The 71,883-nt window shown below is 37.1% G+C and overlaps 4 protein-coding genes and 1 long non-coding RNA gene across 14 annotated transcripts in view; 2 read left to right on the top strand and 3 right to left on the bottom strand.

Annotated features, from left to right (window-relative positions):
- LOC127807987 (cryptochrome-1) overlaps window positions 1-5,015 on the top strand; it is an 8,609-nt gene extending 3,594 nt beyond the window's left edge. Inside the window, exons 3-5 of one of the 3 annotated variants that reach the window (XR_008024840.1) lie at window positions 1,795-2,501; window positions 3,365-4,215; window positions 4,587-5,015. Coding sequence is in view for 1 of the 3 variants with exons in the window: in XM_052346273.1 (XP_052202233.1) it covers window positions 1,795-2,501; window positions 3,365-4,143; window positions 4,587-4,590 (1,490 nt within the window). In the remaining 2 variants the exon portion in view is untranslated. Of the gene's footprint in view, window positions 1-1,794; window positions 2,502-3,364; window positions 4,249-4,586 lie in introns of all 3 variants that reach the window. The other 2 variants (XR_008024841.1, XM_052346273.1) reach the window with 2 other exon arrangements.
- Window positions 5,016-6,994: 1,979 nt separating this feature from the next.
- Window positions 6,995-8,481, bottom strand: LOC127808901 (nodulin-26-like). Its single transcript, XM_052347609.1, has 5 exons — window positions 8,322-8,481; window positions 7,997-8,215; window positions 7,698-7,904; window positions 7,519-7,580; window positions 6,995-7,430 (listed from the first exon to the last, which is right to left on the bottom strand). The coding sequence occupies exons 1-5, from the start codon at window positions 8,472-8,474 to the stop codon at window positions 7,220-7,222; spliced, it is 852 nt and encodes a 283-aa protein (XP_052203569.1). The 5' UTR covers window positions 8,475-8,481; the 3' UTR covers window positions 6,995-7,219.
- A 3,585-nt stretch (window positions 8,482-12,066) lies between these two features.
- On the top strand, window positions 12,067-15,276 carry LOC127807852 (uncharacterized). The gene is made up of 5 exons (XM_052346014.1): window positions 12,067-13,599; window positions 13,687-14,335; window positions 14,518-14,610; window positions 14,706-14,773; window positions 14,888-15,276. The coding sequence occupies exons 2-5, from the start codon at window positions 13,712-13,714 to the stop codon at window positions 15,051-15,053; spliced, it is 951 nt and encodes a 316-aa protein (XP_052201974.1). The 5' UTR covers window positions 12,067-13,599; window positions 13,687-13,711; the 3' UTR covers window positions 15,054-15,276.
- A 129-nt stretch (window positions 15,277-15,405) lies between these two features.
- Window positions 15,406-52,099, bottom strand: LOC127807853 (uncharacterized). 7 transcript variants are annotated; one of them, XR_008024816.1, is made up of 9 exons: window positions 48,541-52,099; window positions 28,684-28,724; window positions 28,456-28,569; window positions 28,189-28,240; window positions 27,967-28,098; window positions 26,869-27,240; window positions 25,511-26,146; window positions 24,876-25,426; window positions 18,362-24,545 (listed from the first exon to the last, which is right to left on the bottom strand). It is a non-coding gene; the product is annotated as an uncharacterized LOC127807853 (long non-coding RNA). The 7 variants fall into 7 exon arrangements; XR_008024812.1 differs by lacking the exons at window positions 18,362-24,545; window positions 24,876-25,426; window positions 25,511-26,146 and adding exons at window positions 15,407-17,732; window positions 18,268-18,355 and having other exon boundaries at window positions 48,541-48,988; XR_008024811.1 differs by lacking the exons at window positions 18,362-24,545; window positions 24,876-25,426; window positions 25,511-26,146 and adding exons at window positions 15,409-15,723; window positions 17,584-18,355 and having other exon boundaries at window positions 48,541-52,084.
- Window positions 52,100-55,617: 3,518 nt separating this feature from the next.
- On the bottom strand, window positions 55,618-70,170 carry LOC127807850 (uncharacterized). Of its 2 annotated transcripts, none has more exons than XM_052346011.1 (4): window positions 69,248-70,170; window positions 63,042-63,183; window positions 60,409-62,805; window positions 55,618-56,411 (listed from the first exon to the last, which is right to left on the bottom strand). In XM_052346011.1, the coding sequence occupies exons 1-4, from the start codon at window positions 70,135-70,137 to the stop codon at window positions 56,040-56,042; spliced, it is 3,801 nt and encodes a 1,266-aa protein (XP_052201971.1). In that variant the 5' UTR covers window positions 70,138-70,170; the 3' UTR covers window positions 55,618-56,039. The 2 variants fall into 2 exon arrangements, with proteins under 2 accessions (XP_052201971.1, XP_052201973.1); XM_052346013.1 differs by having other exon boundaries at window positions 63,057-63,183.
- Window positions 70,171-71,883: the final 1,713 nt, after the last annotated feature.

Here is a 71,883-nt window from a genome sequence, read left to right as displayed (position 1 = left end):
AAAACATTTGTATAAAATGCGTGTGTGAAAGAAAATGCAAGTTTCTACCTTGCGATGCCACTTGTGACCGTGTTGGCATCCTTCCAAGAGCTTTCTCAATCGGCACCTTAAATGCCTTTTGGAAGGTCCTCAACCACATCAACTTGGGCCTAAGTAGTGCAGAGCAAAATAGCATGGCCATATATGATCATGGATGCAAAAGAAAAGTTGAACACACTATGTTTCCACAACCAATTTCTCATGCAACATGAAGAAGTCCCGAAGTAAGAGTTTGTGGCTGGGGAATACTCACCTTGAGGTTTCTTTGGAGAAGATCTTAGTTGCCCCTCCTAGCTTCCCAACCTCCCCTTGGTCACCTTAATGGAAGCTTTTCTTCCCTTCACTAGTTTTCTCCCTTATCTCCTTCCTTCTCTATTTTCTCTCCTCTCTTACACTCTTTACACTTGTTTCAAGTCCCTCAAGTGGGAGACCATCCCCTAATCTCTCATTTATAGGACCCCTAATTTTGCTCGTAAAGAAGTCAGTTAACTTGAGGGAATTTTGATTTATTTTTGCCTTTTGAAACCTTCTTTTCTTGTGGAATGTCTCTATATGCACATGAGAGAAGAGAAAGCTGAAGGGAGTCAAAGGAATCAATGGGGATGGCTTCCAAGCCATCCCCAATGGTGCAAGGGGGCTGCCCAAGGCATCCCCTTGGCGCAGGTGAGCAGCTGCCACTGCTCCTGCTTGCTGCCCCCCCAAGCCATGGGCTCCCCTTCACGGAAAGGGACTTCACACAAGAGGGGGTCCCTATTACATAATATAATATATATTACATATATTTAAACCATTAGACCCATTCACCTGGCCCAAGAAAATTTTTCTCCAAATTGAACTTGAATTTATTTCATTAAGCGTCCAAATATTCTAAAAATATTTTGGGATGTTACAAATTGTAAGATTGCTCCTTTGTGATTGAAAGATCATGAGTTCGCATTGTAGAATAGGCCTCTTTGCAAAGTTGGATAAGGCTGCATATAAGAACAATCCTGGGTAGTAGTGAAGATAGGAGCTTTCTCCTCCTTACAGTGACCTCAGGGATAGACTTGCTGGAACCCTTTTTAACAGAAATTGATGAATTGCTCTGTAAGTGTAGCTGCTGTTGTCCATGTCTTTCACCATAAATTCATTAGCCAAAAATTTCAACAATCAGGATTATTATATGGACTGGGATTTCTTTAATTTTTTAATGGGTTTATACTTGTTCTTTTATCCTTTTTCTCACTACATATTTTCAGTACTTCTGTATCTTCTACCATGTTCTGCAATCATATTGTTTTTTAGCTTTTTGACTTTATGTTTTGAGTAATTGTATGCTTTTCTCACATCCTCCAGGGGGGGGTTTGTTTTTGCATATAGCATTACTCTCGATTTACAAAGAGGGTGTTGTTTACACAACTTGAACCCATGACCTTCCAATCACAGAGGAGCAACCTCATCATTGCTATCCATTAAAATGTCTCAACAGTACAGATGCTTCGTTGTCTTCTTTTTATATTTTGGATGATTTAAATGTTACTAAAGCAACTGTTGATAATTTAGGTGCAAAAAAAGCTTTACCTAATAAGAGTAGCTACAATAGGAACTAAAACTTTCTAGGTTGAAAAACCTTGCAGTTGTGTAATTTATGGTCTTTGTATACTTACACAAGGATGGAACATAGTTAAGATTTTTCTTATAAGAAAATTCTTTTTTTTCTATATAATATGGTTTTGTTTGCTACAGTACTTACTTGAATTCCTTGCGCCTTTTCAGGTGATGTGTCTAGATGCCCTTCTGACATGCTGGTATTTGAGGATGAATCAGAGACGGGAAGCAATGCACTCCTTGCTCGAGCATGGTCACCTGGATGGAGTAATGCTGATAAGGCACTAACTACCTTCATTAATGGGCCATTGATTGAGTACTCCAAGAACCGTAGAAAGGCTGATAGTGCCACAACCTCATTTCTCTCACCCCATTTACATTTTGGGGAAGTGAGTGTGCGGAAGGTTTTCCATCTTGTTTGCATTAAGCAAGTTCTTTGGGCTAATGAAGGAAATAAAGCTGGTGAAGAGAGTGTCAATTTGTTCCTTAAGTCTATAGGTCTAAGGGAATATTCACGATATATGAGTTTTAACCACCCATACAGCCATGAAAGGCCTCTTCTTGCACACTTAAAGTTTTTCCCTTGGGTTGTGGATGAGGGGTATTTTAAGGCATGGAGACAAGGTAGAACCGGTTACCCATTGGTGGATGCTGGCATGAGAGAGTTGTGGGCAACCGGTTGGCTGCATGATCGAATACGAGTCGTAGTTTCCAGTTTCTTTGTGAAGGTTCTACAGCTGCCATGGCGATGGGGAATGAAGTATTTCTGGGATACCCTATTGGATGCAGATCTTGAGAGTGATGCTCTTGGTTGGCAGTATATATCTGGCACCCTCCCTGATGGTCGTGAACTTGATCGTATAGATAATCCACAGGTAATTGTCCTTTTTTTAAAAAATAATTTTTTTCAACGTTGCGCTTGGATCTTCATCTCCAATTCTATATGCCCGCAGCACCAGTGAGTTAACCCATTAAAAACCTGCCAACTCTAGAGGTTTACAAGGTTTGATCACTATCTATTGTATATTTTTGCAGTGGCTACTAGAGCTTTCATCCGAAGATGTAAGTTTTGACAAACTTCGTTTGATTAATCCATTGATCCCCATTAAAATTTTCTGTTCTTTCTGATAGATGAAACCTTTTATTTTGGTGGTGTTGAATGATTTTTCATATGGTCATTAGTCATACTACATTTTTATGATTTTGCATTCATTATTATCAATTGCACCTTATCCTAAAAAGTTCGGGTCAGTGGCATGGCATTCATAATGTCAATTAACTAATACAAGTCAAATTGAAAATAGAAATCCATGCAGTAGAACAATACCTTACCTTAACTTTACAATGTAAATATATACAGTGCTGTAAAACTGTTTTTCATCTTATATATGTTGGAGAATAAGCGTAAGTTGAAAGTCATGTTATATGCTTCACAAAGAGGGATTCTAAGAAAAAAATTCAAGTTTTTAGGATTTATGCTCCCCTCCCTAAATTTTGAAATCTTGAGGAGTTGGATTGGTATGTATTAGATCCATGTTTTGATTTAACCTTTTGGCCATGGCTCATATTTTCTTGTAGAACCTGTCCCAGGACCTTTACGTGTTTCATAAGTACTTAAGCAATGACCAAGGATGTGTGTCTAAAATAGATGAAGTTACTTTATAGAAATGTCCAAGATTCTAAATAGACTATAAAGTTAAGCTGAAGCAAGCTTCATATTCGTTTTATTCTTTTGCAGTTTGAGGGTTACAAATTTGACCCAAATGGAGAATATGTACGGCGGTGGTTACCTGAACTTGCCAGACTTCCTACAGAATGGATACACCACCCCTGGAATGCTCCAGAATCTGTACTCCAAGCTGCTGGAATTGAGCTAGGTTCCAACTATCCTCGTCCCATTGTAGAAATTGAAGCAGCAAAAGCCAGGTTGCAGGAAGCACTCTCCAAGATGTGGCCTGCATTCGAGAATGGTATGGAAGAAGGCTTTGGAGACTCTGAGTCAATGCCGATTGCATTTCCAACTGATATCCAAATGGATGTGGATCATGAACCCGCAAGGAACAACCCTGGTACAGTTCCTCGACGCTATGAGGATCAGATGGTTCCAAGCATGACTACTTTTTCAAGGGGGGAAGAGGAAGAAGCTTCTTTGGATCAGCGAAATTCTACAGTAGATAGCAGGGCTGAAGTTCCAACACATGTTCATGTAAATCAAGAATCAATAAGAGAAACACTCAACCAAGAAAACATGCAAACAGTCAGAGCCGAAGCAACTTTGCCACAATTTAATATTGCAATTGGGCTACGAGATGCTGAAGATTCTGCAGGAGAAACTTCAAGCGGTAGTCGGAGGAGAGAAAGGGATGGTGGTGTAGTTCCGGTATGGTCTCCATCAACATCTAGTTACTCTGAGCAGCTTCTTGGTGAGGAAAATGGCATCGGAACTAGTTCATCTTACTTGCAGAGGCATCCACAATCTCACGAATTATTGAACTGGAGACGGCTTTCTCAAACTGGGTAATTAAACAACGGATTTTGATGCATTAAGTTGGGTCCGGCAATAATGGTTTTTAACCCTTTTCTGACATGGTACCAATAATTTCTTACCTCAGTTATTTCAAAGTGAGTCAATTCATCATCATTATCACAAACCTTAATCCCACTAGGTGGGATTGGCTATATGGATTCTAGTTAGAACAATTTTATTATAAATTCCCGTTGTCTGTTTTTCAAAGGCCAGTCTAATGGACCTGAGCATGTTACATATTAGGCTACTGACTTGCAATTGTGGTGCCATGAAAAGAAGAAAACCAGCAACAAGTAACAACTAGGAAAAGTAATGCTAATTTCCTGCACAATATGTAATCATGGCTGTTGGATTTTGAATAATGTTTCCTCTCTTGTTTTTACGTTAAGTTTACAAATCACTCAGGCGTCCTAAACTCTTTGTTTGGCAACAGGTGAACATTTACAAATCGGAAGACAAGTTGGGAGGTGGTCCGGGCAATTTGGCCTTTCCTTGTCGACCACTTTTCACCAGTCAGACCCTATCAAATTTGTCACCCACTGTATATGACATGTCAAAGTGGTGCGGGCTTATCCCTGTCCTCTTACTGTATCCTGTTGTACCATATTTGAATCTCTGCTGTATAGTAAACGTAGTATTCTCAAGGAGAGAAAAGAATCGCATTAGAGACATGCAATCCCTCCTATAAACTCAGGTTTATGCTTTTTCGTTTTATTCGTAGAGAATAATCAGTAAAAACGTATTCTGTGTATCTCCTTGCCTTTTCAATGTTTCGTCCAAATACATACCTCCGTACTTGTGTACTGCTTTCAGACCTGCAACTGGACTATGAAGCTGTATCTTTATTCTCTTTCATTATTCATTATTCATTATTCTTGGATGCAAAAGGTGAAATCCCTATCTTAAGGGTCCCCACACTACTCCACGCATGTGAGAGGGGTTAATTACGATACATAGTAGCGCATTAAGTAGGAGGTATAGTGCATGGTGCTCACAAGAAGTCATTTTCATAGAAGGATGAAACTCTTACACTGCAGTTGCTATGATTTGAACTTATATCATTGGGTGTAATTATTTATTTAAGAATCAATTGAGCTACGTTAGTGGGCTTTGTTTTATAGCTATATTAGAAAAGTAATCCATTTCACAAAAACTATAACACCTAGTTCATGGGACATAAACTGAGAAAAAGTGTTCTTCGCTGTTACTTCTAATTTATATATTTTTCAGTTAATTCTAAGCTGCAAAAATGTATACATTGCATCCTCGTAATCAGAGTCGGCTCAACGACATTAGTGGCCTTTGGTAAAAAGAAATTTTGAGGCTTTTTTTGAGAGTATTAATTTTTTATAAAAAAATAAAAAATATATTTTTTTACGAGAAAATTTTATTATTTTTTTAAATTAAAAAAAATTAAAATTCAATCAACTACAAAATTCAATAAACTCTTAACGATAATGAATTTTTAATTAAAATATAATATCTTAGAAATAAAAAAAAAACTAAATAACCTATTACAATAAATAAAGAAAAAATAAAATTATTATTTTTTAAAAATCTAAGAAGATCAGTGCAAGTCGAGCAAAAAATTATATATTCCTAATTTTTCTATAGAAGGAAACAAAACGAAACATTAAATTAATAGTATTAAAAGGATAAAATTCATCAATAATGAATAAATTTTAATTTTACAAATACGTTGAGCACTTGAGCTTAGTGTTGATTCTACTGAGGCTAAAGTGCGCAAGAGAGAAAGAAAAGGAAGTGAGAGAGAGGAGGGGGAAGTGAAAATGAGTTTAATTAATGGTGGGATTATGGGAAATTGGGAATTGGGAAATGTGAAAGTAATGGTACAAAATTTAGGCAGAGCTTCTGTGAGAGAGAGGGGGAGAGAATGGAAGTGAACTGTAACAAGATTTTTTTTATAGATTTAGTATTTTATATTTAATTAATAAATATAAATAAATTGTAATTTTTTTAAAATAAGGGCCTATCAAAAATTGGGGCGTTAGGCAGCTGCCTATTTTGCCTTATACTTGAGCCGGCTCTGCATGTTCTTGATAACTTTGTCCATGGGGCGGTTACACCTGTGAGTTGTCTGGGCTTGGGTTGAAGTCTAGGTAATTCACTATTAAAAATAATTTTTTAATATAAAAACAATTTTTAATAATAACTTAATTAAAAAAATTACAGTCCACTTTAAAAAATCTATGATATGTAATTTTACATTTAAAAAAAAAAATTCAATCTCTTATATAGATTTTTTAATTTGCCCTGCTTATCGGTAGGGGTGTTTGTGGTGCGGTTTAGTCGGTCTAAATTATTTTCAGTATGCCAAACTGCTAGTGCGATTTTTCAACTAAACCAGACTGCTGTTTGGTTTAGGTTCGGCCAAACCGCACCAAACCAAACTGTATTTGCTGTCTGGTTTGGTGCGGTTTATCGCGGTTTGAAATGCTACTTAAAATCACTAAAAAAAATATTTAAAAATGGTATAAAGACACAAATATTAGTAAATAAAGACAATTAAATGTAAATAAAAAAGAGTAAAAAATAAAGACAAAATAGTGTAAAAAATAAATAAGATAGGCCGTCAATAATTAGATTTTTATAATAATAATTTTTTTTATTATTTTCTAGGGCGGTTCGGTTTAAAACTGAACTGCCAACTGTCCAAACCGCAAACTGCACGGTTTGGACAGAATTCAAACTGTTTTCGACCGCAAAAAAAAAAAAAAAAATTGATTGGTTCAATTTGATTTGACTGATTTTCGCAGTGTATCGATTTTTTTAATACCCCTACTTGTCGGTGAGAAATTAATCGACGAAACATGCCATGAATTTGCTGCTGAAATCGATAAGATACATCAAATGGGCATGGGCGATGCCCATTAACATAAATTTGCCTCTTTTTGGTCTTCCAACGCCTAGGCGGCTAGGCCTTTGAGTTGGGAAATCAAATTGTCAAATTTTTTTTCTTTTCTTCTTCGTCGTAGCGTGCTTGCTTGATGCCGTTCTATCTTTTGCATGAACAACTTCTGGGTTCTCTGGGTTGTCGGTAGAATTCTATGGGTCAGCATATGGGTTATTGTATATGGTTTTGGTGCTGTCCTGGGGTTTCTCTGGCTCAGGTTGCCGGAGAAGACTGTATATCAAGGTTGCCGCCATGGTTCCAAGGACAGGAGCTACCACATAGACCCAAAGATTCTTATAAACTCCGGAAACCACAGCAGGGCCTATACTCCTTGCCGGGTTCATTGAAGCTCCGGTAATTGGCCTGAAGAATGCAGATTCTGATGAAAATTAGTATCAACGAATTATGGAGATATCGGCGATGGTATGGATAACGGGAGTCCGTAACTTACCCAGCAATGAGGACATTAAACAACAATGTAACTCCTATTGCCACTCCAGAGAGCCCTTTGTTCTGTTTTTATCAGTTGGCAGTCAGATCTTTCAGTTTTCCAGGGAAGCCAAAGACTAGTACCAGTAGGTAACAGTACAAATGGAATGATCAAATTTAGGAGGAGAAAGAGCAACCTACAGCTCGGTGATCGGTAGCAGACCCGCAGATGGTGAACATCAGGATGAGAGAAATTATGAACTCCCAAACAATGGCTTGAAGATCTGTGGTCGAAGCAGAGTACTGCGTTACGGTTGGATTGATGTCGCCTTGGTCGTTGAACAACACTCTGAGCGTGAGGCACGCGAGCGTGGCGCCTAGCAACTGAGCCAGAACGTACATCGGCACCTGCAGATCAATCCAGCAAAGATGCTGTCATCACAACTCAAACGAGCGACACACAAATACTACTAGCAAATACTGGGTGGAAGATTGCTTACTTGGGTCAATGGCAACCTCTTGGAAGCAGCAAAGGCAATGGTGACGGCAGGGTTAAGATGGGCGCCGGAAATGTGCCCGACGGCATATATGACTGCCATCAAAGCCAGCCCCCACACCATCGCTATCCCGACAATAGTAAGCCTCGTCACTCTGTCGACGAGAGCGGCGCCGCAGCCGGCAAATATGAGAACATATGTGCCCATCACCTCTGCAAGAATCTGTCCATCCCAGTCAAAGAAAACCAGACACACTAGGTAAGCTCGTAATAAAACTAACACGTAAGAGTGTGCAATGGAGTGTTTGATAAGTGATTCGAAATAGTACCTTCTGAAAGGCGGTCGGAGAGTCGGTGCAGGCGTTGGCGGCAGCCGGATGTATGGAGCCGGGAGGCTTTCGTTCTTCACTGATGTAGTTTTGTGCGGGGGAATTGTATTTTGGGGACATGCTGATGATTTCAAGCGAAGGTGTCTGAGCCATGGCGTCGAGGCTAATCACAGCGGCTAGGCTGCTGCTAATCTTCTTGCATATAAAGGCAAGTGCCGGGAGATTCTCTCTCATATTCTCTCAGCCGGCTGACTTGGGTGTACTTCCTTGGGGGGATTGTTCAGTGGCCCCAATCGTTGGCGCTAGCGAACGGCTCGTGAAAGCAACTGCAAGAGTTGAGAGCAACATTTTATTTTTTAATTTATTTAGTTAAAATTTTGAATAAAATAAAATATAATGTAATAAAGTTATTTGAAAAATTAATTATTATCTTGAGATTATGAGTTCAAATGCATAAAGAGTATTTTTAAAAAATTACTTAATTAACAGAATTTCATAACATCAAAATTTTAAGTTGAGAGTGAGTTCAAAGAAAGACTGGCTTAACCATCTCCGGATTATGAGTTAAAAAATTGACATGATTGACCTAGCTAGTTCCAAGCCTTGACAACTTAGTATAATAAGTGATACTACATCACATGCTACAAACACTAGTTTTGTATAATAACCAACAACTCTCCATTTATTATTTCTTAGTACTTGAAGCAAATAATTTATAGTGTTTCCTTCACCATGGTAAATAAGACTATAGGTAAGTCCAATAATGGGACAATTTATGAAGCAAGAGCGGGAAGTAAAGACAAACGAAGCATACATAGGGTTGCAAATTGATAAGGTTTATATATATATATATATATATATGAAAATCGAGAACGCCCTAATACACACTAGATAGTCACTTTTTCTTTATAAATTGTGATATGCTCGCTCAAGTTAATGGGCTAAATGAATAAGTTCGGGTTGCAACTCGAGTCCTAACCACTCGAATAAATGCAAATAATACAATGTTTGCACGAATCCAGTCTTAAATACAATCTTACGACACTCAAAATTTTGAACTTGTGCGGAGAATCATTTGCGCTATCCGTAGAGATTAAGTTAATTATATGAATTCTAATTTGTCCATCATTTGTAAAATTTATAATAAAAATTAACAATTTTTATGTTAGTTATGCTCACAAACTATGAGTTTTCTTTCTTTTATCAGTCTGAGATTAATTATACGTCTAGTGATATCAATGAAATGTGTACCAAAGAAACATTAACTATATTATCTAATCCATGGGAGGATTGGCATACTCTATAGATAAAAGAAAGAAAAAAAAAATCTAACTTTTAAGTTTAGTACATTAATATTCTTGATGATTTTTACTTATGATATTAAGATTTAGGAATCAATTCTTAATTCAACATACATTATTGTGAAGAATTGAATCCTTTTGTTAGAATTGCCAAACTTTTGTTAAGGATGAAATTTTGACTCAGACAACTTTGAGTGAACTATCTCTTTGGGGTAGTATAAATGGTTCTCCGCATATGTTTGAAAGCTTGGGTATCACAAGGTTATTGGTTTGAGTTTGATTTGTGTGAGTAATGTATTATTTGCATCTATTCAAGGGTTCAGTGGCTCAAGTTTTGATTTGAAGTTATCCATTCTATCTGTTAGTCCGAGCAAATAGATTGTGGTTTATAGGGAAGTTGTGACTGTTCGGGCCGAATGTTGATGTGTAGTAAAGACCCCTCGATTTTCACATTACAAAAACAAAGTTTGAGTGAATTAGATAAATATTTTATTGTCAGTAAAAATATTAATTTTCTTTTTTTATGCTTACTACCATTGATTTAAAGTAATATTATTTTAATAGATAAATTTAAGAGACTACTTAGAGGTTTGCTTATATTATGTTAATGATATTTGTATTTTTAAAAATTGCACAAATCTCCATTGTTCTTAATAGACATGAAAATTATTTATTTTGCTTGTCTTTTAAATCATTTCTCTATAGTTCTTTTTTTTTTCTCCTTAGCTTTCCTCTCTGTATTTATTTGTTTCTTCCTTCTCTTACTTTTATCCAAGGATTCATCATTGGCTGTGAATTTTGTTTAGTAGAACAGAATGGGGATGGAGGTCTAAGCCATTGTGATAGGTTTTTAGAAATACAAAACCATCAAAATGGTATTCAGAGAAAGAGAGGAAAAAGGGAGAGGTGGCTTGACTATGAGAAGGTGGCGACCAATGGGAAGCAAACAATGGTGACATTCTTTAATGGCAATCATAAGTATTTCTTTCTTTTGTTTTCTTATCTTATTTTTTTTTTATAGAAGGCGTTTGTTAAAATGAGTAAAATAAGAAGTATTTAGATAATGTTGGAATACTTTTTAAACCAAGATATAAAATGATTAAGATAAAATTGAAAAATATTTTGAGATTTCTATCAGACTGTTTGTTAATTTTTTTGAAATTTATTGATAATCGTATTTTTTTTTGTGTTTGTTAATACATATGATAAACACTAAAATAATTTTTTTTTTTACTAAAATATCCTTATCACCAAATTCATTCAAAATTATTTGTTAACATCAACAACAAATTTATGATTAAAATAGTATTTTTTATGATTAATATAAATTGTCAAAAAAATAAAAATAATATTTTATTTTCTAAATCCATGTTAAAAATAAATTTAAAAAGAGTTTAAAAGTAGAAATAATTATTGTTGAAATTACAATAATTTCACCTAGATAATTAAAAATGGCTAAAACATATTTTCATAATAGATAATAAAATATAAAATTGAATAAAATAATTTAAAAATTAGTGAAAGGAATTGTATTAGTTAATAAAATATATATATATAGGGAGAGAAATTTAAAATTTAAAAATTAGTGAAAGGAATAATGTCATTTAAATTTTAAAAATTGTCAAAATATGTGACAATTTAAAAATATATTAAATAATATTAGTTATAAAACTAAAATAAATAAATTCTTTTAATAAATTTAAAATTTTAAAATATATTAAATGACATTAACTATCTTATAAAGGGCATATAGGTAATTAAATCTTATCTGCAAAATATCAGATAAATTTATCTGAAGGGAGATGTCAGATAAATTTATCTTGAAAGAGGGAGATAAGATGTCACGTGAAAGCTTTTTCGAAAATAATCAGATAAGTTTAACAAACATATTAGAACCAAATATTCGGAATATTTTTCATATTCAACATTTTTTCTTTTTTATATTGGTTAACAAATACTTTCATAATAAGAAAGAATCTCATTGTTGTTATCGATAATTGATAAGTGAAATATTTCTTTTGTGAACTAGAGAAGTTTCTATTGCGACAAGTGGGTTTTCACTTAAAATCCCTTAGTTGATAAGATAGTGGCAATTGTGAACATTTTTTAATAAAGATGAATGTTATTTGTGTGTGTGTGTGTTTTTTTTTTCTTTCAAGTATATTGTAGAGAAAGAATGAGAAATAAACAAATATAGTGGAAAGTTGATGGTAATTATAAAAGTCAAAAAAATCTGTACTATTTTTAAAAATATAAGAATTTTTGGTGTAATATAAATAAACATTGGGGTGATAGATGAAATTTATCTTATTTTAATTTAGTATCTTATTGAAAGAGGTTGAAATTCTAAAATGAGATACGCCACTAGACGACGTCGTCCTGGATCCGAAAACCCTAACAAACGTAGGGTTAGGGTTTAAGGGGAGCTATATATCGATGCTGTCCTTGAAGCGCACAAGCAAGGGAGCCTCCATCCATGGCTGAATGGCGGTTGAACACTCTCGCGAAGGTGGAGAGCTTCGTATGCGGTTAACATCGTCGATCTGTTTTGCCCTATAGATTTTCGTTTTCATTTGCCTTTGCATTTGCATGTATGCATTGATTGCTTGTGTGTGTGTATATTTTTGCCTCTCCTTTCGGCTGCAAGGGCCAGAGATCTGATGATCGATTCCTTTACGGCTTTGTTCTCGAGGCATATATTCAAATTTTATCATCCAGAAGTGTTGTGGCTATGCGCCAGATTTGATCTTCTTCCATCTCTGGCTTCCCTTCCTCTGGAACATCTTTAGTTTTTTCCATTTCAAAGCACATTTTTCTTTTTGGTTTTTTAACTGCTAGGGTAAAGATACAGTCGGAAAATGAAGGAAACTGAAGTTGAAATTTGTTTTTTTTTTTTTCGGTTGAGCCTGAAAATTAGTGAGCATTTGTAAAAGAAAAATAGTTTCTTTTCTTTCTGTTTACAAGAATATTGTATCATGCAATCTCGTGGGTAATCGTTTACAACTTAACTGATTTCCGTAGTTTGTTTGATTGTGCAGTGAAAAATAAAGCCGAAAGAACCAAAAAGATAATAGGATTTTAGCATATGAGCATCCATCAATGGCTGTAATGGGACAACTTGTAAGATGGTAGCTTTTACGAAAAGAGAAAAGAAAGATACAAAGGGTTCATATATCATATTGCTTAGAATATGTAAAGGAAGTCTTAACTTTCTATTTTGATGATTGCAGTTTTATGTCTATCTGTCCTTTGCATTAATTTTATTTAGTTCATTAGTGTAGTGTGGTGTTAGTTTTGGTATCATTTCTTTCTTTACAACACTTGGAAAAGAACGTTGCGAGCGTTAATTGGTGGGTAGATGTTGATCTGGTACCGCGGTGCTATTGAGATATCTTTCTAATTGCCTCTCTTTTCAGCTGCAAGGGTACAGATCTGATGATCGATTCCTTGCTGGCTCTGTTCTGGGGGCATACATTTAACCAGCCTAAAGCTTAGGGACTATACTATTTTGCCAGAGTTGATCTTCCTCCTCCTCTGGCGTCCTTTCTTAGGCATACTTATGCGGTTTAAGCATCTCAACAAAGCCGTCCTGTTTTAATCTCCTATTTTGAAGATATCAATTCGCTAGGAACGAGAAATGAGTTTTCTCCAAGTTTTTGCCATTTTTTTTATTATATCTTAATACAGACAAATTAATTAGAATTAAAATTTAGAATTTTTATCGTTTAGTTATAATTTTATATGCATTGTAATGCAAACGCTGGGATACCGCCATGGATGGCGTTTCTTGCAGCAGCATTATCCATATTCATTTGTAATAATTATTCCAAATTCTTCATATCAATCGTACTGTGTATGGTTATGCAGAGCAATCAGCGGGCCATGCTAATTATGAAATTCTCGTAATTATGAAAATTATGAAATTCTCATCTACTTTTATACTTGTCATTCCAATGGTGGATAGAGTTGGATGTTAGGTAAGCGTCTATTTGTCGCTTCCCACTCCAGTGATTCAAACCCATCCGTTCTTTCGTTCTCACTTCATTTCACCTACCCTTTGTCAGCAACTTTAATCCGCACTGCACAGCAATGTCCAAGTGCTTCAGCCTGACGGCGTCCAGAACCCGGTGCTACGTATTTGCCTTCTCCAATTCGGGGCTCCGGTTGACGGTCGCCGACCTGGGCGACGGCACCGTCATGCAGTGCTGGGTGCCCAAGACCCGCAGAGAGGACAAGCCAAGCTTGGTGCTCATCCACGGCTTCGGCGCCAACGCCATGTGGCAATGGGCCGACGTGGTCCGGGCGGTGGCGCCCCATTTCAACGTGTACGTGCCGGATCTAGTCTTCTTCGGCGGCTCTTATACGACTCGGCCGGACCGGTCGGATGCGTTCCAGGCCCGGTGCGTTATGGGGGTTCTGTTGGCGAACCGCGTGGGGAAGATGGTGGTGGCGGGGATGAGCTACGGGGGTTTCGTGGCGTACAGCATGGCGGCACAGTGGCCGGAGGCGGTGGAGCGGGTGGTGCTGTGCTGCGCGGGGGTGTGTTTGGAGGAGAGGGACCTGGCGGAGGGGCTGTTCCGGGTGGCGGACGTGGAGGAAGCTGCCCGCATCCTGCTGCCCCGCACGGCGGCAGAGATGAGGGAGCTCATGCGCTACACACTTGTCAAGCCGCCGTTGATCATACCCTCCTGCTTCCTCCAAGACTACGTTGATGTAACGTATATACGTTTTTTACAGCACTGTTAAATCTGATTTCACTTCTACAATTTTTTTTGGTAATATATCACAAATAGCAAATGAATTAATTATACAAAGCAAATAAGCACACGGGAATATGTTAATGGGTTTTATTTTGATGGTCGAGTAGAATGAATTGAAGAGTACCCAAATGGCAGGAAATGTTTAGTGAGAATGTGGAGGAGAAGAAAGAGCTACTTCGAGCAATCCCCAAGGGCAGGAAGCTCTTAGACCTTCCCAAGATCCCTCAGGTTTCATATTTCTCTAACATTTCACGATTTCCAAACATAGATTCTCGAACCATCCTCTGTGACTTTTTTAACTCATTTGCATGATGAGCCTGCAGCCTACACTGATAATATGGGGAGACCTGGACCGAGTATTCCCTCTAGAACTTGGTTACAGATTGAAAAGGTGAATGGTTGCAATCAGTCATGAAACATTATGAAACACACATTATTTTAGTAACACAATAATGTACTCTAAAGCCTTTGATTATTGTTTTTTTATTTTTTATCAAAAAACCAGCCATTTGGGGGAGAATGCAGAGCTAGTGGTGATCAAGAACGCAGGGCATGCCTTTAACGTTGAGAAGCCCAAGGAGTTGGACAAGCACTTAAAGCCCTTCCTTTTTTCTGCCACACTCCCACTACCAAATACAAGTTCTCTTGCATCCAATCATCAAAAACAGTAGCCCCTTTCTCAATCATCAGAGCCAGGCTTGATTAATTAGCTGCAGTTGTAATGTGATTTGACTGGGAAGAAAAATTATATTCTTCTATTCTTTAGTGCATAAAAATACCATTAAAATGGTATTGGTAACAACAGTTTTACCAGTATGGTTAGAACTGTTCCTATTATATAGAGTCAATTATGTGAATTGTTAAGTTTAGTTTTATGATAATTGATTCAATGAATGCTGTCCCTATTGACTTGCAAATAAGAATCAATAGCTAATAAATATTTTCCCTTCTGCTAAGAGAGAATCATTACTTTGAAAGATATGCTAGAACGTAGGCAACATTTAGTCCAAAGAATTTGGGTTTTTATCAAGACAATTTAACATTTCCTAATTGACTTGTGTTAGCATTATGATCCATGAACAGAATAGGCTTTACTAAAACAAAAGAGAGGCAAAGAGAAGAGAAGAGACCAAACAATGAACAGGCTTTGAACAAACATTTAGGCTAACCAACAGTAGTTAACAACCACAACAGAACATGAACTTGTCTAGGATAGACATTGGCATGTTAAGCATATAACAGAATTGAAACGTCTATGGTCACTGTTTTTGCGCAAGAATCTCTAATTTTCTAGGAGCACAATGCCTGAACGCCATCTTTGGTCTGCTACTGTGACTAGCTCTGCAAAATCCACACAATAGCAGTTGATGTAAACAAGAGAGAGAGCAAATAAAAATCAAGACTCATTGGTGCCGAGGAGAAGGATAACGGATTCGGCGCCATCATTCTCAACAATTGATAAGCCAAGAAAATCATTTTGTATCTGTCAGATATATGGTATTCCGAAGCAGTTGCTATCATCCACTTTCAATATATATCCCAGTATATGAGTTGAAAAATTGGTCTTAAATAGTGCATGTTAGATGGAGGGATGGAGTCGGGAGGACTGTGATTGTGTTTCTTACCTCTGTAGGTTCTTCCCCTTTAGAGAGATATATATCAGTTGAGTATTAAATATCTGGATTCCAGGGATTTTCATTGCCAAGCAATACCATAAAGACAGTGAAACCAATATTCAAATATAGCCACGCATACGCATTGTATGGGAATGTAAGGAAGAATTTATCCACTCAACAGGGCAAAAGCTTTTGTAAAAGCTGGGGCCACAACAACATGCTCCATTTGGGTTCCCTGACCAGGTTTGTAAGTTGAAAAAGTTGATGTCTTTATACCCTTTTGCAATTGAAAGATACGTTGTCATCAAACAGCCTATGTTAAAAGCAAACACAACCATACAAATTGATTTATATTATGTTTTTTTTTTTCTGAAAACTGTTGCATTTTCATCCTTGGCTCAAAACGGATAACCTATAGACTACCGGGTTTAGTAAAAAAAGGGATGATTATAGAGTTGATACAACACCAAAATGCGGGCTACCAAGTTCGTGAAAAGCAAGATGATCGTAGATCTGATATTTGATATACCGCCCAAAACATGAAATAGAAAAGCTTATATAGACTTGTCCTTTCAACTTATCTGAGAACTCATATAATCCAACATTAATTGAAACACGATCTCAGACCTCAAGAAACTATTTACTTTTTGTGAGTGTGCAGACCCGGGAATTAGAGTTTGTCTTCTCTCAGAATCATATTCTACATCAGGTTCTCTGGCTATGATAAGGTTAGGATGAAGAAACAGTAGCAGAAAGAAAACCAACGAAGCAAAGACAGATCTTAAACTCTCTTCCAAAGGATAGCATATTTCTGTTTTGACTTCATTTTACCCAAGAGAACAGCACATCCAATTACAAGGAGGGAATGAAGATTCAGTGCCACTTGCTCCACCTTGTAGACAAGTGATCTTAGTGAAAATTTTCTTTCTCCTCTTTAAAATCAGTGCTCAAGTCCACGTAGTTGGGATCCTATACAAGTTCCCCAGCTGTATATACTCAATCAATGGGCAATTTTTTGTCCCATTAGTGTCATAAGAGGAGAGGAAAAGGCAGGCAAGTCTTGAGTCCTTTCTTTTTTCTAGGTAAAGTTCAACTAAGTCCTTATTTCACTAATTCATTTTGAGAATAAACTGTCAAATAACATGTAAATGCTAAAACATAGATTTAGCATTTACATGTTAAATCTTCCTCTGTTTTTCTTTTTGATCCTTCCATCAGCAGATACAAGTACTAGCCAGCAGATAACCACCCCCACCCCCGAGCTGAGATCTGCTGTCCCAAAAGGCTGTCCCCTTCCCTATCCACCCAATGAAATGCAGCCACATCACCCATTATCAAATAGTATTTTTTTTTTTTAAAAGTTATAAAATCAAACAAAAAAATTATAAATGACATATATATTGATTATATATATGTTATTATTTGATTTTATAATTTTTTAAAAAAATTATTATTTAATAATGGGTGATGTGGTTGCATTTCATTGGGTGAACAAGGAAGGGGACAGCCTTTTGAGACAGTAGATCTCGGCTCCCCACCCCTGGGAGCACATCCACTCAAGAAGAACCAAAAAAAAAAAAACTACCTCCATCTTCAGGCAGATCTGAGGTCCATAATGTGAGGTTATCCCTAAGAAGCTGCATAATAAGAGTGCTGTCCTTGTAGGATTCTTCATTGAGGCTATCAAGTTCTGCAATAGCCTCATCAAACGCTTGTTTAGCCAGGTGGCAAGCCCTGTTAAAACAGGTAACAATTTACATAGAATAGAAAAAATGGAAAAATAATACGGTGAAGAAATAGTCTACTGCTCCATGCACAATGTCGAACAAAACAGTGAAAATTTGAAAAAAAAAAAAAAAAAAAAAGCTAAAAGAAGAATGAAGGCAGAACAGAGAAGACAGACAAAACAACAATGAAGAAGAAGAGCAATAGACAGAATGTTATAATTTTTAAAGCTAATAAATGTAAAGCTTTAATGGAAAATATAGAAATAGAGACAGAGAAAAGAGAACAACCACTCGGGGGAATTCAAAATCTCATAATAAAAAACAGAAAAGTTAAGAGCCATGTCTGATTGGATGAGTGGGGGCCAGATATGTTGTAGCAATACTAGTGGCAGCCTGCAGCATAAAATATCAACAAATATTGCAAGTCTGGTAACCACAACCACAACAAAGAGAAGAAGGTACACTGACAAATGTTAGAACCTTGAAAGAAGTGACACTCAAGACATAAAAGGCAATCCACCAAGGAAGTATAAATGTAAAACCTCATAAGCCTTGAGTGAATTATCTGCCACCTCTTTATGATCATTTCCAGTCTTAAACTCAGCTAAGTAACGAAAGTAATCTCCCTTCCTGGAATGCCATAAAGAATATATTGCAAATCACCACTTTAGAATTGAAATATATGTCACGAACTCATGCGTGCTTAATCTATCAAACACTGTATATCCACCTCAAGCACTATTGGATTTAGGAATACATGCTCGTGCAAAAAAGAAGCTTTTCCTCATCAGGCTATATATTTGAAATAATTTTTTGTGAAATCTTTAAAATATGTTTAATGTAACCAAAATATGCAAAACAACCAAGTTGCACCAAGAACATGAAATAGCTAAGTGAAGAAACAAGTGTTATTACAAGTTTTCACACATACGTGTTGTATATAAAAAGGTCTATTAATAAACAAATACAAATTTTAAATTCTATATTTTTGAATTTTGAATTAAAAAGTTCAAAGAAGGAAAGCCAAATAAATGTACATCTACATTGATTTACTTTTATAATTACTTTTCAACTTTCCTATTTCTTTTAAACATAAAATGTGATTCTAATTTGTTCAAATGATGGATATGCAAGATTCCACTATGGATACAAATGTTGACAGATGTGTCCAAATTTGGGGGGCAAAATAAAAAATAATACAATGTTTGGATGAGTGTGATGTGAATTTTGGAAAATTATCAAAAATATGTGGCACATTCCTAAAGTGTTTGTACTTTTGAATTGAACTAATCGATTAACCCAAATCCTTTGGATGTCTGGATCTAACCTATGAACCAGGGTATATCAATAGGGAAATCTGGAAAATATTTTGGTCAAATTCATTGTGTAAGCTTGGGCTAGATTGTGAGAGGGAGGAAGCTAGTATTTAAGATAGCTTTGGCGCTTGCAGTGAGGGTCCTTGTGAACAATGAGGAGAAATGGTGTGTGCAAGTGTGTCCTTGTATGGTGTAGCCATTATTGATCAAAAGTCCAGATTAAGCAAGGAAAGGGAAGGAGAATCATCTTGTAGGAAATGAGCAAGGGAATAGAAGGTTTAGAGTGCTACCTAGGATGGGTAGTGATAGGTCTTAAGTTAGTTTCCAGTGAGGTATGGAAATTTAGGTTTATAAGATGCTTAGGCTCAGGTTTGGGTGCTAAGGATAGGCTGGGATATAGAGCCCCTTGTATAAAAGAGGGTTGCACTCATGACCAAATGAATGGCATGGAGCCATGAAAATTTGGGGAGAGTCTTGGACTCAGGTGGAAGATCCCTTAGGTTAAAGGGGTAAATTGAGTGCATAGGAAAGCTGTGTCAATTTCAACGGTATGCCTAGGAAAAGTAAGGCAGCTTCATTGATAGTTATCCAATGGGAATCTCAAGGTGTAGCTGAGGTGGTAGTTCAGTGTTTGAGATTGTTGGAAGGAGGGGAAGTTGGAAAGATAAGGCGTAGAGGTTGGAATAGGAATAGGACAGCTCATGGCAGCCTAGGAATACCCAAATCTTAATTATACCTTTGTTAAGCTGGAAATAGAGGAGAGTTAAGAAAAGAGGTCTAGCAGTCTTGTTTTGAAGCAAACATAAAAGGAAAAGGCAGTGGTAAATCCTAAAAGGCCGGTTTTGGAAGCTAGGAGGAAGTCTAGCAATGTTAAGTTCAATTCCGGGAGAGGTTCACTGGTGTTGAAATGCTATGTAAAAGTTTAGACCCTTTGGGATTAATGAGTAACATTATATATGGATTTGGTTTATGGTGGAGTGTGCCTAGCTGGAAATTATGCATTTAGGGTGTATATGTTGCATTTTGTAGGCAGCAGGAACCCTAAAAATATAGTCTAGGTAGGAGGAGTTGAAACAGCCAATGGGCAGTCCATTTGGCTTAGTCATTAGTCCCATCATATAGTATATCAATCATATCGGTGTTAGGAATATGTTAATTAGGAAATCCCTTGAGGAGGATAATATCTAATGAGAGTTGCAGGTTTAGTTATTGCAGCTGGAATTTATCCAAAGAGTGGTCCATTATTATGTTTTACAACATTGATATGTTTTCTTTGATGTGTTTGTGTTTGATATGATCAGGTTTGTTCATCATCCATGGAGAAAGCAGGAGTTGGCTATCGGGTGAAGAACTCAAGGCAAATGGTGGAGATTTGTTGAAGTTTGCCTCGAGTTTTGTCCTAGAAGATAGCAGAATCGGAAGGAGTATAAAAGAGTAGTTTTGGCTGAAGAAATTAGGCAGCTTGGGGTTAAGTGTAATTAGTACATTTTGTTGGGGTTAATATGTAATTTCCCTAAGTTAGTTAGTTGCCTAAGTGTGTCTGCCTCCTCTATAAATAAGAGGGCAAGGCAGCAGTCTAATAACTCCTCTCTCTTGTCAAGTTCTCTGTTTCTATTGTGAGTATTATTTGTTCTAGAGAAAGTGAGGCATGTGTATTGTGTTCTTGAATTTTCTTGGAGTGAACAAGGGTTGTACTTGAGCGATAGGATTGAGAGAGAGCTTGAGTTTTGTACTGATCTTCTGTTTGGAAATAAAGACTGCTCTTGGTGGGTGTTTGAAAGCTGGATGTAGGATTGCCAAAGACATTCCGAACCAGGATAAATCTGCGCCTAATGCTGTTTGGTTTGATCTGTTAAATTCAGTTATTTTCTTTTCTGTTGTTCAGTTTTATGTTCTTACATTTACATTGCATCCGAGAGTGTTTAAGAGGGTTTATGTGAGGGTTTTCTTGTCTAAGGGTGTAATCTAAGAGTCCTAAGGTTAACAATAAACCATATAAATCGAACCGAAAACCAAACTATCACAAAAAATCGAAAAAAATGAACTTTCTAATAGACCGAAGAATCTGAACTAACCGATTGACAAAAAATAACCAAAAACCGATTGTAAACTTAAAGCACCAACTCAAGAAAAGATTTAAAACATAAATGATACTGCTTTTTGTAAAGGATGAAATAATTCTTCCTTTTTTTTTTCTTCAAAGTACACAGGCAAACCTCTTTATAGAAGAGGTATATATATGAATAGGAAACCTAAACATATATATACAATAGGAAACATAAACCTATACAATAAGAAGAGATATATTTACACACTTAGGAAAGTTTCCCAAGATTGGTTTAGGCAAGTTTCCTAAACCTGATTTGGAAGCTTCTAAACTCATACACATGCCACACATGGTATTCTCATGAGCTAACACTCTTCCTCAAGCTAGAGAATGTATATCCCACATTCCTAGCTTGCTTGCTAGCTCTTCAAACCTTTTCACAAGCAGTCCTTTGATCAGTATATCAACAACTTGTTCCTCGGATGGAACGTAAGGTTCTCCTTTATGAAGTGTTGGTCTATCTTCACATGTTTGGTCTTGTCATGTTTGACAGGATTATGAGCTATGCTAATTGCTGATTGGTTATCACACCATAACCCAATTGAGCCTTGGACTTGAATCTTTAGATCTTCTAGGATGATTCTCAGCCACAAAACTTCACATAGATCGAGGGCCATAGCCCTAAATTCTGCCTCTACACTTGATTTTGCTACAACACTCTGTTTCTTACTCCATAACACCAGATTTCCACCTAGGAAAACACAATAGCCACTTGTTGATCACCTATGTCATGGACCCAACAGAGTCCGCATCTGAAAACCCCTTGATGTCCAGCTCATTCCCTACTCTAAATAGGATCCCCTTACCTGGAGTGACCTTTAGGTAACTTAGGATCTTCCTTACAGTTAGCATATGCTCCTCGATTGGGTTGTGCATGACTTGGCTCACTAGGCTGACTGCAAAAGCAATGTCTAGCTTAGTGTGTGAGAGGTATATCAATCTCCCAACTAGCCTCTGGTACCTTCCCTTGTCCACCGGTTGGCCGCTAGGGTTGTTACATAACTTCTTGTTAGGATCAATATGAATTTTAGACCCTTTCCACCAATTAGCCCTATTTCAACCAATAAATCCAGCACATATTTCCTTTGAGAGAGGAAAATCCCTGCTTTATAATAGCCAACCTCAATTCCTAAAAAAATACTTAAGGATACCCAAGTCTTTGATCTTGAATTCCTTGGCTAACCTTTTCTTGAGTCTCTCCTATTCCTCTTCATCATTGCCAATGATAATCATGTCATCTACATACACCAAAAGAACTGTAACTTTCCCTTCTTTTGAGTGTTTTATGAAGAGAGTGTGGTCTCCCCTGTTTTGGCCATATCCTATAGTCTTCACAGCCTTAGAAAAATGCCTGAATCAAGCCCTAGGGGATTGCTTGAGCCCATATAGGGCCTTCTTGAGCCTGCAAATCTTTCCTTCATTCCCTTATTGAAACCCTGGTGGCAATTCCATAAACACTTCCTCCTCTAAGTCTCTATGAAGGAATGCATTCTTTACATCTAACTGTTGAAGGTTCCACCCAAAATAGGCTGCTAATGAGAGGAGTATCTGCACTGTAGTCATTTTTGTCACTGGAGCAAATGTTTCAAGGTAGTCAATTCCATAAGATTGTGTGTAGCCCTTAGCTACCAGCCTGTCCTTATATCTCTTTAGAGTGCCATCTGCCTCGTATTTTATATTAAAAATCCATCTACACCCAACCTGATTGACGTCCTTAGGTCTAGACACAAGATCCCATATATGGTTCTTTTTTAATGCACTCATCTCCTCCAACATAGCTTGCCTCCAGTTCTGATCCTTTAGAGCCTCAGTTACTAAATTAGAAATGATAATTGAATCTAAAGATACCAAAAAACTCTTGTGTTTTTGGGAGAGACGGTGATAGGATAGGTAATTGGTTAATGGATGTTAGTTACAACTTCTAATTCCCTTTCTAACTGTAATAGGAAGGTCTAAATCATCAAAAATGGGGCCAACAGAAGCTATAGGTGTAGGCTGCCTGAGATCCATACCTTGAGTAGGAGCCAAGGATGGTGTATGCTGAGTTTCTAGTCTAGGCTGCCTCCGCTTGTAAACGTAAGGGGACCGCTTATACTGCACTAGAGTTGATAGCCCTTGGGTGGCTACTTGATCATCAGGCTCAACTTGATCATGCCCTTGATTATGGCAGCCTGAGGATAGGTTAATGGGTAGAGAAGGTTGAGTTTGAGTAGTTGGACTAGTTTGGGCAATGGACTGAGGATCATCCTGAGGAGTAGACAAGAGGTTAGGAAAGGGGATGTCACCAAAACTGTGGTCACCATAAAGAATCTCCCTAGTGACCTGTTGGAGGTGAACTAAAAAATGGAATTGACTCAACAAATGTGACATCTTTAGATACATACAGCTTTCGAGTAGGAGGATGGTAGCACTTATACCCTTTTTGTGTAGGAGAATACCTTAGAAAAATACACTTTATTGCCCTTGGGATCAAGCTTATCTTGATGGTGTTTGGAAATGTGAACAAAGGAAACACAACCAAAAACTCTAGGAGGAAGGGGGGTATGCAAATTGTAATCTGGAAAATGATTTGTGAGGCATGTAAGGGGGCTCTGCTTGTGTAGTATCTTAGTGGGTACTCAATTAATGAGAAAATCAATGGTAAGGACAGCTTCCCCCAAAAAAATTTTAGGAACCCTATGAGGATGAAGTACGGCTCGAGCCACATTAAGGAGATATCTCATCTTCCTTTCAGCTACTTCATTTTTGTTGTGGAGTATCTATACAAGAAGATTCATGGACAATTCTTTCTTATTGGAAAAACTAATGCCTGCAATGATTGAAATAATCTCGTGCATTGTCAGTTCTTAATTTCTATTTCTATATAAGAGTTCCAAATTGAGTAGCAATCATTTTACAAAGAATTGGTAACACTGTACTTGTGGTTGCTTTATCTTTTAACAAAAAAACCTATATCATATGAGTATAATCATCAATGAAGGTGATAAACCAACGAGCCCCCAGAATAATTAGGAATTTTACAAGGGCCCATACATCAAAGTGAATCAATGCAAAGGGTTTAGAGTAGATTTTATTGCTAATTGGATAAGAAATACAATGTTGTTTAGAGATAACACATACATCGCAATGAAACACACTAGGATCTATAGAATGAAATTGAGTAGGAAACATAGCCTTTAATAGAGTAAATGGGGGATGACCTAGGCTGTAGTGATGTAGCCATATGTCTTGATGATCGTCTATAGTGATGTAGCCATATGTCTTGATGATCATCTTTAACTCGTGAAGAGCAAGCCACCTGCAACTAGTCTCTAGATGGACAAGGAACCTCCCTCATTAAGCAGTACAACCCATCCTTTCCCCTAGCAACACCAATCCTCTTCCCTGTGTTCATTGCCTAAAACTCACACAGATTAGGAGAAAAAATGGCCTAGCAATTTTAAGTCTTTAGTGAGCTAACGAATAGAGAGAAGATTGGCTGATAAGTGGGGTACATGAAGCACTTGTTTAATAGAGAGATTAGGGCTGAGGTTAACTCTACCATGGCCAACTATAGGGACTGATGTGCCATTAGCAATTGTAATTCGTTTAGAGGTCTCAAGGCGTTGATAGGTAGAAAACACACGGGGGTTAGGAGTCATATGATTTGTTGCTCATGAATCCAAAATTCAAGTATCATTCCTATCAGCTTTTAAGATAGAAAGGAATCCAAAATGAGAGCAATTACCTGAGGATTCCTGATGGGCTAGAGAGCAGGCTCCATCTTGAATCGTTTTGAGGAAGGACTTTAGCTTGTTGATCTCATCGGCATTGAATGAGGTGAGATCTAAACTTGAACCAATCTCTATCTTCTCTACTGATCTGTCTTCCTCTTGTCCCTTGTGAGATAGTCAAGTTCTTGAAGCCTCCATTCTTATTTAAGATAGCTTCTTTTCCATAAAGCTTGAAGCAAGTGTCTCAGGTATGCCGAGACTTCTTGCAATAGGTGCACCATAGTCCCTCTCTACTACTAGCTCAACCTTGAGCCTCTGTTCTCCCAGGTCTAGGCCGTGACCCTTCTCCTTTGTTTAACATCATTGCAGATCCATCAGTGTTAGATTCATTAAGCATCACTATCCTTCGATTTTCTTCACTCCTTACCATAGCAAACACCTCATTAAGGGAAGGGAGTTTTTCCTTGCCAAGTATCTGCACCCTCACTTGATCAAGCTCAAAGTTAAGACTAGCCAAAAATTCTACAATCCTATCCCTTTCAATTATTTGATCAAGTATCTGCACCTTCACTTGATCAAGCTCAAAGTTAAGACTAGCCAAAAATTCTACAATCCTATCCCTTTCAATTATTTGATCAAGTATCTGCACCTTCACTTGATCAAGCTCAAAGTTAAGACCAACCAAAAATTCAACAATCCTATCCCTTTCAATTATTTGGATAAGGTTTACAACATCAGCACTACAAAGCATCTTGATATTCTGGTAGTGGTCTAACTCTAGTCATAATCCATTCATGTGATAGTAGTACTTAGTGACAAACAACCCTCCTTGTTTAGAACTACTGATTTTAGTTTTAACTTCATAGATAACTGAAGCATCTTGTATTTTGGAATAAGTTTGCTTTACTACCTCCCAAATCTCCCTAGCAAAACCCAAAAACATATAATTCCTACTTACCTCAAGTAGTATGGCATTTCACATCCATGACATTATCAAGGAGTCTGCAATATCCCATGCCGGGAATATAGGATCAGTAGCTTTTGGAGGGAGGGCAGTAAGATGGCTGATGTTCCCCCGGCCTTTAAGAAAAGTCCTCACTAGTTGTGCCCACTGCATATAGTTTCTTCCATCTAGGTGATAGGACATATGGATGTTAGGCAAATCACCTAATACTGCTCCGTGTCCAGCATCTGTGCTTGCTTCGGGAGATTGATCTGCCATCGGTGGAGACTTATTGGTTGCCATGTAGGGAGTGGCTTCAGACACTTCAGACATGCTTTTTTCCTAACCAATAGGTAAGACTTAAGGCAATCAAGGCCGAATTGAGGGCAAACAGAAACAAAGAGGCAGACGGATAGGAAGAATGAGTGCAATGAAGGCACTCTAGGGTTTAGGAGGTGTTGGCAGCAGCTCTAATACCATGTAAAGAATGAAATAATTCTTCTTTCTTTTTTCTTTGAAGTACACGAGCAAACCTCTTTATAGAAGAGGTATATACAGGAATAGGAAACCTAAACATATATACACAATAGGAAACATAAACCCATACAATAGGAAAGAGATATATTTACACACTTAGGAAAGTTTCCTAAGATTGGTTTAGGCAAGTTTCCTAAACCTGATTTGGAAGCTTCTAAACTCATGCACACACCACACATGGAATTCTCGTGAGCTAAAACTTTTGTTGTTGGATTAAAGAAAACAGATAACAACAATAAGTTGAATATTATAAAGAAAACAGTATGCCATATGAAAACCTAAAATAAATATCGTTAGATTCATATAATATACTAATTGATAAAGGAAATAGAACTATAAGAAAGCCTAAAATCAATTTGTGCTTCCTACGATAATACATGTCGGGTTAAACACAGGAACTCTGTCTCTCTGTTATGTGAAGTAGGCATACAGGCATACAATTACAAACCTCACAGAATATAAGCTGCACTGGAAAATTCCACTGAGAAGATCAGCAATATTGAAAATTAAAAAGCAGTTGAACATACATGTTGATGAACTTCCATTTTGATTATCAGCTTGCTTGGATTTGGATACAGCTTCCCTTCTGAATGCTTATTGTTCTGGGAACTGCTCCTCCAAAAAATGGTCTAGTATCAACCCCTTGGGGTAGTGCAAGTGGTCCTCCGCACATGTTCGGGGACTCAGGAGCAGGAAGGTCGCATGTTCGATTCTGGGCCTGTGTGGTAGTATATCAGCTGCGTGTATCCAAGGGGCCAGGGCACGGGTTCCGACCTGGACTTACCCGGGACACGGACTTACCCAACCCGGCTGTTGCCTGATCGATCAAAGCCCGTGGTTTATAGGGAGAAGGTGACGGTCCTCGCCAAAGACACTGTGTACTGGGGCTTCCTCGATTTCTGCGATATAAAACAAAATGGTCTAGTATCAAACAAACATGTGTAAGATGGCAACTTCAAAGGAAGAAAATCAGCATTTCACTAGACAAATCATTTCAGACATAACATGTGTAAGATGACAACTTCATTACCATGCCCACAATTAAGAAACAGTGTTTATAAAGAGCAAAAGGAATGTTTCTTTTCTACTCTTCTGACCTCTCACTCAAAATGGATTAAATCCACCCCCCCCCCCCCAAAAAAAAAAAAAAAAAAAAATTGTAAAGCCAACCAAATTCAGCAACCATTCATACACATAATGCGAAAATCCATGTAAATGATTTTAGGCTACCACCACTTGAGCATGCATAACTAGGATCCAATTCAAGATGACAAGAAGAGATTTACTTATAGGAGACAGACGACACAGGTATGAATGCTCCTAAAATTGTGGTTAAGCAACATCAAATTTTTAAGGATGTATAGACCCAACCTGAACCTGCTAGATCAAAGTTTATTAAGCAAAGTAAAGCCATTATTAAGTTGCTTAAAAACACATTCAACCAAAGTTCTAGTGTCAATGCGGAGGATGAGCATGAACCATACCAGAAAATAGATTATTCTCAAGAGCTTTGACCACAAAATGACATAATTATACATCGAGCTGTATCTTGTAAAACCTAAATATATCCTAGGGCAAGGGCAATCTTAGCAAATCAGGAAAGCTCAACCCAACATCACATATACCTCAGAGAAGAATATGGACTGCAATCTGATGTGAAGTTGCTGGTTCTGTAATCACACTTTCTTAATAATCTGCACAACATCTTCGTCTTCAAGTTCATGCTCCTAGTGTAAAAAAACAACCGACCACGAACACTTCACAGGTTGCATGAATGAGAGGCCAAACCACAAAACATAGAAAAGGATGGATGAGAACAACCAAATATAAGAGACAGTTTTAGATACCTTGCCTACTCTTTGTGGCTTGTGTTTCACGCTTGAACCCCAAACCAATGCACTGCATCATTTCAGCAGTTGGCAAAGTTAGTTTTTACAAGATGAAACTGTGTCCTAGAAAGGATCAAAATTCATATTGTGTGACATATAACAAAATAACACAAGTCTAAGTCCTACTGTACCAGTGACACTCTCCCCTAGTGACAGTAAACAAACCATGAGCAAGTTCATATGGAGGTTACAGTAAAAAGAAAAGGGAAAAAAATTTAAAAATACCTTTCCAATCACAAATGCCTCCGAGGCTCCCACTCCCATATACATGCTCATGCTGTGCATAGCTTAATGGAGATGGCTTTGGATCACATGGTGATGACTGATGAGTCTGATGTCCTAAATCACAAATAAGAACAGACAAAATTCAGAGAAGCAAAAAGTCATTAGTTTACAAACTACCTAAGGAACAAACAAAAAAAAGTAAGAAGTCAGTGGTTTACAAAAACATACCTGTAAAACAGTAAAAGTAATAGCAGTTTTTGCTTCTATGTCTACGAAAACATAAAAATCAAGAGGTAAGTATTTTATAGCAAACAACAATATCAAAAGCTTAGGTAAGATATCAAGAATTCATACCTGTTAAAAGTACTACAGTACAATCAAGCTTACAATCAGCTTACAACAATGTTCATAGTTACATAAAAATGATAAAATAAGCAAGAAGGTCATAGTTTCAGCAATTAAAATATTTCAACAGTAAGTTCTAAAAACAATTTCGGGAATATTTTTTTCCCTTTCCGGTATTGGATGCCATCTACCTAACTGCTCATTCAGATCAATTTGAAATGATTTGACACTTGAAAATGGTTGAAAAGCAATATAACCAGACAATATGAACAAAACAATACAACAACCATTAACTCGATAACAAAATTTAAAAAATAAACAACAATATAGCAGAAAAACATATACTTACAAATGCATGAGATCTTCAAAATTCTAACTTTCCATAGGTGCGAGGTTGTCTATGATAACCTTTGCTAGTTCTAAAAACAATACTCAAAATTAATTTCAAAATAACAAGCATTGAACTAATTTTTTTTTTTTTTTAAAAAAAGAAGAGTAAAACTAAGTTTACCATCTTTAAGTTTTTCAACATGATTCAAATTTTCTTCAACACTCATTGGGGTGGAAGATATCTGAAGCCAATCTTACGTACAAATCAAATTTTCAACAACTTTAGGAGATAGAGAACCTAAATGGATCAAGTAATTGACCCCCAGTATTGAAGGCAAACTTGGACGAAACAGTAGAAACTGGAATTGCCAACACATTACGAGCCATAGATGATAGAATAGGAAATTGATGACAATTAGCTTTCCACCATTTCAAAATGTCAAAATCATCATTATCCTCCTCACACACTTCCCTGAAATATTTATCCAATTCTGAATGCACATTAGTAGAACCACTGCCACTAGCAAACTTGTGCTTTTTGAAGCGAGAAATAAACAACTTTGTTCTAATGGATTTTTCTTTCTCAACATTCTCCGCAACAGTTGGAGTAGAAATTTTAGATGACTCTCCTTCTTCAACTTTTGCTTATACTCGTCATACAAAGCATACAAGGCATTTTTTATCGACAAAATTACACCAACTCCTTTCTCACCCAAATACATCTCTTGAAGTGCATACTCCATAAACTCTAATTTGTACCTTGGATCAAGCACCACAACAATGTAAATTAAGTGATTTATTTTTTTCCGAATCCCCCCAATATTTATCAAACTTTTCCTTCATTCTTCCTGTCATTTCACTCAACTCAAAATCGTCACTCTCCTGTCATTCGTGTAAAAGACAATGAACAGTACTAATTTCATGAAAAAATGTGTAGGAGGTGACATATGATGAACCCGATACCCGCAAAATTAGCTCAAAAAACTGTTGCAACAATGTAACAAACTTTCTTACCTTCGTCCAATCCTCTGACTTGGGTCTCCTATCAATAGTAAAAACTTGTTGCAAGTCATTATTCCAATTACTCGTACCAAGATCTATCATAAAACAAGGATCTTCTTCATCAGATCTCTAAAAGAGCCCTCTCAAACTTTTGAGCAGTCTCTAACATCAAATAGGTGGAGTTCCATCTAGTTGTAACATTCAACGACAACAAGCCCTTACATTCTATTTTTTCTAATTTAAAACATTCTTTGAATTTTTTTCATTCTTGCTGGTGATTGTCTATTATATCTCACCGCATCCTAACTCTTGTTATGGATTCATTTAGATCTTCCAAACCATGTAGTACAATTAGATTTATTATGTGAGTCACACACCTCATATGCAAATAATGACCATTTATAATGCTAGCATCCCATTTTGCCATTTTTTTTCTTAAAGTTAACCACAACAATATCATTTGAACTAGCATTATCTATCGTCAAAGTAAAAACTCTTATCAAGTTTCCACCCCATGAGACATTTCTCAATTGCCATTGAAATGGCATCCCCTTTATGACTAGATATTGGGCAAAAGTTTAAGATTTTTTTCTTCAATGACCAATTGTTGTCAATATAGTGTACCGTCAAACACATATTATTAATCCTTTGAATGGAGGTTCAAGTGTTAGTGGTTAAGAAAACTCTTTGATAGGAAATTTTTAAATCATTCATCAAATTCAACCTCTGTTCATTGAATAACTCAAAACAGTCATGAGAAATAGTCCAACGAGAAGAAATCCAAAATTTAGGACAAACAATAGTCATAAAGTGCCTAAACCCCTCATGCTCAACAAAATTGAAAGGCAACTCATCTACCATCACCATATAAGCTAAAGCCTTTCTAGCAAGCACTTGATCAAATTCCAATTAATAAGTGCACCCATATTCTCACCCTCTCTCTCACCCCCCGTTGAAGTTGATTGCAAGTGTAATTGCATTTGACGGGTTTCCATAGTATGAAGGTGTTTTTTATAAGATCTCATATGATTCCTTAAAGTTGTAGTCTCTTTTTTTGGGGGGGATCACAGTGGAACTCCCTAGAATAGTAATTGCATTTCCTTTTAATCTGACCCTTAGAATTTACAAATTTGGTAAAATGATCCTATACATCTGACCTAGATTTGATTATTTTTCTCTTTGACTTTCCAAGTGATATTGCACATGTATCATCTTAAGGTTGACTTGGTGCTGCTATTGGTGCAGGCCTTGAACTATCATCAAAAGGGATGTTTGTGGTGTGACTAGTGTCTTCTTCTCTTGCTATCTAAAATTAATACAATTGTAATTAATATATATTAAAAGAGTGATGACACATATTTGGAACTTAGAAGGGCATCTAAGTAAATTTCCAAACTAACATTATATAGAGCAAGGAGCAGGTAATGGAGTTACTCCTTTCCCACTGTAAAGTGTTTGAGACGTAGGGATTGCTCCCAGGTTTAGTTTACTTTCCCTGGGCTTTTTCTAGGTTGGTGATAGAGAAAGCTTGACATAGAGTGAAAAAGAGAAGAAGTTGTAAGATTACAACTTACTTGACATGGGGCATTTGAGAGATTCCTGGATAATGAATAATTAACCAAGAAAATTCATTTAAATAAACAGTTTGTTTAATTTGTCGCTTGCTGCTCTACTGTAACATTTCTTATTCTGTTCTAATTCCTACTTAGTAAGAAGTAACAACTAATCGTGGGATTCTTTCCATTAATTCATTATGTTATGGGTGGTTTGTGAAAGAAAAAACACATTGATAATTCTGAATCAAGACTGCAGTTTGAGCAGAACAAAATACTAACGCCAAACTAGAGGAGTTGTTTTACTATTGAGCTAAAACTATCATCCTTAAGGCACCTTATATCACTAATCTATATTGGGAGCAAGCATATGTTCCAGTCAGTTGATCTTAACAGCACCAATTGCCTGCTATTGAACTGACCACTCTGCTTCTTCATCATCATAATCATTACTGGATGATGGTTAACTTGGAAGGTGCCTTCTACTTCTACATTAGCTGATGATGTTCATGGGTCATGGCTACTTATTGGTTCTTCTGCGCCATGTTTGGAACTGCGCTTTATGAAAAGGATAAGAAAAATGAATTTTCTTGGTCAATTATTCATATACATAATGCTGGCCAGTGGGCTGAGGTGAATGGTGGTGTCACCAACCAGCAGTCTCTCAGCTGAGGGGCCCAAACCTCATGTGCTCCCCATTCTCTCACAACTCTCTCTATCTGGCTCTAATCTTCCAAGAAGCCTCTTTCCTTGAAATCATCAAGCCAAGCTTTCTCCTGTTGGTGTCTATCACTTGTGCATGTATGATCTTACAGTACGTGCTACTCTAAGTAATGTGAAAAATATTTTACATAATGTAAAGAATGTATATTATTTTTTTATTATATATTACCTTTACTGATTTGTGGTATTCATTTCATTTCACCCATCAATCAGCTAATCCACTCCAGAATTTGACCATGAAGCAACTAAATGTGTGTGTGTGTGTGTGTGTGTGAATGCATGTTTGCATATATAACTGCTGGCAAAACTTCATGAGGTGTCTGATAGGCCTCCGGTGCAGCAGACCTATCAAAGGCGCTTCAAGATTCAAGGGCGGAATGGTAACACAGCTGGGTTTGCATAACAGCCAGCATGTGCTCCAAGGGTAGAATCGGAACTTGGCTGGTTTGTGTAACAAACTAGAATGTGCATAACCAGATGCGGTTATGGAGGGAGAATAACAACCAATAAATAGGGAATAGAAGAGAGAGAAAAGTGGGAAGAAATTGAGTAGATTCTACAGGGGCCTCTCAAATGCCCATTCTTTTCCTTTCTTTTCCTTGTTTACATTTCTTCTTGTAATCTGGAGTTGAAATACCAGCAGTGAATTCCTTTACTTAATCGGAATCCTATCAGTTTTCTTGAGATCCCACCAGTGTCAAACTCAGGATATTAAATTATGCATAATTACATGCATATACATAGTACTTACATTGCAAGATGATGACGTTGAAGCAATTTCGAGACAAGAACAGCCTGTTCCAAAATTATTGGAAAAATGAGTCCCAAGCAATGAAGCAAGTACACAACTAACTGTCACGACCCTTGGGGTATTATAGGGGCAAAGCTGTAATTGGTTACATTGTTGGCTAGGAAATGCTATTAGTTCTGTTGTAGTGCACATGGGTGTTGTTCCTAGACTCTACTTCTAGTTGAACAGCCTATAAATAGACCCTAGTATGTAGAGAAATGTATGCTGAAATAATATAGTGAATTCATATTTTTTTCTCCTTACTTTCTCCCTCACATTCTTCCTAATTCTCTCTCATTTCTCTTGATTTCTGCTCTATATCTCCCTCCAATTCTTCTCTGTTTCCCTCCAAAATCTCTCCCAATTCCTTCCTAGACCCTAGCTAAACCTAGGGTCGTGACATTTGGTATCAGAGCCATTCGTTTCTCGACAGTTCTCTTTGTTAAGTAATTCTGATAGCTCTAGCCGTGATTCAGAATTTTGTAGCAGTTATCCAATGCGATTCAGCGCCAATGATTTTTGGCGAATTGTAGGAGAGGCCAATTCCGTAATCTGATTTGACTTGAGTTTTGAAGGTAATTTCAGGAAGCTGCAACAGATCCAATAGCTTTTCGAATCCAATTGATTATCGAGGCTACAAAATTGTGTATTAGGTGAAGTTGGCGGTGATTGGGTGAGAAGGAAGACGCGATTCAGGAAGTGGAGCAGAGGTGAATTTAGATCCGATGGTCCTCGGCAGATCAGTAAGGGTCAGAATTGCAAGCAACGCAAGGTGAGCGACTCTCGGAACTGGTCTAGGTCACTACATGTGACCAAGGTGGGAAGGAAGGCACGATCGGAAACGGTTCAGAAGTTAATTCCGCAAGCAGCGACTCTCAATTGTCTCGATTTCAATTGTGATTCTCAACTCAGATTTGGAAGTTGAGCAAGAGGTATGGGCGAGCGTGGAACTGAGATTCCAAGAGTAGGGAAGGCTGTTGATTACGAATCAGTAGCCAAGAGCGAAACAAGGCTAGGCAATTTAGGCAATCCAAAAGCTGAAGATGAAGCAGGTGGTAGCTTCGTGGCTGGAAACTCGGCTGTGGAAATGGATAGCAGCGATTCGATTGTGATTTCGACAGCTCTTTGTGGTGAGACTCGGAATTGTTGAAGGTGCAATCAATCAGCTGCATCTCGGTTGCTGCTTGGGAGTTAAGCGAATCAGGATAGGGCTGATCGAGGCAGATTTGTAAGGTTCCAGTGACAGAATTTTGGTGAAGTTGGAAGCTGTGAGTAGGCGAACTTGAAGGCCAAACAAATTCGATTCTCGATTGCTGAAGTGAGGTTGAGGCGAGAAGGAAACTTTGATCGGAAGTGGATATTGAGTAATCGTTGCGCATCAGAATGCGATTCAGTCCGGAGAATTTCTCAGCTGACTTGATCGAATTAATTGAGCAATTCCTTAGCCGATGACTCTTGTTTGAGTTAATCAAGCAGATCCAGATCCAGATCCAGATCTCAGTGGATTTCGTTTGAGGCGGAATTAGGCTGGCTGAACTTGAAGCTGCTAAGGTTGCGGACAGATTTCCGAAGCTGATTAGAACAGGTTGTCTTCTGAAAAATCCAGAGGCAGCAGGTTGTTTGAAGGGTAATTGATTTGGAGGCCATCAGCAGCAACTAAAGGTTGATTCAAATCTAGCCTTTTGTGAATCTAAGGTTGCTGAATTTGAGTACCGGAATAAGTTTTTGGAGTGGTCCTTGGAAGCTGATCAAGAGGATGTTGTAGTGGTGAATTTTTAAGGAATTCAACTGAGGAGATGGCCGAAGGACTATGTGCTGCAACTGTTGCAACAAGAAAAGGAATCAAAGACCTTAGTAGACAGCTAGATGATTTTTTGATCCTATTTTCATACAAATTCCATATTAGTATTCCAGCTGAATGTTTTTCAAAAGAATATTTTGCCTACTTAAGTCAGATTGGAGATGAGAGTTGCAACGAAAAGCATGCGCTACAGCCTAAAGGTTATATTAAAAGCAGCCGGCAGATTGGAGGAATTCCGAAGGCTGATGTGTCCCTAAGATTAGGAGTGGATGATGCAAAGGAGGAAAACTTGGGACGAAGAGTTGGGGAAACTCACTCCACACCCCTGGGCTTGTGGATGGACATTCCCGCATTTGAAAGAGATAGGTCTAAATGGTGGATCAGGCAGTGTGAACGAATGTTCTACCAATACCGAGTAGCTGAAAGGGAGAAGGTAAAAATGGCTACAACTAATCTAAGTGGAATTCCATACGTTTGGTTCCAGAATTAGAGCTGGGGAAGGGTGGAATTCAGCTGGCCACAGTTTGTGATTGACTTGTGTAACCGGTTTGGAGGAAGGACCAAAACTTATGTCATTAATGGAGCTTCTAAGACTGCTAATCAAGTAGTGCAGGAAGCTGATAAAGTAGCAGTGGAAAAGGAAGATGATGTACATTCAGCTGAGGCGGAGTATGAGACTGACAAGGTCATAACAATGGGAATAGTAGCTATAAAGAATGAGGAAAAACCTGACCTAAATAAGGTAATTCTGAACGATAAGAAAGAAAAGGTAGTTGTTAAAGAAGAGACTGAGGTTCTATAGGAGGAAATACTTGTTGAAAGTTTGCCTAGGGTATACTTCAGCAATCGGCAAGTAGGAGGTTGGGGCAAACCTCCTGCTGATGAATATGGTAGTTCGCTCGATGGTGATATTTCTGGGGTTCTGCGACAAGACCAGCCCAACTATGAGGAAGAATTAGTTAATAAGACCAAACGTTGGAGTGATCTGGAGGAAGAAGAAGAGGAAGAAGAGGAGGTGGAAGAAGAGAGGATTGTACCGGGCAACTTGCTTGGAACATCTCATACAAATGTCAATGGCATAGGCACACAAGACAAGACAAAGGTGACATGGCAGCCAAAAGAATTGGAAGTATTGTACAGATTTTTGCACATAGAGAGGTCTGAAATTATCTCTATGATTGGAAAAGATAGGGTTACAGGACTGACAGCTCATTCAGAACCATTTTTAATGGCAATAAGGAAGAAGTTGATGGCTGAGATTGGTGTTGCAACAACTCATAATACTGTTATTGTTGAGAAAGAGGAAAAGAGAAAGCAACAGCAAAGAGAAATACGAGAGAAGAACAAGAAAAGATGAAGAAGAAATCAATTGGTGAAGAGAGGCAATGGATGAAGAAACACCGGCTCAGTTGTAATAAGTTTCTTGGGGACAAGAAACCTTTCAAGGAGGGGGAATTGTTACGACCCTTGGGGTATTATAGGGGCAAAACTGTAATTGGTTACATTGTTGGTTAGGAAATGCTATTAGTTTTGTTGTAGTGCACATGGGTGTTGTTCCTAGACTCTACTTCTAGTTGAACAGCCTATAAATATGCCCTAATATGTAGAGAAATGTATGCTGAAATAATATAGTAAATTCATATTTTTTCCTCCTTACTTTCTCCCTCTCATTCTTCCTAATTCTCTCTCATTTCTCTTGATTTCTGCTCTATATCTCCCTCCAATTCTTCTCTGTTTCCCTCCCAAATCCTTCCCAATTCCTTCCTAGACCCTAGCTAAATCTTAGGGTTGTGACACTAACCTTTGTTGACTGTCAAAACTAACTGAAAGTCTCAGAAACCATACCAAAAGGAACAAGGAAAGGAACTAACCTAACTAAAAGTCAAAAAAATTGAAAATTCCATATACACATTAAGAAACTAACTTAACTGAAAGTCAAAAAGATTGAAAAATCCTAAACCCTAACCTAACTAAAAGTCGAAAATAACCTATGTCGAGTGTCGACTGTCGGTCGTCGGTGTGGGTCGATCGTTAAAGCACAAGGAAATGACGACAAAGGGGACGAAGAAGGGTGAGACAAGGACAACGGTCTGACAAAGGGGACGGCGAAGGACAGTCACCGATTGACGGCTGACGGCAAAGGGAAAGCCAACAGAAGGTGGAGGCAACGAAGGAGATTACCGATTGCGACAGAGCAACGGTAGGGTTTCGGATCCGATTTAGGGTTTGTGGCAAAGAATAATCGTCAATCACTAACCAATCCTAAAACCGATTCAAGAGACAAGATGGAAGGCAGCTCAAGAGCCAGTCCAAACTGGCCCAAAAATGGCTTATTTTAGGACTTTTACTTCTATTTTACTTAATATATTTTAGGATTTTAATTCTGCTTCATATTTGTTAGTGATTTATTTCTATTAGGATTATAGTTGGATTTTATTTACAATATTAGATAGATTAGCCGAACACTATATATACTTATTAGTTAGGGTTTGTAAACAGTTTTTCAATTTAACTTTCAGCAAGTGTATTCAGTTTTATCAGCAAGCTAGATTCAGCTTTGCACCTACTTGAGGGCACATTTCGGTGTTGAAACTTGCTTCTTTCATGTGTTTTCTCTATACACGCACTACAGGTTGCGTCAGGTGGTATCAGAGCAATTAATTAACCAATCAAATGGCCAATCTTGAAGATAATTGTAGCAACCAGTCTTGTGACGGTGATCAGGGGATGTCAGTGGTTTAGAGAGCAATTGAAAAACAACGAGAAGTAACTCGTATTATGCAGTAGCAACTGGAGCAAATCAGCAACCAATTAGGCGCTTTACTACGAGTTGATGATAATCGAAACTAGAATAATGGCGTGAATCAAGCCGGCAACGTTAATCTAGGAAGACAACCCATTAATCCTATCCCCGATAATCCTATAAGACCAATGATGGATGATAGCAATGATGAAGATGATATTGGTCTTGTACCAGGGTTGGGGGGTAAGGAGGAATGCGTAGCAACACAATCATTGAGGAAACGATAAGTATAAACTAAAAGTTGATATTCCTACCTTTAGTGGAGATCTTGATATTGAGGGGTTCCTGGATTGGATCACTGAGGTTAACCGTTTTTTCAAATACATGGAGATCCCAGAAGAAAGACAAGTCAAACTAGTGGCCTATCGATTGAAAGGAGGTGCTTTTGTTTGGTGGGAATGATTGAGAAAGACTCGATTGGGGAAAGGTCGATATCCAGTTCAGACATGGAGACGAATGAAGCAGTTGTTAAGAGGTAAGTTTTTACCCCTTGACTATGAACAATACATATTTGAAGCTTATCAAAGATGTGCACAGGAAATGAGGAGTGTGAATGAGTATACCTCTGAGTTTTTGAGATTGGCAGAGAGAAACCTATTGTCAAAAAGTGATAATCAACAAGCAGTGTTATTTGAATGAGCTGAACCCTGCTATTCGTGATAAAATTGGGGTTTAGATGGTTATGAGTGTGGTAGAAGCAAGGAACTTGGCTTTGAAGGCTGAGTTAATGTTGAGTGAGAAAGCCTACAATGACAACTATCGCCAGTATAGTGGGAATGACAATAAACAAGCAGCTTTTGATAGAGGCAAGTTAGTTCAAGGAGTGCAACCTTCCAATCCACCTAATGTAGTCAACCCTAACAAGGCTATAACGGGAGGAAACACTCGAGGTACTACTTCTAATATTCCAAAATCCACTAATCCATATGCAAAGCCTATTCTTTTAAAGTGTTTCAAGTGCAATGAGGCTGTGCATAGATCCAATGATTGTCCAAGGAGAAAGACTATTAATATTGTAGAAAGGGAGAAGGAAGATGTTGTTGAAGAGGAAGTATATTGTGAGCCTAATGGGGAGGATGATGAAGGAGAGTATGGGCATGAAGGGTATACATGTGTAGTGAGGAAGTAAATGCTGTCTCAAAAGAATAAAGATACTACTCAGTGGCATAAGCTTTTTCACACAAGATGTACAGTGAAGGGGAAAATCTTTGAGTTGATTATTGATAGTGGAAATCAGGAGAACATCATAGGAAGAGATATGGTGGAGAAGTTACAGCTAACTCTTAAGAAACATCCAAACCCTTATACAATTGGATAGATCAAAGATGTTGGTGGCATACATGTGGACAAATGCTATAAGGTGTCTTTCTCTATTGGTAAGTACTTTGACGAAGTTTATTGTGATATTGTTGATATGGACACACACCATATTTTATTTGGGAGGCCTTGCCCATTTGATGTGGATGCAAAGCACTAGGGTAGGAAGAACACATATTAGTTTGAGAAAGAGGGTATGCGTTATACCTTGTTACCTATGGTGAAAAAGAACCAAACCAAAGCTTCTAAAGTGGAGGGGAAGAATTTTCTTACCATCACACATAAACACTCTTGAGTTTGTGAGGAAGTGTAAGGATACCCAAGAGGTTCACTTGTTGGTTGTAAAGGGGGAGAGCGTGAGTAAGCCACTAAAGGTGAACCAAATTCCAATGGAGGTGCACGGATTGTTGGAGGAATTTCACGATGTGGTTCCTGAGGAGTTACCTAATGAGCTCTCTCATATGATGGATATTCAACACCACATTGATTTGGTTCCTGGTGCTAGTTTACCTAACCTATCACACTACAAGATGAGTCCTAGGGAGAATGAGATTTTGCAGGAGCAGGTAAAGGAATTGTTGAGAAAATGACACATTCAGACTAGTATGAGTCTATGTGCAGTGCCAGCATTATTGACACCAAAGAAAAATGGGAGTTGGAGGATGTGTGTTGACAGTAGAGCAATCAACAAAATTACTATTGGGTATAAGTTTCCAATTCCTAAACTCGATGACTTGCTTGATCAACTTGATGGGGCTGTGATTTTTACCAAGATTGATCTCAGAAGTGGTTATCATCAAATAATCCGTCCAGGAGATGAATGGAAGATAGCTTTCAAGACAAGAGATGGGTTGTTTGAGTGGTTAGTCATGCCCTTTGGACTAACCAATGCACCAAGCACTTTCATGAGACTAATGAATCAGGTACTACGCCCTTTCATTTGTAAATTTGTTGTGGTGTATTTTGATGATATTTTGATATATAGTAAGTCTATTGATGAATATGTGGGGCATATTCGGGAGGTGTTGAATGTGTTAAGGGAAAACAAACTTTATGCTAATTTGAAGAAGTGTACTTTTATGAGTGAAAGCTTGTTGTTCTTGGGCTTTGTTGTAAGCAAAGAAGGAATAAAGGTAGATGAGGCAAAAGTGAAAGCTATTAGAGAGTGGCCAACTCCTAAAAATGTCGGTGATGTGACGAGTTTCCATGGGTTAACAACTTTCTATAGGCAGTTTATTAAACACTTTTGTAGTATTGTGGCTTCAATGACTTGAGTGTTTAAATAAAGGGAAGTTCCATTGAGGTGAAGAACAAAAGCAAAGTTTCGCCTTGATAAAAGAGAAGTTATGTACCGCTCCTGTCTTGGCATTGCCAAGCTTTGACAAATTGTTTGAGGTTGAGTGTGATGAGAGTGGAGTGGGTATGGGTGTTGTGTTGTCCCAAGAGAAGAGACCAATTGCGTTTTTTAGTGAGAAGATGAGTGAAGCTAGAAGAAAGTAGTCTACTTATGATAAGGAGTTTTATGCAATTGTGAGGGCTCTTAAAACATGGGAACATTACTTGATTGCTAAAGAGTTTGTTCTTTATATAGATCACTGGCCTTTTAAGTATTTGAGTAGTCAAAGGCAGTTGAGGAATAATATGCATGCTAGATGGTTTGTTTTTGTTGATAAATTCCCATATAAAATTGTGCACAAGTCAAGACAGCATAATTGAGTGGCAGATGCTTTGAGTAGACGTGTGGGTTTGATCAAAACTCTTAGTGTTGAGATCATTGGATTTGAGTGTTTGAAAGATTTATATGCTAACGATGATGATTTCAAGCACATGTGGGCACAATTCATGTCTCAGTAGCCGTCGAGAGATTTTTAGGTGCATGATGGATTTCTTATGAAAGGAAATCAGCTATGTATTCCTTGTACATCCCTTCATGAGAAAATTATTCGAGATTTGCATGGTGATGGTTTAGCAGGGCATCTTGGTAGAGATAAGACTATTGAGGCTATTATGGGCAAGTATTATTAGCCTAGAGTGAGGAGAGATGTTTCTATTATTGTGGCCCAATGTTATGTATGTCAAACATCTAAGGGGCAATCTTCTAACGCCAGTCTCTACATGCCATTGTCTGTTCCCAATGCTATTTGGGAAGATTTGTCTATGGACTTCGTGTTGGGTTTACCGTGAACTCAATGAGGTATGGATTCTGTTTTTGTAGTGGTTGATAGGTTTTCGAAGATGGCACATTTTCTTCCATGTAAGAAGACAACAAATGCAGTAGCCACAGCCAAACTGTTTTTCAGGGAGGTTGTTAGACTATATGGAATCCCTAAAACCATTATTTTGGATCGTGTTACAAGGTTCTTAAGTCACTTCTAGATTACTTTGTGGAGGATGTTCGATTCATCTTTGAATTTCAAAAGCACAGTGCATCCCCAGATTGATAGACAGACAGAGATGGTAAATCATACCTTAGGAAATCTAATTCGTAGCGTTTGCAAAGACAAGCCAAGACAATATGATCTAATCATACCTCAAGCAGAGTTTGCCTACAACAACGTCATGCATAGTTCAACAGGAAGATCACCATTTTCCATCGTATACATAAAAGTTCCTAATCATGCATTAGATTTGGTGAAGTTGCCAAATGTACTAGGTTATAGTGTTGCCGTTAACGACTTAGCCAAGCAAGTTCAAGCAGTTTAGGAAGATGTTAAGCAAAAGTTGCACAAAGCTAATGAGAAGTACAAGGCGGCAGCTAACAAGCATAGGAAGCACAAGCTATTTGAAGTTGGAGATAAAGTCATGGTGTTCTTAAGGAAGGAAATGATTCCAACCGGAAAGCAAAACAAGCTCAAACCAAAGAAGTACGGTCCTTATAAGATCACAAAAAAGATCAATGACAATGCTTATTGTTGAGGTTTGCCTAGAGTTTTCTGATTAGAAGATCAGTGGAGCGTTGATGGTTTTTAGTTGGAAGTTATTAGACAGTTAGGGTTTCTTAAGCCAAAGTGTAATTAATATAAACTTTGGGGGTCAAACTGTAAATACCCTATAGTTATTAGTTATATGGGGGGTTCCGCCTCCTCTATAAATAAAGAGGGCAAGGCAGCAGTCTAGGATATCTTATCTCTTGTCAAGTTCTCAATTACTATTGTGAGTATTTTTATTCTAGAGAAAGTGAGACTTGTGTATTGAGTTCTTGGGCGTTCTTGGAGTGAACAAAGGGTTGTACTTGAGCGATAGGATTGAGAGAGGGCTTGGGTTTTATACTAATCAGTTTCTTCTCAATAAAAGCTGCTCGATTGGGGTGTTGGACTGCTGGATGTAGAGCCAATTAAATTGGCTTGAACCAGGATAAATCTGTTGTCTCCTTTATGGTTTGATCTTTTCAATTCTGCTTATTTTTTCTATTGTTCATGTTTTCTATTCTTATATTTACACTGCATCCGAGAGTGTTGGAGAGGGTTTATGTGAGGGTTTTCTCGCCTAAGGGTATAATCTAAGAGTCCTAAGGTTAACAATTTGGTATCAGAGCCTCCCCTAGGATTAAGAACTGCTTTCTTGCAAGGTTTCTTTATATTTCTTGTTGATTTAATCTACCGACTATCTTCGGCCATGGTTTCAACAAGATATGATGTAGAGAAATTCACTGGATAGAAAAATTACCTGAAACCCTCTCGACAGAACAAAAACAAGAAAGGTTAAAACAGAAGGAGGAAATAGATGAAAAGGCCTATAATACGTTGATTCTTAGCCTTGGTGATAAGGCTTTAAGAGAAGTATCCAAGATGACCACCGCCCTATCCCTATGGAATAGGTTAGAGACTCTATATCTAACCAAAACCCTTTATACTCGGTTGTTCTTGAAAACCCGCTTCTTCTCATTTAGAATGGGAGAAGGTCAGAAATTGCATGACCATATTGATGATTTTGCAAAGCTGTGTTTGGACCTAGAGAACATAGATATTAAGTACGATGATGAGGACAAGGCCCTCGTCCTCTTGCATTCTTTGCCTAAGACCTATGAGACCTTTGTTGACATACTAAAGCATGGTAGGGAAAACCTTTCATTAAATGATTAATTGGAGATTTAAACTCCCAAGGAACTGCAACAAAAGGGAGAGGTAAATAGTTCTCCAGGAGATGCCCTAGCAGCTAGGTCTAGGCTGGAAAAGGGGGATCAAAGAAATAGGGGTAGGGGAAGATCTAACTCCAAAAATAGTAGGAGACCTGTTAGGATTAGGAGCTCTTAGAAACTGATTCAAAACTTAGATTTACCAATCTCTCTACACTCCTCACCCGGAAATCAAGATAACAACATAATATATTTAACAACAATTGAAAATAGAAAGGAAAAGAAAGATAAGAACAATCAAACCATCCAAGAAGCATAGATTTATCCTGGTTCGGACTGCTTTAAAGCAATCCTACATCCAGCCTTCTCTCCGAGAATAAATCCACTAGAAACCAGTTGAAACAAGATACAAGAACTTCCTTACTCTCCCTCACACAAGTTCGTTGCACTCTCAAGAGAATACAAGGACTAATTTTATCTCTAAGCCTTTCACTCTCTCTCTCGCTATCTTGACAGCATCACTTGCATCTCGAGAACAATCAAAATGATTTAGTATGATATATCCGACTGCTAGCACTCGCCTCCTATTTATAAACTATAGGGAGGCAGCAATTACAAGGGTTTAAAACTTAGCCTCTACAAAAGACCAACATACCCCTCATAATAAAAATAACTAAGTTATCTAATCTAACTTAGAATAAAAAATACAATCATAAAAATATCTTCATTCTAACAGGTTCTTCTCTTCAACTTCTAGAGCTAATCTTCCATGCAAAAAACCCAACAAGACCTGTTAGGTGTTTCTTGTGTCATGAAGAGGGCCATATTAAGAGGAATTTCCCAAACAAGAAAAAGGAATCCCAAGTGAAAACCAGCCCCAAATGCTCTAGCACCATGTGTGGTTTTGGCTATGAGAATGCAGATGTCCTATAGTTTTTCTAGGTATGCAGTAAAATTAGCATAGGTCCTAGGGTTAGGGTGTACTTCTCATAGGAAATGGGTATTTACCCATAGAGACATGGTGGAGGGGGAAATGGTTTGTCTAGGCATCAATCTAAGGCCAAGATAATTGGAGATGTGAGAATAGGAAGTATGGTGGAGCTGTTCCAGAATATTAGAAGCTGTAAAATATGTCCCTGTTTTAATAGAAAGCCTAATGTCCTTAGGAATAATTAGATAGTGAGAATTGAAGTCCTAAGAAGTTGCAAGGATCTCTTAGAGAGATGATAGCAACCCTCAAGAATGGAGGTTATGTGATGCATGCTTGCATTTATATGTGGATAAGCTGCAGCCACTAAAGGATAGCCTATGATAAGGTTAGGCTGTGTCATTTGTTGAGGATGGCTCACAATGGTGAGCAAAGACTAGGAAAGGTATCTAAGGCTCGGGATATTAGGGGAGGGGAAAATTTGCAGGTGTATAGGAATAGAATCCATGTAGTTTTGACTAGGTCTCCAGATGTAGAAGTCTCCAAAATCAGTAAATCCCATTAGAAATCAGTTCCTAGGATGTTTTGGGAACCTATCTAGGCCTTGTCTCATGGTGGAGCTAGGTGAGGTGAACCTAGTGGTGATGGTGTGTCCCTAAGGAATTCCCAAGCGTATATGAGCTTGCTAGAATTTAGGAAGCTTGCTGGAAATTGTTTCTGGTGTGAAAGGTTAGGTGTAGTAGAGTTGCTGAATAGGTATGCCTAGGTCTTTCAAAAGCTAGGGTTCTTACCTATGAGGGAAAACTCTAATAATAGGACATGGAATTAGTTGATTCCAAGGCCAAGGGATGAAATTTGGAATGCTGCCAGCAAGGAGAATCCTTTGGGATGTCCGAAACTAACCTATGAACCAGGGTATAGCAATAGGGAAATCTGGAAAATGTTTTGGTCATATTCATTGTGTAAGCTTGGGCTAGATTGTGAGAGGGAGGAAGCTAGTGTTTAAGATAGCTTTGGCTCTTGCAGTGAGGGTCCTTGTGAACAGTGAGGAGAAATGGTGTGTGCAAGTGTGTCCTTGTATGGTGTAGCCATTATTGATCAAAAGTCCAGATTAAGCAAGGAAAGGGAAGGAGAATCATCTTGTAGGAAATGAGCAAGGTAATAGAAGGTTTAGAGTGCTGCCTAGGATGGGTAGTGATAGGTCTTAAGTTAGGCTCCAGTGAGGAATGGAAATTTGAGTTTATAAGATGCTTATGCACTGCCTTGAGTGCTAAGGATGGGCTGGAATATAGAGTCCCTTGTATAAGAAAGAGGGTTGCACTCATGTCCAAATGAATGGCATGGAGCCATGTAAATTTGGGGAGAATGTTGGACTTGGGTGGAAGATCCCTTAGATTAAATGGGTAGAGTGCTGTGTAGGTATTGCAAACAGCTAATTATCCATGAGGAAACTAAGAAAAAAAATAATCTTATAGTGTAGCCAAGGGATAATAGGCTAGAGGGAAAGGTAAGCAAGGATTGGTTGCTTAGAAGGTCTCTCTAAGTGTGATCATATTTCCCTAGGTAAGATATAAGATTGTGATAGTCCAAAGGGTAAATTGAGTGCACGAAGAAGCTGTGTCAATTTCAATGGTATGCCTAGGAAAAGGCAGCTCAAATGATAGTTATCCAATGGGAATCTCAAGGTGTAGCTGAGGTTGTAGTTCAGCATTTGAGATTGTTGGAAGGAGGAGAAGCTGGAAAGATAAGGCATAGAGGTTGGAATAGAAATAGGACAGCTCATGGCAGCCTAGGAATACCCAAATCTTAAGCATACCTTTGTTAAGCTGGAAATAGAGGTCGAGCAGTGTTTTGAGTTTTTTCGAAGCAGACATAAGAAGGAAAGTCAGTGGTAAAGCCTAATAGACCGGTTTTGGGGAGCTAGGAATAAAATCTAGCAGTGGAAAGGCCAATCCGGGTGAGGTTCACTGTTGATGTGATGCTGTGTAAAAGTTTGGACACTTTGGGATTAATAAGTATCATCATGTATGGATTTGGTTTATGGTGGAGTGCCTAGCTGGAAATTATGCATTTAGGGTGTATATGTTGCATTTTGTATGCAGCAGGAACCCTAAAATATAGTCTAGGTAGGAGGAGTTGAAACAGCCAATGGGCAGTCCATTTGGCTTAGTATTTAGTCCCACCATGGAGTATATCAATCATATTGATGTTCGGAAAAGTTATTCATTAGGAAATCCCTTGAGGAGAATAATATCTAATGAGAGTTGTAGGTTTAGTTATTGCAGCTGGAATTTTATCCAAAGGTGGTCCATTGTTATGTTTTACAGCATTGATTTGTTTTCTTTGATGTGTTTGTGTTTGATTTGATCAGGTTTGTTGTCCATCACTCATGTGGAGAGCAGGATTTTTGGCTATCGGGTAAAGAACTCAAGGCAAATGGTGGAGATTTGTTGAAGCTTGCCTAGAGTTTTCTAATTAGAAGATCAGTGGAGCGTTGATGGTTTTTGGTTGGAAGTTATTAGACAGTTAGGGTTTCTTAAGCCAAAGTGTAATTAATATAAACTTTGGGGGTCAAACTGTAAATACCCTATATTTATTAGTTATATGGGGGGTTCCGCCTCCTCTATAAATAAGAGGGCAAGGCAGCAGTCTAGGATATCTTCTCTCTTGTCAAGTTCTCGGTTACTATTGTGAGTATTTTTATTCTAGAGAAAGTGAGGCTTGTGTATTGAGTTCTTGGGCTTTCTTAGAGTGAACAAAGGGTTGTACTCGAGCGATAGGATTGAGAGAAGGCTTGGGTTTTGTACTGATCAGTTTCTTCTCAATAAAAGTTGCTCGATTGGGGTGTTGGACTGTTGGATGTAGAGCCAATTAAATTAGCTTGAACCAAGATAAATCTGTTGTTTCCTTTATGGTTTGATCTTTTCAATTCTGCTTATTTTTTCTGTTGTTCATGTTTTCTGTTCTTATATTTACACTGCATCCGAGAGTGTTGGAGAGGGTTTATGTGAGGGTTTTCTCGCCTAAGGGTATAATCTAAGAGTCCTAAGGTTAACACTTATGTTGTGGATTTACCTAATCATATGGGTATTTTCAAAACCTTTAATGTTGTTAATCTTTCTTTGTATTTGACGGATGTGGAGTTATCATACTTGAATCATAATTCGAGAACGAATTCTTCTCAAGTGGAGGTGAATGATGCGGTTGCTAACTGGTCCTAAAACCGATTCAAGAGACAAGATGGAAGGCAGTTCAAGAGCCAGTCCAAACTGGCCCAAAAGCGGCCAGCTCGGCCCAACCCGGCTAGTCAAGAACTGGCCCAAACAAGGGCTGAAACTTCATATCTTCATATTCTTTTAGGACTTTTACTTCTATTTTACTTCATATGTTTTAGGATTTTAATTCTACTTCATATTTGTTAGAGTTTTATTTCTATTAGGATTCTAGTTGGATTTTATTTACAATTTTAGATGGATTAGCCGAACACTATATATATACTTATTAGTTAGGGTTTGTAAATAGTTTTTTAATTGAACTTTCTGCAAGTCTATTCAGTTTTATCAGCAAGCTAGATTCAGCTTTACGCCTACTTGAGGGGCGCGTTTTCGGTGTTGAAACTTGCTTCTTTGAAGGTTTCTTTCGTGTGTTTTCTCTACACACGTGCTACACACTGCGTCAATTACCGACGGTGATGGATCAATGGTAGGGTTTTGGTTAGGATTAGGGTTTGTGGGTCTCTCTCTCTCTCTCTTTCAGTATCAGTCTCTCTTGGTCTCAAAGTATCGATCGGTCTCTCTCTAAGACCCGAAGTAACAGCTGGCTGGTCAAAAAACGACGCCATTTTATAGTTCGGTCGGTCCAGTTAGTTCGGTTATTCCGAAAAAGAAACCGAACTGAGAACTGATCTTCCAAGAAAATATAACCGAACCAAAATATGGCAAGAAAATAACTGAACTTCTGCTCTCCCCTGGCAGCAACCACATACACCAGTGTGCTGCAACAAGGCGGATAATTATACCATAACTAATAGTGACCATGATTGAACATGAATTTTTGTGAACTTGAATAAAATTTTAACCACTAATCAGACATTCATCTGCCCAGCCTAACAATCAAATTATCAAATGTAGAACTGGTTTTTATGAAATGCGTTACATAAACTAATAATTTGGGAAAAAGATGCCAACTGGTAAAAGAACTATCACAAAATCTGAACCGCCGAAGTACACTCTCATAACAACAATTTGAGTACACAAATTGATACCATACTACCATAGGAAAAGAACTAATGTCAAAGTTAGGAAGAAAACAAAAGAAAAAAAGCGAAGCAGACCTGATTGTCCATACATACACAAATTAACTCATGCAACAGAGAGAAAAAAAGAAATCGATAAGAAATGAAGAAATCAAAGCTATACCATCGTATCTCTCGGCTTGCTCTGCAAGTCTGGCCAAGGAAACCTGTTGCTCTCTCTCATTCTCCATGGATCGAGCACTCTTCACAGTCTTCGTTCGCTCTCTGTCCGTAGAAAGAAAGAGAGCTTTGGTTGGGTTTTAGCGGCTTGCTTGGTAAGTGGTAACTGTTCTGAGAGAGTGAATTGGCCGTTGGATTTAAGCCCTTTTTGGATTCAGCGGGCACCGTCAACGGATGCAAATTAATGAGATAGTCTGGGCAGGTTGTTCGGGTTTGGGTTCGGGTTCGGGTTCGGATTCGGGTAAAAAATGCATAAATGCATCGTACGTACAATGGAATTTTTTATTTTTTTTCAATTTAACTTATAATAATAATTTTACTTATCACAGGATATTTAAATTTTAATTCTAAATTATTGTTTACTTGTTATATTTTACCATTAATTATTAATTAATATGGTAAGAAGTTACCAGATAAGGAGTTTTTAAGAATTTTCGTAATAATCTTAAACCAATAATTAAAATTCTCTCTCTTAAATATACAATGAAATAACCTATATATATTAGATATGTAAGGATGACATTTAAGATATACACAAGTACTGAATCAATAATAAAAATTTTACCTATAAATTAAAATCATATAAATTGTAATAGTGGCCCATCTTGCTATTATCCAAACTTCATTAAGAAGGTGGTTTAGTGTTTAGTTTGTTTTCTTTTATTTTAATTTTAATTTTGTGAAAATTTGACTTCACTTTAAACCTTTTTAAAACACACTACTCAATAACTATAATTTCTTTTTTAAAATTGTTTTCATATTTTTTCCTTGCTCCATCCATACCCAATCAATCATTACCAAGTTCAGTTCAATAGAAACTTTCGGACTGTCCAGAGACTTTGATATAACCTTGAAATCTGAAGAGAGAATAATAAGAACACTTTATATTATAATACTCTCCGTACTTAAATTACATTTTCTTACTAGACAAGAGATATTTTAATCATAATATCCTCTTATATAACCCAATATGTACAAAAGTGATATATTTATTTTTTTTAAAAATCGATACAAAATCAAAAGCCAATAAGGTTTTTTCTTTTCTTTTTTTTTTTATCATAAGAGCCAAGAAGTTAAAAAAAGTCTTAAATGGACAATTTTTTTAATGGTCTTTGAGAAATCACCACATTGTGAACTAAAATTTATCATAAAATAACGCTTACAAAAAGGATACTTCATATATATATATATATATAAATAAATAAAATAATGAATGATTTTAGGGAACGGGGGGATAGTTGGCGAAAATCACGTGGAATCCATTGCCATTGCATTGTTTTGCTAATAAAACGAAAGCATCTTCTATTTTAATAAAAATAAGAGGGGCATAAGATACGAATAAAATCTTCATCTTCTACTTTAAAGCCAAAGATTCATCTCTGCAATTTGTCAACAATGAAGTAAAAAAGTTCATTGTATGCATCCATCCTCACATGAGAGAGTGGCATACAGCAACTTCCAGGCAAAACCTATTTTGGAATATTGCTCCATCCACATCGCTTTTATTATCATCATCATAATTAAAATGCAAATCCATAGATTTTGAATGTTGCTCATCAACTCAACCCCAGGTGCATGAATATATATATATATATATATATTGCACCAAAGGTGAATTGACTGCGTAAATTCTAATTAAACAATCATTCATTCATTCATTTTTCTATATGTAAGACCCTTATGACTCTTTGTCATATCTAATTTGATATGTAATTTGTACAAAATAACACATGCGTGTTCTTCAATCTTTATAAATTGACTTTTGAGTCGACTAATACCCCGCTTCCTAAAACCAGCCCCTGGAACCACTCAACCCACCCAAAACTCTCAGCTGGCATAATCATTAAAACAAATATGAAAATCTCGCAGCCTCAACCCTCTAGAACTATCTACTCAATTTAACAGAACCTTCAGGAACTCCATTAGTTTGCAGATGCTTTGCCTGAATAACTTCCCTTTTGACCAGAGCCCACGGGAGTCTCTCTACATCAGTCAAACTTGGGTACCACTAACAACTAAAACGGCAATTAAGAAGCCATCTTGGTCAAAGGGCCTTCTCACTATTTAGGCACTTTAAAGCTTTTACCATTGCTTACGGAGGCAGGGTCTCTAAAGACCAGTCACATTGCTCAAGTAAGACTTTAAAATCCAAGCCAATGATTGTCTGGACTCTGGACTCCCAGTCTCCTGTGCGAAGAACCCTCCTAGCCACTTAATTCCACTTCTTTATTAACGATATCTTCACTAAACCTCAATATATCTGTGCATATGATTGTTTCACTTGCGGTTTTATGATAGAACTTCATATACTACTCACCTTTTGGAAAGAATAATATAGATTTCTATTTCTAAACTCACCACTCTTTTCTCATCAATTTTACTACCCTCTCAGTCAATGGGAGAATCTGTCTCCCTTTTCGATCAGGGAAATTTAATATCCTCGAGTAGCTTACTGATTCTCACGTTAATTTTCCTAGAACCTCTATTTTCTTTAGATCAACTTTAAACTACCACAGCTTCTTAGAAAGAGAAAAGCTTGGAGACTCTAAAACCTCATAAGAGCTCCAAAACTTTCAAACTAAATTGTCCAGCCTAAGCCAAGTGTTTCCGGATCTAAAGGGAGTAGAGCCTCGACCACTGTAGATAGTCAAGTAAATTTGGCACATCAAGAGAAATTGCCCAAAATGGTCCTGGAATCTCCGTTCACCATTCCTCACAAGCATCTTCCTTGGAGGGGAAGACAAAAGAAATAAGTAATCACATAAATCCTTCACCTCTATGTCGGAAGTAACCTGGCACCTTTAAATGGCATTCAGGAAAACTCCCAGACTAGCAGCACCCAAATCAAACAAATATTACAAAAATGCAGAGAAAGTCTCAAGCCTCTCTCTGAAGTCACACTCATAATTTACAAGGTAAGAACTTCAAGTGACGGGTTTAAATGATGCTTCCAGATAAGACTGACCTGAAACAGCACTCTAGAAGATCTACTAGATTGAAGCAGCATCCCTCACATCCATTCTTGCCCAACTTTGGCAGATAGACAAGCCTCACACTGTGGAGAACCAAAACCGCTGGCACATACCTTCCATCCTTGTTTCGGATAGGCTTTGGACCTCAATCTTACCAAGTTCTGGTCTCAAATAACTCCTGGAAACAAGTTTCTGAACAGATCAAGTAACCTTGACCAGACACTTACAGACCTGAGAAACCTAACGACTTGTGAAGACAATGACTTTTGAAGCCTCATACCACAATTGAGAAAATCTCAGGCACTTCCTCTTGAGATAAAAAATTCTGACCAATGTTGAGATATTCTAGGTCCGTCCTCATGAGAAGGGCTGATTTGTGACCACAACTCCAAAAATGCTCACTCTCCGAAGTGACCAAACTAAGCCAAGAAAATTACCTCTTGGATTTATGTTTTTAGGAGATTGCAGCTAGAATATCAATGATTACTTTTAGAACAAATGAGCTCCAATGCATAAACAATAGTAAAATTATTTTTGATATCCCCCCCCCCCCCCAAAAAAAAAAATAAATAAATAAATAAATAAATAAATAATTAATATACATAGAAATATAATACAGCTTAAAAAATGAAAAAACTTTAGGAGTCGATGTTCAAAATTTTGACTTCCAATTGACAGATTTTATGCCTAATAACTTTCCTAATTCTCAATTAAGTAATGCTCCGAAAAAAACAAATTATTTCAGTATTCATAATGGCAATCTTAATTTAATATTAAATTACCAAATATGAATAGGAAAGGAAGACTCAAACAATTAATAATTTCACATGGCTCTGATGTTTTACATTTGATATAATTTTGATGATGAAAAATAATTGTATTTTGATGATGAAATAAAGTTATGAGATTTCAATGTTAAAGAATTTTATGATTCAAAATATTCTTTTTCATGTTATCATTTATCGTTTCAGTTTTTATAAAAAGGATAGTCGACTATGTGTTTCATTCTGTTGACTATGCCTGAGAATAGTCGACTATGCTGTTAAGGATAGTCGACTATGCTGTTTCGATCTGTCGACTATTTAAGGCATCTGTCGACTATTTTTCAGTCTGTCGACTATCATGTAAGGATAGTCGACTATGACTTTTCATCTGTCGACTATTTTTATTCATAAAATTCAAAAATCTCTTCATATTTTTGCAATAGTCGACTATGCATATGTATCTGTCGACTATGAAATTTTTGTGTTATAAGATAGTCGACTATGCGTTTTTGTCTGTCGACTATGTTCTGTTTTATTTGTAAAAATAGTCAACTATACATTTTCTTCTGTCGACTATATCTTTTACAGAAAGCTTCCGACGGCTAGTTTTTCAACTCCAACGGTCACAAACGGCTACATTTCTCTTCAATCTTTTGGAAAGCCTATAAATACAAGTCATGGATGATCAAGAGAAGTAAAATGGATGGAAAGGAAATTATTTGAGCTTACATCATATACACATTTGTATTTATATTGACTGTGCTTTAATTTTCTCTCTTCAAGGTTTTGATCTTCACTTGTATTTATTTATTTCAAGCCTTGTATTATTTTTTAGAGACATTGTAACTAAGAGATTTATCTCTTAGATCCTCTCTTTGTTCTACTTGTTGTATTTCCTAGCTTGTGTAGCTAGAGGGCCTACTTGGTTTAAGTAGGAGGTTGTATTTCCTAACTTGTGTAGCTAGAGGGCCTACTTGTGTAAGTATGAGGTTTTAGTGAATTGGTTTAAAATCCTTAGTGGGAGCTAAGGTAGTGGATTAGGCTTGGTTTAAGCCGAATCACTATAAATTCTTTGTGTCATTTATCCTTCTTGCTTTTACATTCATTGAGCGTTACATTTGTCATTTTATATGTTCTATGTTTTAAATCACTAAAACCTCAATTGAGTCAAAAAGTTTTCAAGTTCTATCAAGATTTTTTAAAATATCCAATTCACCCCCCCTCTTGGTGTGTGCCATAGCACCTCTCGTTCTAACAGGCTCAACAATTGATAATATTTTTTATTCAATGCTGTTGACTTTGACTAAAAATTTTGGTTCCCCCCACTGGCTCTTTAAGAAAAAAAAGAACAAAAATCTTGGTCCCCAATCCAAAATCCTGGATCTGCCACTGTCTTGGGCAGTCCCTTACCACAGCTACCTCAACCACAATGATCATGCTACTTACAGGGCCTCCACAAACACTATTGCATCAAACTAGTGATGGAAGGCAGTGAAAGGAATCTGTAAAGACATATACAAAGCATCTTAAAATTGGTTCTAGGGCTCAAGCATTGATTTGGAATGTTTTGGATGAAGAGAAGCCCTCCTAGCAGTTTTGTTAGGCCTACTTTTGATGTTATATGCATCAAGGGTATTTTTGTCATTTTGCATAATGTCAACTCTAATTATGTGTTAGGGTTTTATTAGTCTTTCTCTATTCTTATTTTTAATAGTTTTAGTTTTTGGTTAGTTTCCTGAGTGAGAATTTCCTAATCCTAGTACAAATATGACTCTTAAAACTCTCTAAAATATCACTGTAAACTCTCTTTTTCAGTAGTTAATAGAACTACTACTACAATTTCTCTAAGCATGGATACTTTCTTTGAATTGTGTGATGCAATTCTAACTCCTAGGTGTCATCCCAGCCAAAAAACCTTAAGTGCAATGGCTAGAAGATATCTCTCCACTCTAATCATTCAATCTCATATTCTTATTTTTGTAACCCTACTTTCAGACATGTTTTCAGCCCCCAAAATTCATCTTTCCAGCCATATTTTACCTCTGAAATTGCTGGCAACCTATTACACACCAAATCAGATCCTTTTCACCAATTTCCCCTGGCATTTTAACCCTAAATGAGCCTCCAAAGCAGTCGGTATTCTAGTAGTACCAGATCTGTCCTACATCAACTAGACTGCTAAGAAAACCAATGTTTTAAGTATAATGCTTAGTTGAGTAACAAACAAAAGCTTGGGTATCTAATTAGAGAAAGAACCCACAGGTCAACAATTTCACCAGCTTAAACTCAATTTCAACCAAACTAAAAAGCAAAGAACCACCAGCTTCTCTTGTTTTTGCATGTCATGAAAGTCTGCTGTCACTAGTTGAAATGTATTCGATTTCTTGCATATCCATCTAAAATTAGCAATATATTCAGTATCGTACCAATCTCCATATTGGGATTGAACGTTAGAAAAAGATCATATATACAGGTTAACTCACTAAAAAGTAATCATAAAAATAATCCAATCTCTGTTTACATGTCAATGCATATGTCTACTACTATATGATGCTCCATTGAATTCCATAGGAAACCAATTAATTATGCATCCTCCTAAACTGATGTACTAATCTGTTCTTGATCTTTGTGAAGATCTCTTAACAATGTATGATGTAACATATAGAAAATACTTTATAGCCTTGCACCATTGCAATTAATTACTATTATTAAGTTGTCTACCAAGCTAACTTGGAGGTAATACTGCAGATCCAGAAACTTTGACCTCCATTGGTACTCCCGTGTAACAAAAAGTTTCTAGAGTATTACCTCCATATGACCGGAAGGAAACCATTCATGGATCAGAGCAAAAAAGCATTAACGTAATATTCCATCAGTCTGCACTCACAACAGCTCAAAAATATAACCAATCAACAGATCTCAAGGAGTGACGAAGTTGGCTGAAGTGGCCATGCACCAGAAGAGGACCAAGACAAGAAAGCCCTGTGCTACCAGACTAGGCTGGAATGAACACAAATGGAGGGAGATCCGATGATGGCTCTTCAGTGACAATGTTGGTGACGACAAACAAAACCCTCTGGTGGGATTCATTGGTCCAGAGTCCAGACAGTTGCTTTGTGTGCTACTTATGTGTAATTACATCCAATACATGGTGGTGGTACAACTGTGACCTCAAGTGACAACAAATGTGTAAACACATAAATGAACAATAATATGACAACTAGAATCATTTACAATGGATCGAAATGCGCTGATACTAGATAGACATTCAAAATGAGAAAATACTGGATAACAAAATATGGCTGCCTCTATTTCTATTTAAACTAAAATAGAATATGTTAAGTATGCATTCACATTATACCCCTATATTCTATACCTAAGTACATAATACCTATAGCATACTAAATCAAGAACACAACTACCATTTGCAAAGAAAGTGCAATACTGGGTTACACAGCTCATCTACTTATAACAAACAATTCTTGTTACCATGAAAACAATTAAGCCAGGTAGACTCAGATCAAGCTCCTCATCTTAAGAAGAAAGAATTACCTAAACATCAAGAGATCAAGACCCCATGCAGTTACTTCATATTAAGAAGAAAGAATACCTTAGCCCCAAGAGGTCAACGATCCTATCTTCGTACAACATTGAAAAACAAAAACCAAGTATTTGTAGCTGGTGGAGTTTGCTGAGGACAAACCACATTAGAAGACATTAAACCGCTGGGAAACATTTGCACTGCAGGTTGGACACATGGAACCAATACCACTAGTTTGTGTTCCAGTAGGTAAAGGCTCATGATGGAACTCACTTCTGCACCAGACACATGTAGAAGTAACCAGATTCCTGGAAGATATATTCAGTGATAAAGCATCTTTATCAAGCCAAAATGAGGAATCAAACCCTTGGCCCATCTGTGTGTTATATGACAAAGACTTTGAGTCTCCAGGAAGAGAGTTCAAATTTTGGGTAGTTAGGAAGCTGAACTCCACATGCCCGGTATGACCAGATTGTGTACCTTCAAATCCAGTCATGCTGCCATACTTCCCATTACCACCAAGGAACTCATTCTCACCCTGTTCAAAGAAATATGAGAAACATTAGAAAGAAACTAAACTGGGCAACAAAAACAGCCCCGTTGTAAGGCTGCGCCTTAAGTACCATTATTAATTATCTCAATTACCAACTTAGTTACCTCATTAACTCAATAAGGAAATTACAAAGGTTAAAATTTTTTCTGTTATTTAATTACTCTAATGTTGTTTGACTCTCAATCATTTTGCTTTGGACTGTTGACCTTGAATTAACTATCAACCATCCTAAATTGGTGTTCCAATAATCTGTTCTCACCTGGACCTACCTCAGTTGACCCAACAGTCAACTCTTTGTCATGGCAATCAAGCTCTCAATTTTCTGGATAACAGCCAATTCATCAATTAACCATTCACCTTGGTGGTCCCTCACTTACTCCTCTTGATTCATTTTTGTCTCTTACAACAGTATTTAGTCCATGTGATCATTATGTGGCTCAATTATTTTCCCTTAGGCATGTCGTATTCATTTTCAGATGCCCTCTTGGAGCACTTGCTCACTCAATCTAATGTCCCCTCCCCCACACAACCCTAACATAGCATCCACCACAATCATAAATGACCCCGACGTATCAACCTTAGATCAACTCATGCAAAACCTATATAAGGCAGGAGCTCAAAATATGTGACACCAAATTATCCCAATAAAACATGATCTCATCTTGGCCACCACATATGCCTTAAACATAGAAATCATGTCTAGAGCACCTTGTATACAAAAAAACAAGAATGCTACATGATATAAATATATGTATCAAATATCTCAACAAAATCATGCAAGGTCTAAGGTAGATGTACATCCTCCCGAGGATACAGCTGGAAATAAACCGAGCAAATTTGTGAGACATTCACCACTTCACCTGTTAATTAGTTCAATAAGCTAAGTTCATGAACCAAATGAGTTGAACACAAACTGAAAAATATGGCTCATTTAATAAATGAATCCAGCTCGATTTGTGATGTGTTCAATTTGTTTGGTTCATGAGCTAACTCAATTGAATTATATATAATAAAATATATATGTATAAAACATATTATATATTATAATTGTATAATAATAGTACTATTATAGTATATCTTAAATCTTAATAGTTAAATGCATGAAACGAATTCTAAAAATCTTAAAAGTATTATAAAATACTTTTTGTGATTAGAAATTTAATTTTTCCCTAACGAATATCCTATAGTAAATTTATTTTGGACATAATCTAATTAATTATAATAAATTTAGTAATTCAAAATTATTGCATATTTGATCTATGCATTTTCTTTCCCAAGTGATTAATTTTTGGTGTGTTTAGGATTTTTTTTGTTGGGTTGTATTTAGGCTGAATTGGGTTAAATGAGTCTAGCTAATGAATTGAACCACAAACTAGACCATTTTCAACTGAGCAAGCTTGGGCCAGGAAATTTGGTTCATATCAAACTCTAGCTCAGCCACGAGTTGAACCAATTTCAATCAAGTTTGGCTCAACTCTACTTGACTCATTTCCAACCCTACTCAAGGATAAGCCTCTAAAAACCTCATGCATAACTCTAGCACTTGGGCCATCTATGGGAATGAAAAACATGCAAGAACAATCTACACGAACTCAAAAAGACCACATGCACACATATAGCCATCCCTAGAAAATATTGCCATATAAGGAAACAAAGGGAGAAATGTGAGAGCAAAAGGACTATATTGCCCTTCCTAGAAAATATGTGAATACTTGGGAGATGAGAAAGTTTGTCTTGTAATAGGAGAAAAAAGGTATACAAGAAATAGATTGAAACTTTAAGGACCTTGGATCTAATCTAATGGTAATGAACAAATCCGATTAATCATCTGTGAGCTTTTTTCCCACCCAAATGCTTCTTGCACTCGGAGTTACCAGTATCATACTGTAAAGACCAATCTTGAGCGACGATACATACCAGACCACCCAATAAACGATACTAAATAATACATATATCATCCGATACAAATTACACTCAATATCAAGCAGGACCAGCCCAGATCTAAGGATACCAGGGGTATTGCCCAAAACCATCTAAAAAATATATATACATTAATTGTATAATTGAAAAAATAAAAAAATAAAAAATTGATTTTTTATATCTTAAATTTTTATATCTATATTCTTATATGTTATATTTATTTATTTATAATCATTAATATCATTAAGTTTATAATTAATTAAGTGATTCACCAGTGTTGTTGTATTATTATATTAAACCTTTTATTTAAGCAAATACCATGATAATAGTAATGATTTTATATGCTTATGTAACATGATTTTACATAAAAATTTTGTTATAAATTTATAATTGTACATATATTTTTATAATGTATATAATCGATTTATTATAACGATATATCCAAAATGGTATGGTACCAATATCATACCATACTAATGTCAAATTAGGTATCTCGTAATATTTTCATTTATCTTAAACAAAAATTACGTCAATCAAGGATGAATTACCAAAATACCCTTGAGAAAATAGGAACTATTGGATTAGAAGACAGGCGGGCGGCTAGAATTTAGTGGGGCAGCCTACATAAAGGATTCTATAGCCATAAGCAAGCACCTTAGAATCTTGTAAGTGATTATTCGTTGGAGTGAAGCTTCAAGCACAACAACAATTGACTGATTGTACAAAATACAAGGCTTAGTGTTTTCAAAATCACAAAATGTTTTCTACTAACTCATGAAATGATCTTCATTAAAACTTTTTACTAGGAATCTTTGTTCATGTTGCATATTCAACATGTTCAGATCAGGAAGTTGGAACTTCCAAGGGCAAAGCACCATTTGTAGAGTAGTCGACATTACCTTATTTTGTTCATTTGGGCATGTAATACTATGAAAACAATTTTGATTTTTGAAGTGAAATGTAATTAAATCATCTGTTACTTTATCAAGGTTTTATGGGAAATGAAGGTGACTTCATTTTAAATGGCAAGAAGTAAGGTCAACTTGAATATGCATTAACCATTAGAGAAGGGAAATCTCGAAATCTGTCATTATATAGTATGAATATTCATGGAAGAGCCTAGGAATGGAAAGATAGAAAATAGAAATCATCCGATACTATGGTGTGTTTTCAGTAGAACAGTGAAACTCCTTGAGTCATACCATCTTGATGAAATACCTATGAAGTATGTTAACTAGTGTAACACCATTCCAGTTGTTGATGTATTCATGTAGTGAAATGTACATTCATTAAGTGAAATCTTTCTACACTGTAAGTAGGATGGGTTAGACCTTTATGGAAGTAGCATTGAGGCTGAACTTACAATCTTTAAGTGTCTAGTTAAAAGAAAACTTGAAAGCAACACCTTAGGCCCAAAGGATGCCTCAGATAGAAACCAAGAACGTTCAGTTGACTGGGCAGGAATTGACAGTGTACAAAATGTAAAACTGATTGGCTTAACTCTGGACAGTTGACTGAAGACCGCCAGATTGTAAATTATCAACTGGAAAACTGTCAGGCGACTTCAGGGACGACTAAAGGATTCCAGATTTCCTAAAGTAGCACCTAGGCTATAAACAATCTGCTGAGGTAGCCCCTGATCAAGAACAGTGTCCCTAAGTGACGAACCAAAGTTCATACAATTGGTGTGAAGACCAACTAGATTGCAGGGGAAAACAACTGATAGGATCAGCCAACTGACGCAATAAATAATACTGGTTAGCAGCCTCATTCCCATGAACTAAGATAAAGAGGGAAGAATGTTAGAGAGAGAAAGAGAGAGAGTGACAAATAACAACATAATAATGCACAAAACATGATAAAACAAACTTAAACCACATATCTAACTAACCAAACTGCCAAGTGGCATCACATATTGCAGTGGCGAAAATAAATTTACAGCCAGTTAAGTCCATAGAAGTCAACGTAAATCACATGGTCTAATCATGTTAGGTCAAGAATAAGGCCATTTCGTGGTTTTCCTTTCTGAATACTATAATTACAAGATTGTATACATTCATACCTTATCTGAAATTATTCTGAAGGCAGGGAGACAGCTTGAATTATTAGCTGGAGAACTCTGCAAAACATTTGCTTCACCAGTTCTCCACATATGACTAGGCATGACATCCTTATCTGATTGGGTATCACAGCTGCCAAAACCAATCGTTAATTTGTCATAACCAGAGCTTATAGCATCATTTATCATAGGCCTTTCCAAAACTCTGCTAGTGTGAACCCTGTTCGAATTATTTTCACCAACACATGGTTTGGCATAAGAAGATAAACCAAGTAAACTGCCTTGCTGTTCAGGAACGTTCCCTGTTCTATTGTTTTCCCCACACAGGGTGGGGTTGAAACCAAATGTTTGTTCAATAGGAACATTGTTCATAACATCATCAATAACAGTGGCACTGTTACCAAAAGCAAGAACTAGCTCATTATCACTGGATGTTTGGACTTTATCACGTTTAGGGCTCCCAATAGAAGTACTAGAAAGACTATTCATATTGTACGCAAAGGCTGTTCTTGTACAAGATTGTGCAAGCAAACTATTAGTAGAACCATCTATTTGATTAGGCAGCTCATTCCCCGTGTTATTGCAAAACCCAGTTATATTCTCTTCAGCAAATGCTTGAACATTCCCTGACAGCGCAAGTGAACCAAATTGAAGACTTCTTCCCTGTGTGTCCAGTCCATGATCACTGACGTTAAACATGAGATTGTTCTTGTAACTTTGGACTTCCTCAAGCTCAGGGTTCTCCATTTTTCTAGTAGAAATATTACCAGCATGATTTTCTATGCCATGGACTCGCTCATTGTTAGATAAAATGTGTGAACTGCTTTCAGAACCTCTTTCCTGCCCTTGCTGCATTTTTTGAACAGAAATCGCACTCCCCCTACCTTCCACATCACATAATTGCTCTTTCCAAAATGGAACTATCAAACAGCTATCTGGATTATCAACCCTAGTGATAGCACCCTTGTCTAGTTCAGGTTGGCCAGCACTGCAACCAATAAAAACATTCTTGTTTCCACTGTTATCTATTGGATTGATCTTGTTCTTGGACACAAAATTTGTAGAAACGGAGTAGATATCTTTGATGCAACAATTTTCCAAATTAGTTGTTTCAGAAACTCTCTTTTGATTGCACTCTGCCTGTGCAGAAGTAGAAAGTGCATTTATATTATCAGGACCCTTACATATTTGGTCATTACTGATTGGAACTGGTGAACAAGCCACAGAACCACTGTTCTGCTTTTCTTGAGTAACAACCTCATCTGGTCCAGCACTGCTACTGCAAAAACCATCGTTTAGCTTATTCTCAATTTGCTCCATGTCAAGTTTAAACCTTTCCACTGGGCTAGCAAAATGCATGACCTTCACATTTTTTATACCGCCTCTTTCATTATTACCATGAAAATTAAGGGAAATGTTTTTTGAATCTGTTTCTGGTTTTGGCTTCTGTGGACTTACAGAATCCCCTTCCACATTCATTTCAGAACCACAGGCACTCTCATTAGCAGGAGAAAATGGACAGGGTTCTAAACTTCCTCCACATGCAACAAGGGGGTCATTTGTTATGCTGGTAGCACTTTCACCATTAGTGTCAATTTCATTTTCAGGCATAGCATTTTCAGATTCCAAAACAAAATTCAATTTAGCTGCCTCATTATCAGCCTGACCAACCCTATTCGAACAATTATCCATCTCACTTTCTCTTTTATGCTTAGTGCACAATTCTACATCTGATAGACTGTGACTCCTTTCATTTATGTCAGACTTTGAGTCCAAATCATAATTTGACAAAACTTTAACTTCATAAACTGGTGTCTCATTATAACTTTCTTCCACATATGAACCAGCTTTAAATTTATCTTGAGCAGAAACGGACTGCATCTCACTTTCCGCTTTAGCATTAAAAGTTACAGCATCATAATTATCTCTGAAGGATGTATGCAAAATAAGCTCCTTTGGAGGAACTCCAGAAGAGGATGCAGGGTCAATACTAGGTTGCAAGCCTGGAACACCTGGTGATGCTTCATCACTCTTCATATGGTGTCTTATATGGGCTCCAACATGGCCATTGTAACGGTTCCTTTCATTAAATGTCTTGTGGCAAAACTGGCATTCATATTGTCCACCTTTGATTATCACCCCATCAGTGATAGATGTACCTATTCTTGATCTTTTTCTCCTATGGGATGACAACTGATGTTGCAAGAACTCATCCTTACCACTGAAAGTCATGGGGCACTTGTCACACTCTAAAGTACCTCCCATTTGAATGTTGCCAGAATTCCCTACCTCTGAAAACACTAGCTTTTTATGATCATTTGAGAAATCAGTAATAATTGATGGTGAATGGCAAACAAGGTCTGCTCTTTCATTGATTTCTTTGACAGCAACATCTGTATCCTGTTGCATATCCCCATAATTAAATAAATAGGGGGGGAAGGGGGGGGGGGAGGGAGTAGCAAAAGATCATATATGGTATACCAACTTACAGAATGATCATATATGGTATATCAACTTTTACACACGATCATATATGGTACTATCAACTTACAGACAATCATATATGGTAATATCAACTTACAGACAATCATATATAGTAATATCAACCTACAAACGATCATATATAATCAACTTACATTTCCACAACTCACTTTATAGGTTAACTCAGAACTCTCGTTTGTTTGACCATAGTTTGGCTGGTTTGCATCTTGCGGTGAAGAAAACAAAAGCAAATACGATGAAACTTCCTTGCATGATGCAAATTGCAGTCCATTTGGGCTGTGTATCAACAGAGTAGGGATGACTGTGAGAAGAATGAATTAAACGAAATTCAAGATATCATAATCATTATGAATACAATTCTATACTAGCAATAACTACTGAAGACTGATTATAAAAAAAAAAAGTTAATTATTGGAAATGAAAATATAAAATCAGATGTCAGAGTGAAGAAAAAACCTTTCCAAGGTTTAGATGCATGGTAGAAGAATAAAAGCACCCAACAACAGGTTCAGTTCTCACAAAATATACCATATAGGGAAGCCTAGATTTCTCAATTCTAAGCAAAGCTACGGCCATTGTCTGTGTGTGCCAATCCACAAGACCAACTGTAACTAATTAAAAGAATAACTCCAAACTTCTCCTCAACTAAAAGTCAAGACAAAGATGTCTTTGTTCCTTTTTATAGCATAAACATTTGTTTATGCCTGCTTCAAAACTTTAATGTTTAAAGACCACCTGTATTCTGCTCCAGTAAACATGCCAGCTGATAGGAATCATACTTTACTAACTAGAAATGAAAGAACACATCAAAAGGACAGATCCCATCCAAGAAATATTCCTAAGGCCACTTGTCACATAAGCTATACAATAGGAAGCACTAAATAAGAATCACGTACCAAGTCATGAATAGGAAAAGTTAAAAAATATATAACGAACATACTAATTAATAACCCGAAATAGAATGGAAAACCAATGCATGGTTGCACACAGAAGCTAGAACTAAGATTATCTAAGAGCTGAAATCCTATGGGCAAGAGCAAACATGCAAACTTATTACCTACACATAAATAGGTTTCAGATAACTCCTACTGGTAGTGAACAGGCATGATAGCTAGTTGATATTAATATAACCTGTACCAAGAATAAAGCAGTTTTAGTTGGGATTATTCTAGCAATGAAGTCTGCATCACAAGGAATTCCTCTGAATTTGTCCATTTCTTCGATCTATGAATATTCAATAAATCCCAGCCCGGTACTTAAGATGCCTGAACCAAGAGGATGGCAAGCCTTTTTGAGTGTTCTACGCACAGAGCCCCAGGTCTTTGATGGAAGTATATATTACAACTACAAATCCAAAAGTTATAACCTGTTTCAATTGTAGGCATCAAATACCTGTCACGGGATCTGAATGTAAATAAGGGGAGGATATAGGATATTATAGTAATATGGAGTAGGCTGGCCGTTACAGCACATGGGCCTAATTCAAATGTAACCAAATAGTGGCGCCAAGGTATGGGTATTATATAACCAGCCTTCGCGTCCAGAGAAAGCAACTTTGGAAAGGATAATTGATTCATTTTTTCCCTCTCATTCTCTCTCGCTCTCTCTCTCTCTTTCACTCTCCTCTCAAATTCTCTTCCCTGCCTCTTCTTTCTCTTCCTAATACGTGGGTTTCCCACGCAATCCTTACTGAATTGCAAGGAAACTACCCTTGTCAGATTCGTAGTCTGACAATACCAACTAGTATGATTCTTCTGGAGTAAACCATACACTACTTCACTAATAATGATTACTAATTTGAGGAGGAACCAACGGTGCATAACTGATAATCATACCAATATTACCATCTACCAGTTCCAGCCCCATAGTGATAGAAGTAGTAGTCCAACAGAATACCAAAATTTTCATTAGTTCAGCCAAGTGGTAGCCCTCAAGCCTTTGACATTTTTTTTTTTTTTTTTTTTTAACTTGAAAGCAAGACTTGTAAAAATGCAGCAATCCAAGGAACAAGGGCAACGACCAAAAGTTTATAGTTGGTGAAAGACACTACTGTGATTCACTAGGTTCAAGTCAAGCCCAAAACACATTATAAACACAAAGCTACAACTTTTGACTTTTACAGCATCCTGCATTTCCCAGACTAATCTTCAACAATTGGGCCAACTGCCAAGTAGGCCCCTTGAACATGCCTAACAAAGTACACAATAAAGCCCGAAAACAGATGATTGTGGGGATACTCAACACTAAGATACTGATACAAGTCAGCAACAGAGGGCTCTAATTTGAGGTCTGAAATTGGCAGTTTATGCAAGGTAAAGATGGCAAATATGTGCAGGTTCTTAAATTCATATAGATAAGGGATTACCCATGAGAAACCAGGTGTTATGGACATTATTAGGCCACTGCAGTGAGTTAGGAGATGTTTTGGCAATTACAACTACTAGGTCCGAGTGGACAAGGAACTAGGTTTCGAAGTAGAATGATTTTAGACCTAATTATAGAGTTCCTCGCAGAGTGAAGAAAGATGCAGAAGAAGAAAATCTTGTCACGACCTGAGGGTCCATTTGTAATTTCTTTTAAAATTCATATGTAAGGCGGGAGACAACCGAATTGTTAGCATTACCGTTATACCCTTGGCAAGTTGTAACCGCAGGGATGAGCCTATAAAAGACTGAGTCAAGAGGATGGGAATTCATTGATGAATGAGAATTGAATTCTTTCCCCTCTCAAATTCTCTCTCTCTCTCTCTCTCTCTCTCCTGAGACTTGACAAATCTATGAATAACTCCTAGCACCAGGCTTACACCAAGATTCTGAAAATGTCACAACCATGGATAGAATTTCACAAACAATTCCCAAGAGAGCTTCAAAACATTTGGAAAGCCCTTAGCGTATCTAAACCAGAAAAGAGCAACTAGATAAACCCAATAAAATATTGGACCCATCAATAAAACATAACAAAATTAAGACACGTAGAAAGACATTAATCCATAGGATATACCTACAACAACAAAATAGAAGTAAATATCTATCTTAACTATCAAAACTTAATAGTTAAGATAGATAAATAAACACACATAACAAAAACTCATAGCAACAGCTAAACTTAAAACTTAAAACTAGAGAGGATGGGACTATTATTGACACCAAAAATCAATTGCATAAGGTCCAATTGGCCACAACCTGAAATAGATCAGTTCTCAATTTTAGCCATTTCTTTATTTTTACTTTTCCTCCAGCGTTGTTTGGCCGGCACAATATATATTTGAATCAAATGGATGAGCAGGGTTGTAAAGCAAACAACATGAATTCACTTGGAAAAGATATGACGATTGAGAAAAGGACCAATAGAAACTCGTGTGAAAAGATACAAGTCTTTAGCACAAGAAGTAGAGAGAGGCCAAGAAAAAATAGATGAAGGCTCATAGGGATGATATAGGTTATAAGGATCTTGCAAAAGATATGACCATTGATAGAAACAAACAAGAAGCTAAAATTCATATGGTCCACCTCACCTAGTGGATTAAGGCTTGATATGTTGTTCTTGTTGTAAAAGGGCCAAGGAGTGGACCAAGGAGTGTCATTACTGTTATGATTAGGAGCACTAGGATCCTCTCTATTCAATGCCAATCTCACACACGCTCACCCGAAATCAATCACAACAACAGAAATATAAAAAAAGGGAATTGAAAACAGTAAAGAAATTGGGGAAAGAAACAACCAAACCACAAGGTGAAGACAACAAGATATATCCTGGTTCAGACCGCATAAACGGTCCTACATCCAGCCTTCAGATCCTCTATGAAATCCACTAAGAATGAATGAAACTGGTACATGAGAGTCCCTCACACACACACACACACGAATACAGTCAATCTTGGAGATTACAAAGTCTATCTTTCTTCTAGCTTTTCTCTCACACACTGCACTCGCACATCAGAATGAATGATCGCATAACAAACGGCTGCCCTATGTCTTCTATTTATAGACATTATGGGTGGATGTTACAAGGGAAATAAAAGACTACACATTTCCTATTATAACCCCCACACATAAGTACATAACTATACTTAGAATAATCTGCCGCTTGATACAATGGACTTCACTGGTTTCTTCTAGGGCTTACACTCGATGAAAACTACAACAATTACATATGGAAGGGCACACTAAAGTAAAGCTTACTTAGCCAGGTCAAGGGAACTAAGCATTTCTTAGCAAATATACTTCCAGTGCTCAAAGGTTACCCTTAAGCACTTAGATCCAAGGATAAAATGATAGTTCCATTAGCCTATTCAACATCCATGTTAACCTAAGAGAGAAGCAAACAATACATAGAGACAAGGATGACAAGGTGAAATTGCTCGTTGCAAGGAGAAAACATAGCAAAGCAACATGATATAGTTAGTCAAGGATTCCAACAACTATAATTAGACTTGTATCAAGGATTCCAACCGTACAATAATCAGATTTTAAGGTTTCTTAGTCCACATTTAGCAACCAAAGGCCTCAAAAAATCCCACAATCTACACACACACACCAAAAAAAGAAGATGAAGAAAATAAGCACCACGAAGTAGAAATAAAAAAAAACAAATTTCTACACTTCAACTTTTTAAAGACTTTCTCCAAAACAAAGATTACAAGCCTATATAGTGTCATGTTCCTAGGGCAATAGAGGGCAATATTGTAATAAAGACATAATAGTTGTTAGGATTACAGTTGTATTGCACATGGGTGCAATGGCTGTGAGGCTATAAATAAGCCACTGTTGTAGGAGAAGAATTATGTTTGAATTGATAATTAAAATCTCTCATTTCCCTCTTGAATTCTCTCATTTCTCTTTCTGCTCTCCCTCATTTTATCTCTAATTTCTCCCCCATTCTTCTTCAATTTTCCCTCTATACATTCTGTTCTTGACCTTACTTCAATCGGATCCATTGCCAATTTCAGCCTGTTATGAACCCTAGGTTCATGACATATAGTTAAAGAGTTTAGGAATTAAAAATCCATAAAATGAAGAGCAAGTGCAGCCACCTCGTTGTAAACAAGTGAAACATTACCCACAGGAAAGAATTTAGTGAAAGATATAAAAGCATGAATTTACATGCAACCACTCAGTGATGCCTGTTACCTACAGCACATACACCAAGAAGTAAGAGAGACTACTTGTGTGGAGGAATCACAGCTACTTGCTCACAAGCAGCCAATAATGCCCACCTTCAAAGGTATGCAGTCGTAGCTATATGCAAAAGAGAAAACCAAGTGGAAATAACAAGATTTCAAAACTTGTTAACACTATTGTTTCAGAGAATAGAATAATGAAACAAGAATTAATAATGATATTTTGAAATATTTAGGGCTTGTTCATTTGTTGAAAACATTTTCTAATTTTCCAACTCCAATTTTGTATTGCATGATTGAATCTCCAATTAGAAAAAAAAAAAAAACAGAAAACTCAATTTTCTATTTTTTCACCTTTATACTATGGACTGGAAAGCATCAAAAAGAGGTTTTCTAAATTTTTTAGAAGTGAATACTATTGGTTTTTGAAACATCAAATGTTAGGACATGTTTAGTTGTAAAAATAGAGTTGCAAAACTAAAAAATGTTTTCCACAACTGAACAAGCCCTTAAATTTTAATTCATTTCTCAAGACTTGATCATGTGCTTTCCATTGTCAATCAAAAGTTGGCCTTAATCTTGATTGCATTATCATCGTAAGTCGTGGCAGGTTCACATGGTTTGTGGACTCGTATCTACAAAAACACGTGACATTTCTAGAGCCAAATCACAAAACAAATACTTTGTGGAGCTAGATATAGCCATAATTAAGGCAGGGCACTAAAAGTAACCTCTTAAGGTTCACCATATGCAATTGATAGCATGGAAACAGTGTTCTCGTTCAAACTTAAGACACTGGAAGAGTAAAATACAGGTCCAAAAATTGTTTTTGGTCTCCAAGGGGAGAGAAAAAGTGAAATATAACTCAACCACTGATGACTATTACTAGATCTGGCATGCAAGAACGGACTTCTATGGCTGAAAAAAGAGAGACAGTAAGAACTAAATTCAAGCCATTAAGAACAGGTTGAACTGAAAAGATGACGCATAAGGAAGCCTTAGCCAGGACTATCGCCTTGGCAACTGACCATATTTTCACTTCAATATCAAAGCCAGAATATTAGAAGTGAGTGCCAGAGGCCCATGTGCGTTATCCCATTAGAATAATATCATAGCTCGTAATATTTGTCGATAATTCCTATAAAAAAAATAATAATCATAAAAGAAGAGAAAGATGGAAAAAACATGAAAATCAAGAAACAAGTCAGAATGTAGAAGAACCTTATGTATCGTCGAACAAATAACCAGAGACGGCCTTCTTTTTTCTTGAGGGAAAGCACCAGCTTCCACCCCTTAGGTAGTGCATGTCCAAATTCATTTGCATCGACAATCTTCTTCTTCCTCCTCCTACTTGCCCAATACCCATTCAACTCGCTTAAAAACCCTAACAACTCCTCCTCAGTCTTCAAATTCTCAGTCCTCCTGCGTAATTCAGCACCGTAAGGATCCTCTAAACTCGCCAAAGCCCTCAAATCCACAACATCCCCGTTCTTGTTCACAATTTCCTTATCCCTGTCCTCAACGACGTTATCGCCCTCGGCCCGCACCTTCACCGTCACAACCTCCTCCGGTTTTATGGCCGCCACCACCAGATTTTCATTTTTGCGCGGCCTCCCTCGCTTCCTCTTCTGCACGGCGTTCCCCAAATTCGGCAACTGGGGCACCGCATCGCTGTACTCAACCCGAACGGGTACTAAATCGCCGCCTTTGCTTTCCGCGGCGAAGAGTTCTTTCAAGAGACCGATGATTTTCGAGTTTTCCGCTCGTTCGGGGTCGGCATCGTCAGCGGAACTGGCACCGGATTTGGGAACGCGAAGGTGAGGGGTGCGGCGGGGGATCGCGGAGGGGGTGGCGGGGGAGGTTGATTCCGGCTTGCGAGGGGCCAGCCGGAGGCGAGAGTAGGTCTGCTTGCGGCTTCCGGCAGACTCATTGAAGACGGAGCGGTCGATTTTGGGGATGACGACATCGTCGCACCGGCGCGGATCGAAGGCGCTGTCAGAGCACAAGGAGAGGGCGTAGAGCTCCGATTGGGTGAAAAAGCGGAGATCTATGTCGGCGATCGACTCCAGCGTGAGTCGGCCTGATGGCGGTTCGACGGTGGCGGAGGCCATCGAAGCGGCGGAACGGAAGATGGACTGCTGAGAGTATTTGTGTTATAAAAAGTGTGATAACAGGGAAAGATATTGGTGACGTGTCGAAACGGATCGTGTCCGTTGGTGCGAAAGGGCTGGCCCACACTCTGCAACGCAAATGCATGCTAGCGGTGCCGCACTTAAAGTGCGTGATCACGAGTTCCGTGCTTGCACGACCCGTTTAACCGACTGCTCATTGCCGCTTTAAGCCCACGATGAAGCGGGCCGGCCCACACTCGTATTCAACTAGAACGATTATATAAATACATATATAAAATATAAATAAATTTTTAAATATTGTTATTTATCATTAACTAATAAAATTATTTAAATATTATAAATAAAATACAATATATGTAGTTATTTTAATTTTTTTATTTTTTGCACGTACGTAGCATATCGCACCTCTTAATATCTATATTTTTGTATTTATTTATATTATTATATAAGCAAACATATAAAGGCATATCAATAAAGTGTTTTTTAAAATGCCTTTATATTTTTTATTTAAAAAAAGTAAAAATTATTAATAAAATACTAAACGTTCAAAAAATTATCACTTTCACATTTAAATTTAAAAATTGCATTAATTTTATAAAATTAATTTAGGATTTAAAATTAAATTTTCGTCATTGAAATGGAAATAGAAAACTGCAAACCCTAATTAATGATTTACTCAATTGAGTACTTTTAATAATATTGTATTTATAAGTGATTCTGTCATTGTATTCTTAAATTAAATGAATATATTAATTTTTATTTTTTAAAATTAAATAAAATTTACATTTAAGTGTTTAAAATTTTGAAAATTTATCCAATCCACGCTTAATTATTTTGTTGGTGGATTGAAGTGATTGGTTTGATGGTATTTTAGAGATAAAAAATCTAACATAATTATTTAAACCAGTCGTGTTTGACTTAACCATAGACGTATATCTTAATATAACACGATTATGATCTATTAACCCATTTTATCAACCCTGTTAGGTATTTGTTAGAAAACATTGATTATTTAAGGTATTTGTTGGAAACATTAAGTTTGGTAGTATAAACCTTTTTGGATTTGTTTAAGTTGATTTTTGATATGATATTAGAGCTGTCTTGTGTAAGTTTGAGTTTTATTAATTGTATTAGAGAGGTATTTTTTAGTAGAATTTACAAAATTATGCCTATCCTAATACGTGATAGAATTTGTGTAGAGATTCTATATTTCTTGTAGTTATTGTGAGATTTTACTTGACACGTGATAAAGTTCTTTACATTCCCATAAAAATTAGTTTTATATGCGAAAATTAAAAACTCCTCACTAAGCTTACAACTTTAGATAAAGGTAAACAAGTGGCGAGATTGATTAGTCATTATTTTTTATTGTTGAATCTTGTAAATTTATAGTTTAAGAAAATATTTAATATAATTGAGATACTATATTATTGTAATGATATAATATCATGATTAATAGTGACAAGTTGAGTTTTACTAAAAATCTTAATATCGTGTTAGCATCATGATATAATTTGTCATTGTTAAATTATAATATCACGTTAACACTATGATATAATATCACAATTATATTAAATATCTTGTCAGTAAATCAAAATAGATTAGACACGTTTAGTTTAATTAATTATTAACTATTTAAGATTAAGTATTAAATACTAATATTAATTATAGTTGTGATATTTATTTTTGATATTATTTAAAATATGGCTAACTCTACATTTTTAA

This window comes from Diospyros lotus, chromosome 8, assembly GCF_014633365.1.
Source record: "Diospyros lotus cultivar Yz01 chromosome 8, ASM1463336v1, whole genome shotgun sequence".
Lineage (NCBI taxonomy): Eukaryota > Viridiplantae > Streptophyta > Magnoliopsida > Ericales > Ebenaceae > Diospyros > Diospyros lotus.
This window is presented reverse-complemented; position numbering and strand designations above follow the sequence as displayed.

Bases quoted from the DNA above. Each gene is read 5' to 3' on its own strand.
- LOC127808901 (XM_052347609.1), bottom strand. From the start codon at position 8,474: ATGGCTCAGACACCTTCGCTTGAAATCATCAGCATGTCCCCAAAATAC. The intron at 7,905-7,996 runs GTAAGCAATCTT...ATTGATCTGCAG, and splicing joins AGAGGTTGCCATTGACCCAA to GTGCCGATGTACGTTCTGGC. The intron at 7,431-7,518 runs GTAAGTTACGGA...TGCATTCTTCAG, and splicing joins TTTAATGTCCTCATTGCTGG to GCCAATTACCGGAGCTTCAA.
- LOC127807852 (XM_052346014.1), top strand. From the start codon at position 13,712: ATGTCCAAGTGCTTCAGCCTGACGGCGTCCAGAACCCGGTGCTACGTA. The intron at 14,336-14,517 runs GTAACGTATATA...CCCAAATGGCAG, and splicing joins TCCTCCAAGACTACGTTGAT to GAAATGTTTAGTGAGAATGT. The intron at 14,611-14,705 runs GTTTCATATTTC...ATGAGCCTGCAG, and splicing joins ACCTTCCCAAGATCCCTCAG to CCTACACTGATAATATGGGG.
- LOC127807850 (XM_052346011.1), bottom strand. From the start codon at position 70,137: ATGGCCTCCGCCACCGTCGAACCGCCATCAGGCCGACTCACGCTGGAG. The intron at 62,806-63,041 runs GTAAGTTGATTA...GATATGCAACAG, and splicing joins ATAAAGTGAGTTGTGGAAAT to GATACAGATGTTGCTGTCAA. The intron at 56,412-60,408 runs GTATGAATGTAT...TTCTTTGAACAG, and splicing joins TCAGAATAATTTCAGATAAG to GGTGAGAATGAGTTCCTTGG.